Source organism: Callithrix jacchus, chromosome 13 (assembly GCF_049354715.1).
Source record: "Callithrix jacchus isolate 240 chromosome 13, calJac240_pri, whole genome shotgun sequence".
In the NCBI taxonomy this organism is placed as follows: domain Eukaryota; kingdom Metazoa; phylum Chordata; class Mammalia; order Primates; family Cebidae; genus Callithrix; species Callithrix jacchus.
Genome location: NC_133514.1, coordinates 42,039,200 through 42,109,789, shown reverse-complemented (window position 1 = coordinate 42,109,789; position 70,590 = coordinate 42,039,200). Strand labels below are relative to the sequence as shown.

The 70,590-nt window shown below is 49.4% G+C and overlaps 1 protein-coding gene across 1 annotated transcript; it reads left to right on the top strand.

Annotated features, from left to right (window-relative positions):
• Positions 1 to 20,811: 20,811 nt before the first annotated feature.
• Positions 20,812 to 70,145, top strand: SFRP1 (secreted frizzled related protein 1). The gene is made up of 3 exons (XM_003734602.6): positions 20,812 to 21,667; positions 27,331 to 27,408; positions 66,609 to 70,145. The coding sequence occupies exons 1-3, from the start codon at positions 21,124 to 21,126 to the stop codon at positions 66,929 to 66,931; spliced, it is 945 nt and encodes a 314-aa protein (XP_003734650.2). The 5' UTR covers positions 20,812 to 21,123; the 3' UTR covers positions 66,932 to 70,145.
• The last annotated feature ends 445 nt before the right edge of the window (positions 70,146 to 70,590 follow it).

Sequence of the window (70,590 nt, the reverse complement as noted above, 5' to 3'; positions counted from 1 at the left end):
AAACAAAGTAGAAAACCAGCAGGCCACACAACAGAGCACACACAATTGTGGGTACAGAGAAGAGGTCCTGCCGGTGTAGATCTGGCAGAGGGGGCTGTTGACTTGAACCTGGAGGGATACGCGAGGAGATTTCAAATGATGGAGGTGACATCTCTTTCCAAGAAAGAGAAACAGCAGGGGGAAAGGTGGGAAGTCCTGTGGCTGTTTAGGGCAAGGTGAGTTGTTTGATTTGGCCACGGAGCAGGAACGAGTGGGAAGGGAAGCTGGAGGGATTGTTGGAGCCAAGCTGCAGTGGCCTCCAAAGTCAGGACTTGGTGCAGGAGGCATCAGGACCCATTCGAGGCTTCTGGGTAAGCGTATGGCACACCCAGAGCTGAGCTTTGGGACGGCTATGCTAGCAGACCTTTATGGTCTTCTCAGATGCCCCATGTGGAATGCATACCCACTTTTGCCCCAGACCTAGGGCCAACCTGTCACTCTTTTGCCTGGTGGCACCCTCCTCCTCCCACCATGCCCTGTTGACAGCATAGCCTCCCATCACTTGCATCAAGCTGCGAATCCAATGCTTGCAGCACCTGGCATGGCCAGGTGACTCAGGGACACTGAGTTTTAAGCAAGAGAAATATCGGCCAGAAGAAATTTCCAGAGCCCCTTGGAGGCAAAGTTGGGGGTAATTAAACTTTGTCAGTGACAGTGAGTGGCACAGCGTGGCAAATGTAAATGTCCCAGTCATGGCTGTCCTGTGGGACCCTGGGCCAACTTACTTCTAAGGGTACTTTCATAAGTACCAATAGTTATTTTTTCCACAATAATTATTCTCCCCCACCCCCACTACCCCAATGCCTTAAATGGCCACTATGAAACCTTTTTTTGGTGACAAAGCCAAAATACATGCATATGTATTGACTTTGAGAGCCATGGAGACTCCAGTAACTCAGTGCAAATGCATTCCTTAGATTAGCAAATCCTTTGATCCTGCCAGTTTTTGAGAGATTAGCATCCAGAACTGAATGGATATGGAGGACTTTTAACAAACAATTATCAAGTGTCTGTGTGCAAAGGTCCAGGCTGGGGCTGGGGCTGCAGGAATAAAGGTAAACACACCTCAGTTACTGCAATCCAGCAAGAAAAACAAACACAGCTACTATTTTGCAGGTGGGGGCATTGTCAAGCGTTGTTGCGTTGTTTCATTTTTCAATGCATAATCTCATTTAAATGTATTAAAACCTACTTATATGTTACTAGGATTATCGCCATTTTAGACTGTGGAAGCATGCTCTGAAACATATGTAAACAGTATTAAGAACCAATTGAAGGAGGATTTAGGGAGATGGGTGGGAACTGGAGAGGGGTAGAATGCAGACTCAGCCAGCCTTCACCTTCCCTGCTGTGATCATGACAAGGTTACAAGGTAGATATGCCATTAAAAAAAATTACTTAATTTCTTTTTTCAGACCGAATCTTGCTCTGTTGCCCAGACTCGAGAGCAGTGGCATGATCTTATCTCACTCCAACCTCCACCTCCTGGGTTCAAGCGATTCTCCTGCCTCGCCTCAACCTCCCAAGTAGCTGGGACTACAGGTGTGCACCACCACACCTGGCTAGTTTTTATATTTTTAGTAGAGATGGGGTTTCACCATGTTGGCCAGGCTGGTCTCGAACTCCTGATCTCAGGTGACCCAGCCGCCTCGGCCTCCCAAAGTTCTGGAGTTACAGGTGTGAGCCACCATGGGTGGCTGGAAACGCCATTTAAAATGCTACCCTAGTGGTGGGATTGGAGCAAAAAAAGCCAATCAGACATGGAAGCAGGAGAGCAAAGTGGAATGGCACTAGGAAAGGCTGTGAGCACAGCCAGGGTGGGGCCTGTAGAAGGAACGGTGCCCCATCCACCACTGCATCTATGCCCAGCGTGGTGCTGGTACAAGTCAGGCACTCTGTACAGGGCTGTCAGATTCATTCTTCTTTCTCACCAGTAGATTTAGGGACTAGAATCAAAGGGAGCACAGCGGAGGGCAACTACTTTTGTAGGGTTCACTCAGTCAGATTGTGCCCAGATCCCCTCAAGATGGGATCTGCCCCCTCCCAGGTATAACAGAGGATCCACCTAATTTTTCCACTCAGGTACCACAGTAAATGTTGCTGTGGCTCTAAAACTGAGTTGAGAATACAAGCCTCAACTTGTGGGTCATAGGAGGGCGTGTCTGTGTGTATGTGTATTCATGTGTGCACATGTGTGCATGTATATGTGCATATGTGTGCGTGTATACATGTGTGCATGTATGCATGCATGTGTAGTATGCATGGGTGTGCACACGCATGTGTGGACGTGTGTGTATGTGTGCACTGTGCATGTGTATGTGCATGCTTGCATGTGTGTGCATGTGCATGCATGTGTGTGTGCATACATATGTGCACGTGCATGCATGCGTGTGCCTGTGTAGGTGTACCTGCATATATGTGTGCATTCATGTGCAGTGTGTGCATGTGTGTGCACGTGTGTGCATGTATGTGTGCGTGCATGTGTGCCCATGTTCATGTGTGCACGTGTGTACGTATGTGTGCACACATATATGTATTTGTGTATGTGTGTGCATGCATGTTTGCACGTGTGTGCACATGCATGCTTGGGCTCAGCCAAGCTCTCCCACTCCCATGCAAACAGCTGGCTTTCCTTGCAAGGTCTGTGACAGCCCAGCCTCGCCTTCACAGTTTGGAGCAAGGCATTAATCTTCTTGAGATGGCAGCAGTGGGGGAGGGGTATCTGGGGCGGAAATCCCTCAAATGGGGGCATCCCATGAGCAGAGAGGTCCTTGTCTCATCGGCTGTATAAATAAGCTTTAGTTTACAAACCGAGAGCATGAAGTCAGGTTGGCTTCAAGAAGACCAAGTAGCATTATAGAAAGCAAATATCATCTCTCTCTTTTCATTATGTTCATTTTTGGGGAAGTGGGGTAGGCAGAGGTGGATGGGACTCTATGCCCATAAAAGAACTTGGGAGTGTATTCTGGGAACAGGCACCCATCTTCTCTGCAGGAGGTGGTGGAGTGGGAGGGTGTGGGAGCCCATTCTGGAGAGAGGGCAGGCCTGGAGAAGTCTAAACTTGCAAAGAGAACGTGATTTATACAGCCAAAAGCTTTCACAAACTACTGGCAAGCTGGTGGGGCCTCCACCCCTCTCTTAGGAAGTCCTCCTTCATCTGATGTTACTACCTATGTTATTTCTCTCTGTTAACCTGTGCTCTGTGGTTACAGGCTAGGGCTGACTGAGAAAAGCTAGGATCCAGAGGCCATATAGACCCGCAGGGTGCCCTCGTTTGAGAATTCTTCAGTGACTTCTCCCACGCCCCCAGATTAGGGCGCATTATCTGGAATAAAAACTGCAGGACTGGGGAGAGAAGAGTTACTACAGCACCCACATGCATCAGTTAGGGACTGAGGACAAAGTGGTAGTTGCCGGGCATGGTGACTCAAACCTGTAATCTCAGTGCTTTGGGAGGCCAAGGTAGGAGCCTTGTTTGAGTCTAAGAGTTGGAGACCAGCCTGGGCATCATAATGAGACCTTGTCCCTATCAAAAAACTTAAAAATTAGTTGGGTGTGGTGGTGTGCACCCGTAGTCCCTGCTACTTGGGAGGCTGAAGTGGGAGAACCCCTTGAGCCCAAGAGTCCCAGGAGGTCGAGGCTGCGGTAAGCTATGATTGTTGCAATGCACTCCAGCCTGGGTGGCAGAGAAGATCTTGTCTCTAAAAAAAGAGAAAGAAGAAAAGAGACAAGCAGTTGTCCCATACTGCACTGGGACTCTTGCCCCGGCTCCAGCCGTTGCCCCTTAGGGAACACTCTGCAGCCTTTTCTTTCTCGAGCCAGATGTGACCCATCCTAGGTTCCACCTGTTTCTGAAACTTCCAGCCACCTCCAGCTATGGTCGGACCCACACAACTGAATGCCTACTGTTTCCCCAATCGTTCCACTCAAGGTATCCCAGCTCTCAAGGACTTTAAACTCTCCTTCAGGAGTTGGAATTGACTTATACTCATCCTTCAGGTCTCAAGCTAAATGTCACGTCTTCAGGGAGGCTATAGCTGGGATTACAGGCACGCGCCACCACGCCCAGCTAATTTTGATCTAAGCCCTCTAGACGTAATCATCCTGTTTGACTTCTTTCACGATTTCTTAGACATTCTTCTTTCTGTGTTTGCGTGTTTCTTCTTGTCTGACTCTATTGGAAAGTGAATGGCAAAAGAGAGGGCACAGCTGCCTGCCTTGCTCTCTGCGGCTGCCCCAGTGCCTGAAGCAGCACCTGGCACGTGGTAGACCCTCAAAAATATATGTGTTGAATAAAGCAAATGAATGAATGAATTCTCTTTTGCCCTAGCATGAAAACCAATGCATATGAGCGAATGGGTTGGCTAAACAGTCACAGGCAGCACAGTGAGAAGGGCAAAGGATGGCGCACCAGAGAGAGGGGGAGACCCAGGCCCAGGACTTGGATTTCTTGATTCCACCCTCTAGGTGATCTTGGGCAGGTATATCAGTCTCCTTCTGGTTGGATGACACCATCTCTGGTCACCTCTAGCCTCTCCTGTGGCTCTCCAGGTCTGTAAGTGAGAGCACCTAGAACCTCTCCCTGGGCGGGGTGCTCTGGCTGGGCCAGACCTGCCTTGGCAGTGGTGCCTGAGCAGTGTGGAGGTGCTCTGCTTAGCCCAGGGCTGCAGGGCTCTCTATGGTGCTGCTGGGGCAGGATCGTTAGCGAGGAGAGGAAAGAGGAACAAAGGAGAACCTTTCCAATTATTAATAAGGCAGCAACCCCATCCATCTTAATGAGACAGGGCAGAAAAAACCAGTGGCCAGGCAATGCATACACAATAGGCTACAATAGAGACCTTGCTTTCCTTTTAACATGGGGGAAAGAAAGAAAGGGAGACTTGCAGTGTGGAAAGCAGTTCCCAAATGTGAGCCTCTATGCCCCTCATGCAAAGAGTCAGCCTGCTGTGTGGCCACCGCTGTTTGAAAAATGCAGAGGGCACCATGGTCCTTTGCTGGGCCAGGGGATGGGATGGGGTGGGGTGGGGTGACTTCCCTGGCAAAGAGGGGTGCAGCAGCACCCATCCTAACAAGAGCTTTTGTTTCCTGGGCGTGGAGTGGCCCAGTGGGACTGTGAAGAGCTCCAGCCTAGTGACGCAGGACCTGGTACCTTACACGGGGCTCCAACAGCCCTGTCACCCAGCATCTCCCCTCCTCCACACACCCTGCCACTGCTACCGTGTCCCATCCAAGGTCTTCTGAGTCCTGGCACTCGGTTCCTCTACTTCTTAGCCTCTGGGCAAACTGCTTAATGTCTCACCCTGTTTCTTTCAAACTGACTTCCCTGGCAGACTTGCTGAGAAGATCACATTGTGCCAGTGTATGAATAAACCGTGATCAGGGCATCTGACACAAAGCAGGCATTCAGCAAATCTTAAGAATCAGAATCAGATCTTGCTTCAGTTCGAGGACGGCCCCATAAGGTCTCCTGCAGGAGCCGGGGCTGTCTTGAGAACGGATCTGTCTCTGTCTGCTGTGATTCCCTGGGGCCCGGCACTGAGGAGCTGAATGAGTGGCTAAAAGGCTGGCACTGTAATCATTTTGTTGAGACAGCATGCTCTGCAAGGGTTGGTCCTCCCGGGAAGGTGGGGCATTGTCCTTCCTTTGGGGAATGTTGCACCCTTTCCCCAACAGTACGTTCCCCTGCTGCTGGACTCAGCTGGGAGCTCGGGGCCACGCTACTGTGCTTCTGGTTACTCTTCTCCTGCTGCATGGGAGATGTGGAGGGAGAGATATGGGAAGCACCACACGTGGTTGCAGGGCTCCTCGTCAGAACCCCAAGAGATGCGCTGCACAGGGATTCACTGGTGCAAAGACCTGAAGCACACAGGTGGGGCTGCAGAGAAGGGAAGACACTGGTCTCTTCTGGCCATCTCTGCTCAGGCTGACGTTTCCCTAGGGTGGTGCTGGTGAGGACATCAGAAGGATTTTGACACAGGGGAAGTGGAAGGAAGAGCAGTTATGAACAGACCCACAGAGCCTGGGATGGGGTGGAGCAGTCTCTGTGGAACTAGGCTCAGGTCTCACAGGCTGATGCCCTCCTGGTGAGCTGAGGCTGGATCCGACTTGGAGCCAGTACTCCTGCTCACAGTTGCTGCACTTCTGCCCTGAGCCCTGTGGGCTTTGCAGGAAATCCAGCCCTGCTGGATCCTGCCTCACATCCCCATACACTCCCTGATGTCTGAGCCACCCAGCTCTGCCTCTCCTCTCTTATTGGGTGACACAAAGCTTGACCAGCATTTCCTGAGAATGAACACCTCTAGGCATCTGCTGGGAGGAGCTCAATTGCTCTCTGCAGCACCCATGGCAGCCTTCCACCTCCCTCCTGTCCCGGGATAGCATCCAGTCCAAACGGGAAAGGTGTGTTTTGTGTGGCAAGTTATTGCAGAACGGATTCCTGCAGCCCGGAAGGCGCAACTGCCAAGCGCTCTCCGGGGATGACAGGTATATGACCTTCCAAGCTCTCCTCCTAGCCCAGCTGCCTCAGGCAGTGCGTGTTCCATGCTGAGGAGGGCCAGGAGGGTGGAGGAGCCCAAAGAGCCAGGTGGGAGGAAGTCGGAGGCCTGGAGTCCACCCGTGACTTACTGTGAGACCTGGGGCGGCTGTTGAACCTCTCTAAGCCAGTTTCAGCCCTCCTATGCACCCTGTTCAGAGGTAGGGCAGGTGGCAGGTGGAAAAGGCTCTGAATCTCTTCTCTTAGGTGGGGTGCGTGGTTCAATGAGTAAATGCCCAGGGAGGTGGCAGGAGCCCAGAGAAAGCAGCTTGCCGTGTGAGGGGAAGACAGAGCATCGAGGAGGGCGTGTGAATGAGCCAGCAGGTGAGGGTGAGCACGAGAAGGCACGCTCTGAGCACTGAACCTTGCACATAGTAGGAGCTCATTAAACATTTGCTGATTGATTGTTGGCCTGAAAATTCTTGCTCCCTCGTCGGTGTCTGTGTGGTCTGGAAGAAAGATAGAGAATATGACTTCACATGCATCACAAGGTGGACAATGGGGGGCAATTATCCAGAAACCATGAGCCATCATGCACCCCCCGCCCTGAGCCTTTCGCAATCATTTCCTGACATGTTCGATGAAGTAGGATTTTTAAGAACCTACATCACAGAGGTCAATACCAGAGACCCATGTTGTTTCTTCCCCCCGAGAGAAGACTAATGCTGTTCTGTGTAGCTATCTCCTTTTCTTTAAAATTAATAATCTTTACTTCTTTGCAAAGGTGATATATGGTCATTGTGGAAATTTTAGAAAATGAAAAAAAGCAAAAGGAAGACAGTGTAAATCACCTATGATCTCAACACCCAGAGGTAGCTAACATTTCAGTGTACCTATTTTCAGGATTTTTAGCTTTTTTTTTTCTTTCCTTCCTTCCCTTCCTTTCTCCTTTCTCTGTCTTATCCTTCTTTTCTTTCTGCAAAATTGGATTCATATGATATATTTCTATCCCATATTCTCGATAAATGTTCCCTCCCTCACTCCCTCCCTCCCTTCTTCCTTCCTTCCTAAAGCCTTTATTTCTTGAGTGCTTAGCAATGTCCTATGGGACAGCAGAGGAAGCATGGTCTGAGTTTTCTTTTTACACAAAATATCAAAGTTTCAAAGGACCCGAGCCTATCTAGCCCAATCCTTCACATGTTTAGGACTTGGGACTGGCAGCGGGGAATAGATTGCGGAAGGCCACTGAGGCTGGAAAACCGGACTCCTGTACCAGTGCTCTTTCCCTGATCACAGGTGCCTCACGTAGGTTGACCTGAGCATCCTTCCAGCAGCCACACTGATTTTTGCTAAGTAAAACTCCAAGTAATAAAGACTGTTCTGTAGTCAACCACTGCACCAGCGCGCTTGTATTGAAAATGAAGCCTGCGCTTCCTGTTTTCAGTGGCAGCTTCACCCCCTGCCCCAGGACAGATGCCCTGGTGGCTGGTGTCAGATTCAGGCCCTTTCCTGGACACTAGGATTCTCTGGTTGCTGGTCCTGGGAAGTAGCCCATGCCCTCGTGCTGACTAGCCAGCCCCTCTTGAAACCTGAATATGGACTTTGTCTGGTGGGCTCCACTCTGCTCCCAATGGACGGAAGCCAGTCATTTGGCAAAAATTAGCTCAGTTGCTACTATTGTTCTTAAAGAGGCAGGGCTGAATGGGCCGGGAGACTAATGTATTCTATTATGCCCCTTGGGCTGGCCCCTGAGTGTGGGCAGAGGTCTGCATTCCATAGACCACTGCTCCCCTCACTCGCGTCCCACCAAGCCCTCGGCTCTCAAGCCCCACAGGCCCCCACCCCAGGGGGAAGAACAGCCCCTGAAACCAGTCATGGGAAGGCACCCCATCTGGCACCTGGTGTGGGTGGGAGAGGAGTTGAGGGTGACTGGGAGACTGGAGAGAGGGCCAGCAGTGGAAAGGGGGCATGGGGACCCCGGCAACGAGGGGCAGCCTGGATGCTAGAGGAAGGCCAGAGGTGGTCAGTGGCTTCTCTGTGACAGGGACCGCCGCCCCTGCCTCCCACAGTGATTGTGCCTTGTGTGCCTGCAGCTCCTTCTCCTCTGCAACCTCCTCCCAGCAGGAACCGTCTCCTCCAGAGGACGTGGGGTCATGGGACTTGTTTTGAGCAACCTGTAGATTTCTCACTCTGGGGTCAGTGATGCCCGAACCTTGAGAAATATGATGTGTGAGAGACAAGTGGGAGAGAGGCTTGCAGACAGAGAGGCTGCACGTAGGCATCCATCATCAGTGCCCTTTTAAGTCGGGAGCAGCGGTTTGTGTAAGTCTCTGGGTCCTTACTTCTGGTTCCTGTGTTTTGCAAAGCGAGGGCTCCATCCAGGACTGCCCTTCGCCGTAGAGAGGCTGAAGGAGAGGAAGGAGGGAAGGCAGGAAACAGCCATCCTGGCTCAGTTGTCTTTTCTTACAAGACAAAGGTTTGCAAGGGTACTGCCCTGGTCCCAGGGCTGGGTGAGCTCCTTCTTCAGAGCTTCTCTCCTTTTGCGGGGGTTGGGGCTGCCTGGCTCCACCGCTCACCATTCGTCAATTACAAGTGGGTTTCCTCTCATTAACAACCCCCACCCAGACTTGGAGAGAAACATCAGAAGGCTCAAAGCCTGCTTGTTCAGAATAGTCTGGGGGGCATGAACAAAATGAGAGGGGTGGGGGAGGGGAGAGAGAAGGAAGAGAGAGAAGGAGAGAGGAAGAGAGAAGGAGGTAAGAGGGAGGGGGAGAGAAGGAGATGGGGGAGAGAGAAAGAAGAAGAGAAGGAGGTGGGGAAGAGAGGAAGAGAGGGTGGTGGGGAGAGAAGGAGGGAAAGAGCTGGGGAGAGGAGAGATGGGGAGAAAGGGAGAGAGAGAAGAATAAAGAGGGAGAGGAAGAGAAAGAGGGAGAGAGGTGGGGGAAGAGAGAGGGAGTGAAGAGAGAGAGGGATGGAAGACAGAGAAAGGGAGAGGGAGAGAGAGGGAGCACTGTCACCCACTCTGTCCTGTGGAGAATAGGTACCTCAGTGTGTCTAATGCCGCAGAGGGATTGAGGTGGGGTCCTGGTTGGCTGGTTCTGGGGCCACGTCCCTAACATGTCTGTTGATTTCGCTAGGTTGCCAGACAAAGGGTGGGCAGATAAATCTACTAAGAAGAAGCACGCTGTCCTGACTGGCTGTGACATCCCCTCAGTTCGAACTCTTCCCAGCTCCGCTCTCCCCAGACATGGGCTCTGTTATCTTCCCTGCTGTCCTTTATGTTCTCTCTCCTCCCCACCTTCCTGGGGTTGGGAATCTGTGTTTTCTGTCCTCTATGCCCCATGTGACCCAGCACAGGACCTGCACACAGCAATTGATTGATACACACCTGTGGCTTCATTGGCTTCTGGAATTGGGAGAACACAGCTCAGAATCTGCCACCAGCCAGCAGAGAAAGGATGCAATGAAACTCCGATCCGAAATCCCCATTCATTGTGAAGAGTCGATTTCCTTGGGGTGGGGACGGAAATAAAGCGAAAAGAATCTGGATGAGTTAAATTCGTGCAGGTTGTAGAGCATTTCATCTTCCAGAAAGAATATTTTATTCTCACCTGGTGTGGTGGCTCAAGCCTGTAATCCCAGCACTTTGGGAGACCAAGGCGGGTGGATCACGAGGTCAAGAGATCGAGACCATCCTGGTCACCATGGTGAAACCCCGTCTCTACTAAAAATACAAAAAATTAGCTGGGCATGGTGGCGCGTGCCTGTAATCCCAGCTACTCAGGAGGCTGAGGCAGGAGAATTGCCTGAACCCAGGAGGCGGAGGTTGCGGTGAGCCGAGATCGTGCCATTGCACTCCAGCCTGGGTAACAAGAGCGAAACTCCGTCTCAAAAAAAAAAAAAAAAAGAACATTTTATTCTCTTGTCAAGAGGTCAGTGATAATGGCAATAAAAGAAAACATAAGTGATGGTGGTAAGAATTATGCAGCAATTTGGGAGCAGCCGGTATGTATTTATGGATCTAAATGGCTGGAAAACCCTTTGCAGCCAAGGACTTAATGCAGAACTTGGAAAGCACTCCCAGGCTGAGTGGCTTTCCCTGAGAAGTTGTTATTTATGGACCTTTCTACCATGTATTAAGCAATTCAGTGGCTAGACTGCTGTTAAAAAATAAAGAACAAATGAGTTTGATGGACATATTGTGCTTTTCTGCGTGGGAGAGCCATGGCTGTCTTGTAATGCTGAAAGTGTTAGAAGAATTTGATAAAAGGCAATGTTTTTATAGTGACAGATATTAAATATGATTGAGTGAGAAACTGCTGGAAGATTACAAAAGCCTCCAGATACACAGCTGCTGGTGCCACCATGTGTGAGGAAGAAAGCAACATCTGTTTTGCTGTTGCCGTCAGCCTCCGAGGGGCGGAGGGGCAGCTCTTCCTCACTGCCTGCACTTTCATTTTGTGACCCGCCCTCACCCTCCTGGCGCCTGCTTCCTTAAGAGAGTGGCTTCGTCCACTCTTTCTGCCTGAGAACTTGATTTCATTTGATTGTCTCAATGCTCTGTCCTTGGGGCATCTGAGAAACCTCTCTGTGACTCCATCTCCCCTTCTGAAAACTGGGGGCTCGTAGGACCCTTCCAGAGAGAGGCTAAATAGAGGGATACAGAGCAATGTGGTGCAGGAAATCGGGACAACGGAAAAAAGAGTGTTCCGCAGCCACAGGAATCAGAACAGGAGGAAGATGTGCAAACTTCCAGGCTCATGGAGGAGTTTCTGAAGACGGGGTTCCTCAGTCTTAGACAGGCACAGGATTCACCTAGGAATGTTGTTAAAATGCAAACACTGATTGTTATGTCTGGGGTACAGGGCTGGGGGGGCAGGCTGAGTGTCTGCATTTCTGTCAAGGTCCTACAAGATGCTGCTGCTAGTGGTCTGGGGAACACACTATGAGTAGCAAAGTTTTAAGAGACAGTAAAAATTGGAACCTGCAGTCTTTGAGCTTCCTGCGAGCTGTGAGAATTACAGACCTGTGCCAGTGAGGTTTGGTTTTAGCTATGAAAGAGAAAATCAAAATGACTTTGGATTTAAGTGAGTGAGGGAGAGAGATTGTAGGTCTTCCCAGTGAGAATCCCAGGGTGGGCAGTGCAGCACAGCTGCAGGGACTCCCTGAGACCCAGGCTAGGCTCTTTCCTTCTCCATCATCCTGGTCTGCTGGCATTCATCCTCATGGTTGCCAGACAGCTGCTGTACCTCAGGCATCACAGCTGAATTTCAGGCGGGAAACAGAGGGAAGTGGCAAAATTTCCAGGGCTACTGTCTTATGATGTGCTCCAGGGTGCCCCACCTACTTCTCACTGGCCAGAGCTAGCTTGAAATATTTGCATTTCTAACAAGTTCCCAGAAGATGCTGGTGCTGCTGGTCTGCGGACCACACTTGGAGTTGCAAAGTCGTAGGAGACAGTAAAAATTAGAATTGTCTGCCAGGGAGGTTCTAATTTTTAGTTGCCCCCCTCAGACATACCCAATCATAATTTGCATTTTAACAAGATTCCTAGGTGAATCCTATGCCTATTTAAGACTGAGAAATCCCATCTTGATGGAGGAGACAAGAAACTCTTCCATGCACCTGGAAGTTTGCACACCTTCCTCCTGTTTTAGTTCCTATGGCTGTGAAACATCCCTCTTCCAGGAGTCCCTGATTTGTCTCACCCAGGCACCCACATTGTTCTGTATCCCTCTGTTTAGCCTCCCACTGGAAGGGTCCTATGAAACTCCACTTTTTCTTTTCTTTTTATTTATTTATTTCTTGAGAGGGAGTCTTGCTCTGTCACGCAGGTTGGAGTGCAGTGGTGCAATCTCAGCTCACTGCAACCTCTGCCTCCCAGGTTCAAGTGATTCTCCTGCCTCAGCCTCCCGAGCAGCTGGAATTACAGGCACCCACCACCACACCTGGCTAATTTTTGTATTTCTAGCAGAGACAGGGTTTTACCATGTTGATCAGACTTGTCTCGAACTCCTGATCTCAGGTTATCCACTCACACTGGCCTCCCAAAGTGCTGGGGTTACAGGCGTGAGCCACCATGCCTGGCCAAACCCCTACTTTTTAGAAGAGGAGACTGAGTCATGGAGCGTTTGCTCAGATGCCCTAAGTACAAAGCATTCAGATAATCAAATGAAAAAGATGAATCTTGAGATGGTGGTTTGTGCAACAATCACATGTCTAATGCACACCTACCATGTAGCAGCCACTGGAGATACAAATACAGAAAAGACAGATTCTGTCTTCAGGAAGATTCCAGGACTCCCGACTTGCAAACAAGCAAAAGAATGTTTGAAGAGCAGTGCTCTGACAGCCATGATGTACAGGGAGACTGGGGAGAGATCAGGCAGATGAAGCCTGTTAGCTGAACCTGGGATGTGTGCCGGGAAGACAGCCCAGCTTGTGGGGGCAGCATGAGCTCTGCACAGAGGCTGGAGGCTGAGAATTCCCACACACTGTGGCCCCATGGGCATGTACCCATCAGGCTGCAAAGGAGGTTTTTCTGTCTGCATGCAATGTGATGGGTTGGTGCCATGCCATATTGTGGGCTTGGGATCTCTCTCTCTCTCTCTCTCTCTCTCTCTCTCTCTCACTCTCTCTCTCTCTCTCTCTCTCTATATATATATATATATATATATGTATGTATATATATATATATGTATGTATATATATATATATATATGTATGTATATATATATATATATATATGTATGTATATATATATATATATGTATGTATATATATATATATAATTAAACAATCTTTATTTGGAAAATAGTACCTTACAGTCCTAATGCTATCTAACAAACATCAGTGACAGCAATTTCAGCATGAGCTAATGAACAGGATGAGCTAAACTATCAGGAAAACCATCAGAAGTGCTTTAAAGGGAGCAGCACTGGCTGATGTGCTGCATCCCTGGGCATTCAGGACCTGGCTATGGGAAAACAGAATCAAATCGGCAGGTGCTCTGGACCCAAGCCCTGGCATTGTGCCCCAACTCCCTCCTGGGAACCCTGAAGACCCACAGTCCCCCTGGCACTTCCAGGCCCCTGTAGGCTGTGGGTAGGGCCCTAGGTGCCAAAGGGCCACTCAGGAAAGGCTGGTACTTGGCCTCACAGTTAGCCAGCTTCTGCCTGTTGTCATTTTCTTTCTAGAACTCCTGTAGCCCTCTCTCAGTAGGCTCCGTAGCCGTCCAGCCTTCCCAGGCCATTTTCTCATAGAAGAGGATCTCTCTCTCTCTCTCTCAAAACTGAAAGTGTCTTTCTTCAATTCCTGGGCCAGTCTCAGGCCATCTTCTTGTAGTGGTCACGGGTCTGACATGCACGGCTCATGTTTTTGTGCACCTTGCACAGTCTCCAGTGGAGGTCCGGGCAGAGAGCCTGGTAAATGAATGGAGAATCAGATATTACTGGCTGCAAAGGCTCTCCAGGTTTCCCTCCCTGGGGACTGGCCTTCAGCAAAGCCAGGTCTAGTGCAAAGCCAGAAGGATTTGGAGTCCAAAGATCTGTGCTTCCTGACCTGCGACTGGCCCCCACAGCAGCGCTTTGATGGCTGGACTACTAGCCAGGGTCCCACTCCTCTGAGCTTCTGTGTCTTCTTCTGTCAAATGAAAATAATGAACTCAGCCAGCTCAGAGGCTTTTGGTGAGGCCCAAATGGAATGATGCATGTAGAGGCAAATCGGAAAAGACTGCAGCAAGGCATCTTACTAGGAGACAGGGGACTCTGCCTTTGCCCAGGTGAGTTATGCCCCTTACATAGCAGATGGCAGATGCATTATTCAGGCTGAGAGATACTGTGGGGAGGAGGCTTCCCAGCATGGAGACTTGGAGGCCAGGCTTCCCCAGCTGAGGTCACCAGACTTTGGGAGCAGGGAAGGCTTTCCTTTGAGATGGGAGTGTGATGATGGGCACTCCCCCATTCCTCTCGCCAGCACCTCATTTATATCCGACTTGTTCCTGGCTCAAACTTCGTGGAAGGCAATGCACCGTCTGGCCCGACTGCTGTGAAGGGTTAGGTAAATAAGCACAGGGCTCCTTGGGGAATATGTCCCGGCGCTGGGCCACTGCCCTCCCCGCAGCCAACCAGGCAGATTTATGGGCTTCAGGTCACTGAAGCATGTGCCACTTCACTTTCACTTCCCTGGGCTTCCCTGAGGGGCAGGGGTTTCCTGAAGACCTGAGTCTGGTGCTCTGTGATGTTCCAGCCAAGACTTGAGCCCTGATGCCAGGACCCAGCCCCAGGTGTCACACTGCAGAGCCCCCTTCTAACTTCTCTTGCTCCCCAGTCCTTACACGCACTTGGTGTACAAGGCTTCCAAAAACTCCAGCATTCCAGGTGCCAGCCCCAGTATTGCATGAGGGTTTGTGAGAATGGGCCACTGCATCGACCAAGCCAGCCTCTGTGGTCCCATCCTCTATGGAGCGACCTGCTCGGTGCTGGTCCTGGGGAGAGAGGAGCGAATCAGATGTGGCATCTGTCCACAGGGTCGGCTCTGGGATGGGAAGAGACCCAGTGGAGAAGTCCCACACTCTTTGTTTGCTGTCTTTGTATAAGGCACTGAAGATCAATTCCCTTAGGATTGAGATCTAGAAAAGATTTTCCTTTTCTAAAGATGAAGAGAACTATGGGAGGTATTCATGCCTTTGTTCTCAGAAAACGCAGCACAAAATCGTTGTGCAAGGGTAGGGCCCCTAAGAGCCTGGGTGTTTCACATGTCTGTCTCCCCTTTATTCATTTATTGGGGTGGGGGTAATTACTGAGCACTCAGTATATGCATGGCATTGTACTGGATGCTGGAGATGTGGAATGGGTGAGACAAAATAAGACAAGGTCCTGGCCTCTAAGAGCTCGCTGTGTACGATGTACCCAGAAGGGGCCAGTTATAAATGTAGATGGGAGAGCTGCAGGCACAGAGATGGTGAATCTGACTAGGGATGGAGTGGGGAAGCGATGACAGGGAGGAGGTCAGGCATGGCCTCCTGGAGGAGGCAATACTATTAGGATAAGCAGGTGGATTTGCCAGATAAAATACAGGATGCCCAGCAAACTTTGAATTCAATTCAACAATGAATAATTTATACTATACATACGTCTCATGCGATATTTGGGACATAATAAGTTTTTTCTTATTGATCTGGAATTCAAACTTTACTGGATGTCTTATTTTTAATATTTAAATTTAAATTTTAGTTTTAGATCTAGAGTCTCACTCTGTCATCCAAGCTGGAGTGCAGTGGTGTGATCATAGCTCACTGCAGCCTCGAACTCCTGGGCTCAAGCGATCCTCCTGCCTCAGCCTCCTGAGTAGCTTGGACTACAGACACGTACCACTGTGCTCAGCTAATTCTCAAAAATTATTGTTATTTGTAGAAACAAGGTCTCACTCTGTTGCCCAGGCTGGTCTCACAGTCCTAGCCTGAAGCAACCCTCCTGCCTCACTTTCCCAAAGTGCTGGGATTATAGGTATGAGTCACTGTGCCTGGCCATGGGTGTCCCATATTTTTATTTGCAAATCTGGAAACCCTGTGAGGAGTAGTTTGTGCAAAAGTGGTGAAGGACATTACAGACTGAGAAAACAGCGTGTGCACACAGCATGTGCCCAGGATGAGAGGCAAGCGAGAAACTGTTGGGTGGGAAAGTGCAAGGACTTCTGGAGAATAGAAACTAGACCGGTGGGGGATGCTGGGGAGGTGAAGCTGGAGGGGTTGCGGGGGAGTCAGGGCAGGGTCTTGATATTATCCTGGAGCTTGGGCTTTTTCCCGTAGACAAAGAGTGTGTGAGAATTTTAATCAGAGAAATAGTCCAATTGACGTGTTTTGGTTTCTATTTAAAAAGTCATCTTCAAATATGCCTTTTATTTTCAGATGTCTTCTTTCTAGGAGGTGGTATACAAATTTTCATTTATTTATACACAAATTATATTTATAATATGTAAATATATACAATATTAATTATAAATTAATTAGTGTAGTAATAAATGAACAAAAATTGTCAAGCCCAATTTGACAGAGCCTCACTGGAGAATGGGCAGGTGTGACTGTTTGACCAGAAGGCCAGGGATGGTGACCGTGGCCTCCTGGTTTGGGGCTTGGCTGAGGGGTCTTCCTGGCTGTTACAATAGGAACTGATCCTAGGATGGCCTAGTGAGTAGAAATTATAGGGAGCAGAGTTTCCCTACAAGGAAGGAAGAACATTCTGGTGGATTGTCTGAACTTGGTCACTATGTCCCAAACAAGTAAAAGGGATGCTCCATTACAGTCCGTCAAGAATTATGTAGAAGGCCAGGTATGACAGCTCGTGCCTGTCATCCCAGCACTGTGGGAGGCCAGGAGGATTGCCAGAGGCTGGGAGTTCAAAACCAGCCTGGGTAACATAGCAAAACCCCATCGCAACAAAACAAAACAACAACAACAACAAAATTAGCTGAGACCTCTGTCTGGAGTCCCAGCTAATTGGGAGGCTGAGGCGGGAGGATCGCCTGAGCCCAGGAGGTCAAGGCTGCAGTGAGCCCAGGTCATGCCACTGCACTCCAGCCTGGGCATCAGAGTGAGAGTCTATCTAAAAAAAAAAAAAAAAAAGATGCAGAGGGAGGTGTGCTTACTCTAGGAAGAGTTGGGGCTGGAATTTGCCTTCAACTCCACATTTTAAAGATGCTTCCCAGACATTCCCAGAGTTAATAGCAGTTCAGGCCAGTTCTTGAAAGAGTTAGAAGGGTTCAGGATTATACATCCACAGAGACAGAACGCAGAAGAAGCTTGTCCAAGTAAGAGCATGACCAGGTTTCATGGCATCTTACATCGAATACCACTTTGGCCCTTCGGACTTGTCTGAAAGCCTAAGGATGTGCCTCAGGTGACCCTACCTGCTGAGGGTTCACATTTATGAGCTAGCAGGGCAGCAGGGCAGGCATTAGTAACTCCGTTGCACAGATGAGAACACTGAGGCAGAGAAAGGAAGTGCGATTACCATGAGTCACCCAGCCTGTTAGGAGCAGAGTTGCGGCTGTAGCCTGTGTCCTCTGACTGTGTGCCAGCATGCTTTCCTTGGCATTGTCCTTGACCCATGGCTACACGGCTTCAGGCGGGAGCAGCCTCTCCAGTGTTGCTGGCTGAGGGAGAGCAAGCTCAGTGTATCTTTGGAGAGGATTGCAGAAATCACTGATGATATGATTGATAGTAGAGCAGAATGGGAGCTATGGCTGGGAAGATTCCCTCCCCAGTTTTTCCAGGAGAGGCCAGGAAAAAGCTCTGTGTTTGGGAAGAGGCCACCTGGGAGGCACCTGGGGTGGGGTGCTCTGTGACCTTCTGTGGAGACTGAAGAACTGAAAATGCCTCATGGAGCTGGTGTTTTGAAGTAACAGAGGACGTACTTCCAGGCTTCATGCACGGGCATTTTGGCAGTGTGGGAAAATCAGAACTTTTGGGAAATGAGAAACATAAGTTAAAGCTGCATTTGGCCTGTGTTTAAGCCATTCTGGAAGGAGGGGGCATGTGTCTCCTGGCCCACAGTTCTCATACTCAGGAACCCTCAAATCTGGGAGCTCTGTCATGTCAATTGCATGTTTAAAGAGCTTTTGTTCTAGAAACTTCTGCACACACAGGAGTGCGTGCACGCACAAACACACACACTTGCCATTAGGAAAAGGGGTACTGGATTTTGAAGTGGAAAGATTGGACAATAAGGAGAAGGACAAAAGTACTATGTCCCATTGCAATATAAAGTCTTCAGGCTGATCTCCCTGGCACTGCTATGCAGGATGTGAATTGCCCAGGAGGGTGGGGGCGGGCGGTCCCTCTCCCTCATCCCAGGAATGGATTAAAGTCTCCTAATGGGACCGAGGTCTAGGGTCCTTCCTTTCCACCTGGGTCTGGGGGAGTCAGGAGTGCGCTGGATTTAGCATTCTGGGGTCTTCTCCCATCACTCCCTGTTTGACCAAGAGACAACTGTGTTCCCAGCAGGGGTCAGTAAAGGAGTAGGACCGCTAGTGGTCGGTGGGGGGAGGTGGCGACTGAAGGTGATAAAAGTCTATGCAGAGTGACCACACAGAGGCAAGCTCTTCCTACGCATGGATTTGTGAGGTTTACTCCCGACCTGGGACTTCCAGGGCTGGGGAGGGGCAGTCACCTGGATGAATTTCCAGCATTTAACAGCAGACAAAGTCCTCCTGCCATTCGGGAAAACTGAAGACGTGAGTGAACGGTCAGCTATGCCTGGGTTCAGAGGTGAGAGGATGTCAGCTGCAAACACCCATCTTTGCAGTGAGGAAACAGACACATTTGGCTTGAGGCAGAGGGCCTGGCCCTAGGAGAGAAAAAGACCCCCTGCCAAACAGCATTTTTCTCTAAATGCCCCTTGAATTGAGACACAGTCGCCGGGTCTCCTGCGGTCTATTCCCTGTGAGGAATGTCTTCCTCAGCTCCACAGGCCAGCCTCACCAATTGTCTCGGGATTAACCCTTGGCCATCCAAATATTGCTCTCTCTTCTCTGTGTCTTCCTCCCAGCCCCCACGTCATCTCTTGGGTGTCGAGGCATCTTCCACTGGCCACGAAATGACAGAGAAATCATCCATCTGCTGAAGCCTCTGTGCGCACCGTGGAATCGGTATGTCTGTAATGGCACGACTGCTTTAAGAGAACAGCCCCGCTTCTTCACAAACTCTAGTCAAATCACTTGGAATCTGTCCATCAAGAAATTAAATCTGTAGAGTCCAAAGCAAGCTCCCTAGAGCTTTACAAACAAGCTGGCCGGCAAGGCAGCGCCTCCTACGGTGTCTGTGTGGAGCGCTAAGATCTGTGGCTCCTTTTGCCTCACGGGGTGTGTGCTCAGACACGGCTTTGCACATCAGCCTCTCCACCTGCACTTAGGGACAGAAGGTGTGGAGACTCCGGAACTTCATGAACTGTTTGCTGTGCTCTCCCTTCCCGAGGTAGTCTGGGTTTCACTCCCAGCTCTCCGGAGCTTAACCCTCCTCCCTCTCCGGGGAATGTCTGAAACCTACAAAGAATTCTCAGGAATTCGAGGAGGAGGGTGGCAGAGAGACTTCTATTCCTGAGGGCCAAGGAACCGTCCTCTTGGCGTCAGTCCTAGTGGGGACCCTCGGTTTTGACTTGTCGTTCCTGGACTGCGTCTGACCTTAACATGTGTGCCCGAGTGATGGACTTGGTATTTACACCAGCCACGCTGATAACTGCACATGTGTTTTTAATGTTTTGGCTTTCCACACCACAAACACACAGATGTGCTGTCGGCTGGGCTGGGACTTGAGTAGGGTCTTTCTATTAAAAAAAGATGTATAAATGTTTAAAAAGTGCTCTCCCAGAGCTAACACCGTTGCGAGCAGTACTTCCCGCCACACAGGGCAAAGTCCATCCACTGCCCCAGCGTGGAGGGCCACCACAGGAGGCCTCACCTGGAGAGGTGCTGCTCACAGCAAACTGTTCCAACTGCGCCTTCGCCTCGCCTTCCAGGGAGCCCGGCCAGGCCCGCTGGGGATTTACAAGCAGACCTCCCTCGCTTCAGCCTTCCTGACCCCCAGTTAGCTGGGAACAACCTGTCTGCATTGCAGCTAGAGAACCGAGGAGAGGAGCCGCTAGTCTAGCGGGCTGTTGGTTGAAATTAGGAAACAGTGTAAAAAAAAAGAAAAGTTTGGGAGGCGGAGGCAGGCGGATCACCTGAGATCAGGAGTTCGAGACCAGCCTGGCTAACATGGTGAAACCCCGTTTACTAAATATACGAAAAATTAGTCGGGCGTGGTGGGGCGCGCCTGTAGTCCCAGCTACTCGCGAGGCTGAAGCAGGAGAATGGCTTGAGCCCGGGAAGCAAAAGTTGCAGTGAGCCGAGATCGCTCCACTGCATTCCAGCATGGGCGACAAGAGCCAAACTCAATTTCAAAAAAAAAAAAAAAAAGCCTCCATAATTTCGTAGGTTTACAAGTAGGATCCAGGCTCCTCACTTCTCTACAAGTCGATGCGAGTTAATTACACCGTCCACCCTGGTCTCTCTCCACCCGACGACGCGATCCATTCCTCCTTTTTTTCCCTCTTGCCCTTTTCCTCCTCCTCCTTTATTTATGTATTTTTGGTTTTGTTTTTTAAGGGGTGTTGAGCTGCGTCTGGTTCTAGTAAACCGACCCCGCTCGCGAGGGAGGCGATTGGCTCCCTCGCCGGTGACTGACGTGGTAACGAGTGCGGCTTGCCCCGCCGGGAGCTGATTGGCTGCGCGGGGCGGCTCCGAGGTCTCAGCGGCAGGAACCCCGCGCACTCCAGCCTTGCAGCCTCAGGAGTCGGTGCCGCGCGCCCGCTGCCCCGCGCCCTCCTGCCCACCGCGTATCTCGGAGCCAGCCCACCGCGCCTCCTCCCCGCCCGCGCCGCCTCCCGCCGCGTCGCCTCCTGCCGCAGGCCGAGGGCCGCCACCGGCCGGGACCGGGAGGCAGCGCGGGGCCGCGGAGCCGGCCAGCACTGGGGACGGCGCCTTTTGTCCCCGGAGGTCCCTGGACGTTTGCGGCGGGACGCGCGCAGGGAGGCGGCGGAGGCAGCCCGACGTCGCGGGGGCCGAGGCGCAGAGCCGGCATGGGCAGCGGGCGCAGCGCGGGGGGCAGCCGCGGGGCCGCCCTGGGCGTGCTGCTGGCGCTGGGCGCCGCACTCCTGGCTGCGGGCTCGGCCAGCGAGTACGACTACGTGAGCTTCCAATCGGACATCGGCCCGTACCAGAGCGGGCGCTTCTACACCAAGCCGCCGCAGTGCGTGGACATCCCCGCGGACCTGCGGCTGTGCCACAACGTGGGCTACAAGAAGATGGTGCTGCCCAACCTGCTGGAGCACGAGACCATGGCGGAGGTGAAGCAACAGGCCAGCAGCTGGGTGCCCTTGCTTAACAAGAACTGCCACGCCGGCACCCAGGTCTTCCTCTGCTCTCTCTTTGCCCCTGTCTGCCTGGACCGGCCCATCTACCCGTGCCGCTGGCTCTGCGAGGCCGTGCGTGACTCGTGCGAGCCGGTCATGCAGTTCTTCGGCTTCCACTGGCCCGAGATGCTTAAGTGTGACAAGTTCCCTGAGGGGGACGTCTGCATCGCCATGACCCCGCCCAATGCCACCGAAGCCTCCAAGCCCCAAGGTAAGGCCCTCCTCCGAGGCGCGCGAGACTCTCCACCGGCTCCGCTGCCGGGCATGCGGGAGAGCCCACTCCACCCCACGCCCGGCTGCCGCTGGGTCCCGGCGTTGAGGATTGGCGACCCGAGGTTGCCCTCATGCTGTGCACGTGATTCCTAAGCGCGTCTGGTCTGTCCCAGGTATCGCTCAGCGCCCCTCGCGACCCCCGTGCACGGTGGGGCTGGCCGGGGAGCGGCAGCTCTGCGCCCCGGCCTCGCAGGGACTGACTGTGGTCCCAGGAGCCGCTCTTCCTGGGGTCCAGCTTCGCCTTTCCTATACCTGAAACAAAGACTTGCGTTTTAAATAACAGGGGAGCTCCCCTCTCCTCTGGGAGGACTCCGAGTCCCTATCGAAGTTTTTACCTCTGAGACGGGAGGAAAAAACCAAAAACCAAAACCCAATACGAAGAAAGTTCGGAAAGGCCGAGAGAACGCTTGACGCAGCTTTATTTTCATAGGTTCGACAGAGATTTTTAAAAATAAAACCAAGCCCTTTCCTTCACTGGTCATTAAGTCGAGTAGCCTCGAGATTGCCGCAGAACTGGCTGAGAAAGTTTAGGACCCGTGGGGGCTTGTGTTTCCCCACCCCTCCCAGGTACCAGCTCTGCCCTCGGAGGGCTGGGGATAGAAAGTCTCTTCTCCCCCCCTTTGGCATACCCCCTGCTTCTCTCATTTACACAAATCCTCAGCTCATTAGAAAGATAAAAATGTAATTAGCTCATTGTTCATCTCCTCCCTGGGAGAACGGATCTGCAAATTGGAGACTTTCCTAACACCCTGGGGGACCGGCCCGAGGATCCTCTCGGAACCCCTTAGTATTTAAAGGGCAATTCTGGAGGGGGAAGAAAATATCCTGGGGAGTCAAATAAAATAAAATATAAAATATAGACAACACAGAGAAACCCCAGCCCTGTGGCCTGACTTCGATAGAAGTAAATTCAACCCAGGATTCTTTGGAAGGAAGTTTAGGCTCCGCGATGTGGAGAGGGTCAGGGATGGGGGAGCTCCCGGTGCGCTTAGCACAGGCGCAGGCTTCCTGAGGGCTTTTTGAGGAGGGCCTTTAGGGTGAGGGAGGACGGCTGCGTACACTTAGCTCACCTTAAAGTGTCTTTAACCTCTGTTGATGCCACCTGGCTCTTCAGAGTGAGGATTCCAGTAGGTTGGGGAAAGGGACACCCCAGATCTTGGATACGTTTGCTTATTCTAGGGAGGGAGGAGATGAGTCCACAGTGAGTGACGTTGGATGGCCGGGTGGGAACGGCAGTGATTGCCCGCACTGGCCAGGTCTGCCACCGCTGCTCTCAGGGTCAACTCTGGAGGTAGAAGCGGAATGAGGGGTAGCAGAGATATCTGTACTTTGCGGGCGAGAGCTGAGCAGTTACCTGGGGCAAACAAAGCGCCTTGTGTTCTCTTGGCTTGCACCCATTCCCTGCAGCCCGTGGGAATTTCCTTCTCCCCTTCCTCAGCCAGGGGGGATTAGCCCAGCCCTGCCCGGAGAGGCTATGCCCAGCCCTGACCTGGAGTCCATGCCAATGGCCACTGGCTTCGGTTTCTGGGACCATCTTCAGACATTATTGGACACGTTAGGGAATCGGCTGCAGAAAAAGTGGCTGCAGGCCACGGGGAACATGAGCGGCTGGATAGGGTGCCTGCAGAAGAGAGGAAAGAATCCTCCACCCCAGCCTCCAGAAGGCTGTGATGGGGTGAGGAAACCGCATAATCGCTGTCTTCCGGACACCTTTTGCTCCTTGGCTGCAGTTCCACTGGCGGACGCCCTCCTCAGCCTGGCTTCTCACCATCCTCTCTCCTCCACTCCTCCCGGCAGCGCGCAGGTAGTCACCCTCCCAAGACAGGTCTTTGAAGAACAAAGAGAAAAGCGGGGAGAGGGCCTGTCGGGAGTGGGGCTTGGGACAGGTTCTCCCCGCAGTGGTTTTGATGGGGGGTTCTGCTTGAGAGGACACAGCATCCTCCCCAGGACTGTAGCCCCTCGTGTAAGGGAGCCCCACATGATTTCCTATGAGGTCTCCATGGAGGGGAGGATGGTGTGTGTGTGTGTGTGTGTGTGTGTGTGTAGGTGTGTACAGGGCAGGTCAAGACAAACGAAACATGGTCCTCTTAACTTTACGGCTTGTGCCTGTGGAGTAATAACTGATACTTTCCAATGAGAATAAGAACAAATGCGTTACTTTTTTATTCATTTATCCTTCATGCTTTTATTCTTTAGATTTAAAACGCATTTTCAAAGTCGTGTCTTATATTTGCATGTGGGAAGCTGGTTTCTGTTCACACACTTGGGCATATTCGGTTTTGGGGTATTGGCGAGCACTCCATGGTCATGTGTTATTTAGGAGAAACCTGATATTGAGAAATGACTTGACATCCCTGCAGCCCCCTGCCCCCCAAGCTCCCCACTTGGGAGCTTGACCTCCCAAGCCATAGCAGCTCCTGTTACGGAAGAGGCAACGGTTCTTTTTCTAGGGAAGTTATTTCTAAATTGGGCATTTCAGTGAGAACTATGAACTCCCAGGTTGATGCACTGCTGTTTGCCTTCTCTGCCTGGTTTTGCCATGGAACTTGTATGAGCCAGCACACTGGGTTTTATTTTGTTGCTGTTTCGGCATGTTGCACGTTTAGTCAGCCTGGCAGAGGCCACGGAGCCCTCAGTTCCCCCGGAAAGCCTTTCTTAGGGCTCCCTTTTGGTCCCCCCGGAACTGGCCAGGGAAGATTGTGGGGGTTGTGTGTGAGAGAGTGAGAGAACACTTGTGTGTGTGCATTGATATATTACAAAAATCAGTTAATCCTGATTTGGCTGTTGGGATCTCTTCTCTGTACCCCCTTAAATATTTATAATAAACACAGCACCTTTGTGGTTTTTTTGTCCATCTGCTTTAAACATTATTTTAAATACACCTGAAAACAGTGATTTAGTTCCTCCTCTCGGAAGGATGACTGGGTGGATTCTCCTGTAGAGGCAGCCTGTAGGGCCTCAAGACGCCCAAAGAAGGCACGGGTTAATACAGCATCACATATTCTTTTTTCTCTCTCTGGATCTGGCTGCTCCAGAGTCAGCTGTTACAGAAGCTGAGATAGGGGAAAGCCGTGGTAAAAACACACAGAGCCCACCCCAATGAGCTGCTGCCACTCTGAGAGGCCCTGAAGTTCAAACGTAATTGACAGGACTGAGGAAAATGTCCCTGTGAGGTGCAGAGCCCTCCGGGGCCAGCTGGGTCAGGCGAACCTCAGGTGTCCAGAGGAGATGCAGTGAGCGTGTGGAGCAGGCAGAGATGTGCCCTTTATATTCTGATCACCCTGACTGACCTTGCTATTTGGTCAAGATTATATTCACAGAACCTTGCAATGTGAGAACTCCCACTGTTCTTTTTTCAAAATACCCTAAACAAGGAAAACCCAAAAGCACAGTTTACTTTCCTTGTGTAAGTAACCTGGTCCTTTCCTTGCCAGAATTCCTTTTCCTCACATGGACACAAAAGCTGTAATGCCAGTTTCTGGGTAAGTTACCTCCTTTTTGAGAATCACCACCTCTAGAACTTGATCTCGAGTTCTGGGTATAAAGCAAATTTCCACAATCGGGGCTAACAGCAGTCCCATCATCTGCTTGGAGCATCTTTCTTGCTTTTTTTTCTTCTTTTTTTGGTGACAGACTCTCATGGTCGCCCAGGCTGGAGTGCAATGGCAAACTACAAATTCCACCTCCCAGGTTCAAGAAATTCTCCTGCTTCCACCTCCCAAGTAGCTGGGACCACAGACAATGTGCCACCACGCCTGGCTAACGTTTTTATATTTTTAGTAGTGATGGGGTTTCACCCTGTTAGCCAGGATGGTCTCTATCTTCTGACCTTGTGATCCACCCGCCTTGGATTCCCAAAGTGCTGGGAATATAGGCGTGAGCCCCCGTGCCTGGCCCTTGGAGTGTGTTCCTTAATTACACCAGGGATCTGGAAGGTGCTTGCTCCTGGGTGCAGAGTAAAGGTGGGAGAGGGATGTGTCAATAAAAACTAAGGGTGGGGTCTCTGCTGGGCCCTGCAGGGACCCAGCTTGGAGGCAAGGAGTAGTCTGTGGGCCACCAGTGTCCAGAGGGCAGCCTTGAGCTGGGGGTGCCCTCCGGATCCCCGATTCTCCTCCATTTGCGGAGCATTTACCTATTTTTTTTTTTTTTGAGATGGAGTTTCGCTCGTTACCCAGGCTGGAGTGCAATGGCACGATCTTGGCTCACCGCAACCTCTGCCTCCTGGGTTCAAGCAATTCTCCTGCCTCAGCCTCCTGAGTAGCTGGAATTACAGGCACGCTCCACCATGCCCAGCTAATTTTTTGTATTTTTAGTAGAGACGGGGTTTCACCATGTTGACCAGGATAGTCTCGATCTCTTGACCTCGTGATCCACCCGCCTCGGCCTCCCAAAGTGCTGGGATTACAGGCTTGAGCCACTGTGCCCGGCCGAATTTGCCTATTTCAATGTCAGCCATAGTGGGGGCTGCTGGAGAGGGAGATGCTGCCACAGAAGCCACGGTGGAGAACGATGAAGAGCAGTAGGCTCGAAGCGCACCAACCCCCACCTCCTCCCCCGAGTTCAGTGTCGGGGAGACTTTCCTGTGCTCTTCGTTCACCTCTAGCCTGGCTTGGCGTTCTGTGCTGTGCCCGGGGTGGGATGCCCCTGCAATGTGCTTATGTTTTTCTAGAGAGTCGATAAGCTCCAGGCTGCTTGATAGGTGAGGATGACGACGGTGAGGATTAGCCCCTTCAGCCCTTGGAGGAAAGCAGTGTCCTGCTCTCCCTCTGCCCTGGGAAGTGGGGTTCTTTTCCTCCACTGGACTTTCTGATTTCAGTAGAATATTGACTTGGAGGAGGCTTCTGCCCTGGCCTCAGACATCTCCGTTCAGGCAGTGGAGCTGCCTCCCAGTGACAGGCATGTCTGCCCCTGCACACCTCCTCTTCAAAGCACTTCACAGTTGCCCAGGAAAGAGCCTCTAAAGGGCCCCTTCACATCCAGCCCTGTCCTCCCATTTGGCAGCCCCTGCTAGCGCTCTGCCCTACTCCCATCCGCCCCGCCTGCCTGCCTCAGCCTCCTGCTGTGATGGCCCTTTTGGAGGGGGGTGTTCAGGGGCCGAGGGCTGGGGTTTGTGAGTCTGGCTGAGTTTCTTTCTCTCTTGGCTCCTGGTGACCTGGTCAGAGGGATCAGCAGGCTAGCTGGGAGTATGGAAGTGGGAAGGGGGCAGGAATCGGAGGGTGGTATTGAAAGAAGAAGGGAGAGGATGGGAAGCAAACACCAGGAAGAGATCTTTGTGGGTTCGTAAGCCAGCTTTTCCCGGCATTCACAGCGCCAAGTCATCATTCACATGACCTGCCCCCACCCAGCCTCAGGTCATGCTGCCTTAAATAACTGTGTCACATTTAGCAGCTCTGGGTCAAAATGTTACAAGAAACCTGTGCCTGCTCTGGCTGTAGACCCTGGGCTCAAGGCTGCTGCTTTTTAATTCTCAGGTCCCCTTCAGAAGTTCCAGAAGAACTTTACCACTTTCAGCCTGGACCCAGGGCCGATCTCTTCCCCAGGGGGCTGCTTCCTTCCTGCCCTGTAACTTACAGTTCTGTTTCTCCCCAATTCCCTTCCCAGGCACAACCGTGTGTCCTCCATGTGACAACGAGTTGAAATCCGAGGCCATCATCGAACATCTCTGCGCCAGCGAGTTTGGTAAGAAAGCGTTTCTAGCCTCTGGAAGGTTTGGAACCTCCTGGTGTGTGTCCCTTCCGGACGGAGGCCCTGCTGGTGTCTCTGGTGTATTGTTGCAGCTTTACACATTTCAGTACCTCATTCCTCTCCAAATGGGTGCTTTTGTCTGGCAGATGAGAGACTAGACAAGGTCAGGAACCAGCCAGTCTTTATGAAGGCCATACTTTGCCCCCCTTTGTGGGGAATCGCTGGACAGATTTTTGGGGATCTTGTCTAGGCGTGCAGGGAGGCTGATTTGGGGACAGGTCAAGAGGAGTGGGGAAGGACAGCAGCTTCTTCTCGGAAGCTGCAGGAGGTAGATGTTGCCACTTGCTTTGGCGGCTGGTAGGGCCCGGCTTTTTCTGGACTGGCTCCTCTTTTTAACATCTACCCCTAGGTGTCACCATGACTCTGCCCAGGACTTAAATGGCTGACCTCTGGGCGCCTTCCCAGGGAGGGGAGATTTCAGTGCTTAGGGGATTCAGAGAAGGGTCCTCATCAGGTTCTGTGAGTCAAAGAAAACGAACATCCCCACAGTAGTGTGGTTTTTCTCTCTTCTTCCCAAGTCACTCTCTGTCAACAGAGAATTCTGAATCAGCACTCGTACCTCCAGGGGGAGGAGCTGGTAGGGGTCAGGGGATAGTGGGGGAGATGCCAGGAGCCTTGGTCCTTTCAGGGATAGTCTGTTACAGTCTGACCTGCAGAAGATCCGAATTCCCAAGAGCCTGAGAGTCTCTCCTCTGGGAAAAGTAAATGTAAACAGCATCTCTTTGGAGGCCCAGCTCCCTCTCTCTCGCCTCTGACATGGATGCAGAGCAGTGGCTGGGGCCAAGCCACTATTTCGGAAGGATCAGTGTCATGCTGAACAATGTGTTTCTCATAATTCCTGCATTGTGTCCCTGAGATCGATTTCTTGCAGAATCCTTATCCGGAAAAGCGTAAAGATAGGTGATGTGAGTCGTTTAGAGGCATCCCAGCCCATGTTAAAGTACATGGAAGGGTCTTGTTCCTGTAAGGAGCCCTCTTGAAGTAAGCTGCACACATGTGGGAGGACACATGCAAGTCAGAGGGCATCGTGCATCATGACACGGTCGTTCTCAGGGTATTGCAATTATGGATGAAGATGGAAGCTGGATGCAGATGGCCACCAGAGCTGAACTGGAGAGCGCATATCCTCATTCCATAAGTGGGGAAGATTGACGTGTTCTCTATGATGCAGCAGTGTGAGTTACTTGTCTGTTTCTGCATTAACTCAAGTTTGTCAGCGAGGATTTCCTGAATATCAAGTGCTTTCTGAGTTTTATAGATACAGATTTAGGGTAGAACTCTTCCTCTAAATAAATGTTAATACATGAGCATTATTTAAAACAAACAAACAGAAGTTGGAGGTTTCAGGATTCAGACCCTTTGCCACATGGGCTGAAGAGGCACCCCTTGGGAAAGAATTTGAATCTGACAAGTTTGACCTTAAGGTGTAGGGCAGGGGTCTCGAGGGCACTCAGGTAACTCACTAGGGATGGACATCTTCCCATGGCAGCAGGCACTTGCCGAGTCAGCCAGCGTCCTGCATCCCAAAGAGGACGGAGGAGCTCATGTCTCGATAACCAGTCAGGGTTTGTGGAGTCTGAGTGAGTAGCTGTCTGGGATTCGGTTCTTTTAGCCCTGACAAAATTTTCTTCTTGGATTTACAGAACTTTTGAGTTCTTTCTGGACCTCAGAGGTCATCTTATCCAGTCCTCTTATTTGATAAAGAAGGAATTTGACTTTCCCAACAGGAGTCCTTCTGCACTCTGCCACCTGCCCTCCTCACTTAAGAGACGAGCACTTTCTCACTTAAGAGTCGACACACAGCCACTGGGCTTTGACATGGAGGTGCTGACCTCCTTAGTGTGCGTATGGTGTATGGCAGGCTTCTTTGAGCTGGTTGCAGGAGAAACCTTTTTGTTTTTTTGTCTGTAATGTTCTCATAAAACAATACATAGGATTTTTTTTTTCTCTCTCTCTGCAGGGGCTGAGCTTAGCTCTGCCCTTCTTAGCACCTCAGAGAATGCAGCCTTGTCGAGAAACGTGTTTCCTAGCTCAGTTCACTTCAAGTAAGTGAGGCAGTCAGCCACGCTGATGGGATTCCGTTAGGAAACAAAGAAATTGAACAATGCAAGCTGACACACAGCAGAGAAGAAAGAGAATGCTTGACTCCCTCCTCCAGGGATCAAACTTTGCATTAAGTGGCCCTGACATCCCCAATGGGAAGACATCAGGTTGCTGGAAGGCTCTCTGTGAGCTCCAGGAGAGAGGGATGCGTTTCCCTGGGTAAGCAGTACCCTCCTTCCCCTGCCTCTGTATGTGTGGATCCTGGCAGCCTCTGTTGATCTGGGCATGTCTGACCCCTGACCTCCCCAGGCAGTGTGCTTTAAAAACCCCTTGGCAGGTCTGCTTAGTCACTTGTGTCTCCAGCTCCGCACTGTACCCCCTTAGTTCAGGGCACAATTTTTTCCCCAACAGGAAAAAAAACACACACACAAACATGAGCAGAAAAGTTTGTGTGCTGATGCTCAGGAATGCAGCTGATCAGCCTGGATCAAGCACCAGATGTGGGAGCCAAGACTTAGACGGGCGAAGTCACCGCATTGAACCTGGCGACCAGCCTGCCTGCTGGCTTCCATCAGCTCGCAGGGCTCTGCTTTTTGTTCTCTCTCTGCTTTTCCTGCTCTGTGACAACAGGGTGCCACTCCTACCTCTTAAATAGCCCAATATAGTATTTGCAAGCCACCATGCTAATCATCCTGCTGTTAACAGCTCAGCACCCGCAGCTGTCTGCCGTTTGGGTTGGTTTATCCCAGGGATATGAGGATCTGATTTATTTATAATTGCGGTGAGGTGAATTCCCGCCTCTGGCCACTTTCTCTGGCTTCCTCTGCAGTGTCTGTAAACACCCGTAAGCTTTCTTGGGAGAGGTCTGCACGGTGATATACTTCTGCTAGGGGAGTTTCGAGCTTCCACTTGCACTGCTTTCTGGGGTGTTTTGAGCTTGAGAGTTCAGGTGACAATTTGTTTAGCTCAGTATTTTATCCATGTGGAAAAGAATTTCTTTGTCCCCAGAAACTTTCCTTGCCTTCTGAGAGGATTCTTTTTTTTCCATTTATATATTTCCTCATAAAGAGAAAAGCTGTACTCGGCAACACTAAGATTAGTCAAATAGGAAGGAAAAGAAAATCAGCTTTCACAGGTAGCGTCAGGGAGTATTTCCTAGTAGAAATGCTTTCAAAGGTTCCTGCACGTGCACTAATCTGTTCTCACTCTGCCTCCAACTTCTTTCAAGGTGTTTTGGCTATGCTGCTGTTTGCAACAATGTTTTACTCTGAAGGGCAGTTCCAGCTCTTGCAGAAAGTAAGCTCATCCTTTCCAAACTAAACCTTGGGTTTCCTCCTGAAGGTGAGGCAAGCTGGCTGCTAGCACTGTTACTGTAGCACCTGCAGGCTGCCTGAGAGCAGGCTCTGTATCCGATGCCATGTTTTACTTGATGGGAGATGCCTGTTAATTGTGAGACACACTGTTCAGTTTGCGCTGACCAAAAAAAAAAAACAACCCAACAACAGCAACACACTTCTTGCAGAAATGTGCAGAAAAATCTGTGTCGTGGAATGAACAAAGTAAGGCCTGTTTGTACTCAAATAGTCCCCAGCACAGTGTCTTATACATGGTAGGCATAAAATGAAAGTTTGTCAGCTGAGTGTTTGAATAATAGGTGATGGCAGGGATGTGGATGTTTGACTGTTTTTTTTTTTTTTTTTTTTGGAGGCTTAATCTCACCTACTCGAGCTGGAGTGCAGTGGAACCATCTCAGCTCATTATAATCTCTGCCTCCTGGGTTCAAGCAATTCTCTTGCCTCAGTCTCCTGAGTAGCTGCGATTACAGGTGCCCGCCACCACACCCAGCTAATTTTTATATTTTCAGTAGAGATGAGGGGGTTTCACCATGTTGGCCAGGTTGGTCTCGAACTCCTGACCTCATGTGATTCACCTGTCTCGGCCTCCCAAAGTGCTGGGATTACAGGCTTGATGGACTTCTTTCTTTCTTTGTATTTTTTATAAAGGAGAAGGTTCTTTTCAAGGTGGATATTGGCAACTTGTGTGGAAAGTTCAAGGAAAACTACATGTCCCATTGTGGGTGACTGAGTGTATTGATGTTTAAAAGAAGCCCCAGCATCCAGAAATCTCATTTAGTCAAAGTAAAATTAGACATGGAAGGAATCATTACCCCCGGACTGGAATTGCTAGGCAGAAAACAACTGGGTTTTATTGTTACTGAAGATACATAGCCCATCCACAGATCTGTACAGGCTTGGAGCGAATTGTTAGGATGTTTCATGTGCATAAAAACCTGGGTTGTCCCATTGCTGAGTACACTAGAGATGTGACTCCCAGCCAAGAGCCTGCATCTCTTTCTGAGCAGTCTTACTGTGCACGGGAGTTGAGGGGGCAGGGACAGTGCAGAGATGGAGGCCGAGCCAGCGTTTGTCCTTTTGCATCTGGCTTATTTTCCTACTCATTGCCCTCATCTTTGGATGTGACTATAAACTCTCATAAGAAGGGGAGTGGAGAGAAGGATTTGCCCTCAAGTTCACGTTTATTTTCTGAAGTTTTTCTGGAGGTGGGTAGAGAAAGAGGGGACAACGGGTGGGTGGGACGAGGGGGCTGTTCACATCCCATGTAAACTTCCATTTCTTTGGGTACTCTGTTGCTCACCTGTACCACTTACTTTTTTTTAATGGATGCCAAATAGTTGTACATATTTCTGAAGTATGTTTGATATTTTGATAAAAGCATCCAATGTGTCATGATCAAACCTGGGTAATTGCGGCTGGGTATGCTGGCTCGCATCTGTAATCTCAATGCTTTGGGAGGGTGAGGCAGGAGGATTGCTTGAGGTTAGGAGTTCTAGACCAGCCTCGAGACCCCAGACAACATAGTAAAACCCTGTCCCCATTAAAAATTAAATATTAACTCAGCATGGTGGCGTGCACCTGTAGTCCCAGCTGCTTGGGAGGCTGAGGTGGGAGGATTGCTTGAACCCAGGAATTTGAGGCTGCAGTGAGCCATGATCACACCACTGTACTTCAGCCTGGTGATAGATAAGACTGTCTCAAAAAAAAAAAATAAAATAAAATGTGAGTAGTTGCGATATCTACCACCTGAAACACTGATCTTAGTGTTGGAAATATTCCAAGTCTAGTCCTCCAGTTAATTTAAAATATACAGCAAATCACTGTTAACTATAGTTGCCTAGCTGTGCTACTGAACATTGTATATCTCATTCTTTAAAATTACGGAACACGTCACAAACTCACATGTTATCCTTGCGTGGGGGCCATGCGAGTCTTCTCTTGCCTCAGCCTCCTGAGTAGCTGCGATTACAGGTGCCCGCCTGTAACAATAAAACTGTATTGTTCCAGTTTTAGCATGTGTACTACTGAAGCAAGCCCCTGTAGCACTTTGTCATTGTAAAGCTGTGTTGTGTAGGAGCTCAAAGATCAGCCAGTCAATACCTTCACCTTACTGACTGAAGGAAATAAGACAAAAAAAAAAAAAAAGGGAGTTAGGCATTTGATGACCCAAGAACACTCTACCTAGATCCCTGGCACTTGCCACCAGCACCTCCCTGGCAGCCAGGCCAGAGAGGTGTACACCTTGCTCCTTCCCATCTTCACACACCCATCACACAGGACAGTGGTTGAGGAGCTTCCTGGGCAGGGGCATCAGGTGCTCCTTTACCCTTAGAATTTAAATGGACTGATGTCTGTGCCCAGCACACAGAAGGAGCTCAGCAATCAGTGGCTCTCTTCTTGGTGGGAAAGCAGACGGTAACAGAATGCGAAGAACATAGGCTTTGGGCCAGACAGACATGAATTAAATCCCTACCCTATAAGCTAAGCGACCACCAGAAAGTTTCTTAACCTCCTTGGCTCCTCATCAGCAAATTATGGATGAGAATTCCTACATGACTGTGTTGGGAGAATTGGATTTAATCAAGTGTGGACAGTTCTGGAATACGGTGGCTGATCAATCTGTAATATTTATTATCTCTTCTTATTGGAAAAAATTGTTTTAGGGTGAAATTTAGCTTAGGAAGGAAAATTCTAGTGTGAATAAAATCAACTTCTTGGGAGAAAAGTTTTTAGGAAAAAGAATGGAATATACTAGTTGATTCTCTGGTTAAAGAATGTCTTTTTAAAGAAGAAGTCTTTGTAAAAAATCCATTTGGAAGACCTTTAAAAGCTTTAGGCTGCTGGGCGCAGTAGCTCACGCCTGTAATCCCAGCACTTTGGGAGGATGAGGTGGGTGGACTCCTCACCTGAGGTCAGAGTTCGAGACCAGCTTAGCCAACATAGCGAAACACCATCTTTACAAAAATTAGCCAGGCATGGTGGGGGTGCCTGTAACCCCAACTACTTCAGAGGCTTAGGCAGGAGAATCACTTGAACACAGAGGCGGAGGTGGCAATGAGCTGAGATTGCACTGCTGCGCTCCAGCCTGGGCGACAGAGCGAGACTTTGTCTAAAAAAAAGCTTTATGCAGCTTCAAGGGTCTGTAGTTAACAATAACAATAACAACTCCCCCTCGGAAAGGCAAGCGCTAACTAGAAGTTAGGAGGACCTGGGTTTTAGTGAGATGGCATCCTTACGTCAATGTAAAACTGGAAGCCTCCAGTGATGAGGGCTGAATGTGGGAGCTGTGACTGACTGGTGTTCCAGGATAGGACCACTGAAGTTTTCACGTGTGTGTTTTTTTAGAAACCCTCTACCTAATGTGTTCTCTTCCTAATTTAGCCGGGCTGATGTATGCGGGACTTCAGAGCCCCTTGATGCTGTTTTACTTCCCTCTGTCCTCCCTTTTTCTCCAGGGCTATCTCTAGGGCAGTTTTCCCTTCCCTCACCTGAACACCTGCCTTCTGATAGTCACTTCCTTTAACCAAAAAAAAAGGCTATGCATTATAATGCAAATGAGCATTTAAATATTGGTAAGTTTCACTCAGTGTTGCAGAAATATGCTAGAAGCCCCAATCTGTTGTTGTTTTTTTTTTTTTAAAGAAGAACAAATGGCCAAAGAAATGTCAGACCCTTGCCCTGCCCCGACCTTGGAGCAGCCAATTAAACGTGCGTTTGCTCTGGAAGGCTTCTCAAAGGCCTATAGATTGTGCTTGAAATCTTTGTTTAGTCTTTCAGGAACACTGTCACATGGATGATTTATCAAAGAAAGTTGTTTATCTGGCAGTAAAATAAACTGTGGGCCTGTACAGACTAAGATTTCCCGTGAATTTTTACCAAGGTAAACACTACTAACTGGTAAACTCTGTGTGAAAGCCAGACACATACAATAAATATTTGAACTACAGCTTTGCTGTGTGTGGAGTCTGGCCTGCCACTAGTGCTTGTCACTTCCACTGTGCCCAGAGGACCTGGCACCACAGCCTGTGTGGCTGGGCGACCGGGAAGAGGGACTTGCCCCATCGTCAGTGTCTGCAGGAGCCGCCCTGTGGCGTGAGCCTCGCTTGGTTTGAGTGCCTCAACTTAGTGCTGGTACCTGGGGACTTCCTAATTCAGAGGGGGCAGGCTCAGGACGGCTCCCCTCTGCATCCCACAAATAGTTGGTGATGAGTTACAAGGAAAGTGAACCAGAAGCAGCCAGCTTAGGTTTCTTTAAAAATAGACATTTGTTGAACCACATTGGCAGGGGGCTGGAAATGTTGACTGAATTGGGAGCTGGGGCCAGTGGGGGAGGGTGAAGTTACCTTCTGGATTCTGCTGAGTGTAAATGACAGTGGCAAAAAAAAAAAAAAAAAAAATGCTGCAGATACTCCCCCAGTGTCTCTGGCTTTACTCGTGGGTGCCTGTGAGGGACCCATTTGGGAATTAAGAGGTGGCAGGTCGAGTTTGTGAGTGCCGCAGCACATGTTTAAGTGAGGGGGTGGATGGACACATGAATGGTGATGACGGGGATGAGATGAAATAAAGCCTTCCAGGTCTTTCCAGGGAACATACTGTAGGGATTTTTTTTTTTTTTTTTTTTTTGAGACAGCCTCTTGCTCTTGGCACCCAGGCTGGAGTGCAGTGGTGTGATCTCAGCTCATTGCAACTTCTGCCCGCTGGGTTCAAGTGATTCTCCTGCCTCAGCCTCCCAAGTAGCTGGGATTATAGGTTCATACTATCACGCATGGCTAATTTTGTTTTGTATTTTTAGTAGAAATGGGGTTTCACCATGTTGCCCGGAATGGTCTCGAACTCCTTAGCTTAAGTGATCCACCCACCTTGGCTTCCCAAAGTGCTGGGATTCCAGGTATGAGCCACTGCACCGGCCTGTAGTGACTGTTGATAGTGGTTTTACAGGGAGACTGCTAGATTAGAAACTGCTTGTTCTGACAGTCCCAGCCAGCCCCAGATGCTGGAGTTTCCGTGTCACACGAGCCTTGGGGTTCTTCCTGCAGGGCTGAGTTTAAAGATGTTGTGGGTAGCTCCCATAACTTACACTGCACCCTGGGTCCTTCTCATCCCAGCTCCTCAAAGGGGTGGAAGCGGGAACTGGGGACTCTTGAGAAAAGGTGACATTTGTGTCTGTTTGGGCTTTTGGGGTTGAGATCTCTGTGCATGTGCAGAGCTTCCATTTGCATGTTTGAGTCTTGAATGTAAAAGGTGTTGGTCTTTTAGGTCTGGGGGGCTGTGAGCATGAGAGCAGAGGCTATTTGACAGCTCTTAGGGATTGATGTGCAGGTAATAGATGCTTCCTGGCTTGCAGATACTTGGAGGAATAAAGGAGGCATTTTCTGTAGGGCAGGAATTAAGGGAAATCATTTACAAATTCTGAAAGGATATCTGTGAGTTGTAGAGATGCCAAAATAGTACTTTGGCAGTGGGGGAAAAAACGAGAAACCAGCTTCCCTAAACGATGTTCTTTCTCATTCAGGCAGGATTATGAGGGGGATTTTCTCTCTCTTGTTTTCTCTAGCCCTTCCATCAGCTTTCTCCGCAGGACACTTCCTTTTGGGACTACCTCAGATGTGTTCCCTTCTCTTTGTGAGCTCTTTGAAAATTATTTCACACCAGTGTCTTCCGCAGCGGATGCATTTAGCTTTGGGGAATGGCTTATGGCTGAAGGAAATCCCCTACTCTGCGTCGGTGGCACCATAGCTAGAAACGAGCCTGGATAAGCACTTCAAACCCTGAGAACAGCTGGTGCCTGGAGAGTTTCCCCTCCTGCAGTACTTGGCAGGGCGGCCGTGCCAGCCTTGCAGGCTGGTTGACAGCCCAGGCACCTTCCACTTTTCCTTTGGTCTCAGCTCCATACAGAGGACCTGGTTCCTGCCCTCGACACATGTAAAATCTGGTGGCCAAGTGAGGTGGCTCACACCTGTAATCCCAGTGCTTTGGGAGGGTGAGGAGGGAAGACTGCTTAAGCCCAGGAGTTCAAGACCGTGTCTCTACAAAAAGTAAAAAAATTAACCAGATGTGGTGGCACATGCCTGTGGTCCCAGCTTTCTTTGAGCCCGGGAGGTTGAGGCTGCAGTGAGCCGTGTTTGGGCCACTGCACTCCAGCCTGGGTTTGAGACAGGGCAAGACCTTGTCTCAAAACAAAAGCAACCCCCCCCCACAAACTCCCCAAGAATCTGGTGGGTGAGAGGCCTTTGCCATGCTTCTTGTCTCTCTTCTTTGGTAACTTCAGATGCCTTTGTGCATAGTTCCAGTGTTCAGGTCTGAAGGAGGGAGGGGTCCTCTATGGGGGCTGGAGAAATTCAGGGAGGTTTCCAGGAGGAGATGACAGTCTAACTGTCAGGCTGAAGATTTAATGGAGAAAGTAGAGGAGGGCATCCCTGGTGTCCAGAGATGAGGATGGGGAAAGGGAGTTAACACTCAAAAACAAGTAGTAATTCTTCAATTGACGAAACCTAAGCCAGGTAGATAGATACACACAGGAGAATGTTGGTTTATCACGTGTCAGTTCTAACAACTCGCTTCGCTTTCTGTGTTCTGGTTAGCTCCAGCCCACAGCGCGGTGACTCAAAGGCTGGATGAGGATGGGAGGGGGAGCTGCTCCTTCCGATTTGCAGCTGTCTGTGTACCCAGCTCGAAGGGTGATGAGGTCCCAGTGGTTGGAATGAATGGCCTGTGTGTTTTAGGGGCCCCTCATGTGGTTGTGGCCATGGGCCCGAGTCAGAGATGACACCCAGGAGTGCATAGCTGTGTGGGGAAGGAGTTCGGTCAGGTAAGTACTTGTTGTCAGCCCTGGGCAAGGTGCTCAGAAGTACACAGACAAGACTTGAGTCCTGGGCGCAGCCTCTCACCTCCACGTAACCCGAAGCTGCTGCTTCCACCCACAGGATGCAGGGCTGGCTGGAAAGAGTCCCGACCTTTGTCGTGAGATATAGACGATGCCTGCACAGTGCCAAATGCCAGCCAGCACCCAGCCTCTCCAGTAACAGGGTCTTTATTCTTAACACACATTCTTTTAAAAACAGGCTCATGATGTGTGTTTGTGCAAGTGTTTTTCTTTTGAAAATCTAACCACCTGCAGAAGGCATGTACTCTTACAGAGATAATTCAGCAATTGTTGGGCTTTTACTGAGTTCTGCTTAGTCTATGCCACATCTGTTGACTAGAATCAACATCCAAAGAGATTTGAGCTGTGTAGACAGAAGTGTTGATACCATTTCTTCCCAGGGCCTTGGAAGAGGGAAGTCTCCATAATTGTATTAGTTTGTTCTCACACTGCTATAAAGATACTACCCAAGACTGGATAATTTATAAACAAAAGAGTTTTAATTGACTCACAGATGCACATGGCTGGGGAGGCCTCAGGAAACTTACAATCATGGCATAAGGGGAAGCGGGCACGTCTTACATGGCAGCAGGTGAGAGAGTGTGTGAAGGAAGTGACGGGGGAAGAGCCCCTTATAAAACCATCAGATCTTGTGAGAACTCACTACACAAGAACAGCATGGGGGAAACTGCCCCCATGCTCCAGTTACCTCCCACCAGGTCTCTCCCTCAACACCTGGGGATTACAGTTCAAGTTCAGATTTAGGTGAGGACACAAAGCGTAAACATATCAATAATTAAAGCCAAAAGTGCTGCTGTGGGAGTCTTTGCTGCAAAGAATTCTGCAGCCACCTCCCTGCTCCAAGTGCTCTGAACCTGAGTTAAGCCCTTGGTAAGGAAGGTGAAAACTCTGTTGGCCATAGATAGCTCTTCCCTGCACACCTGAGTTCAGGAGGGGAGGTGTTCAGTGGTATAATTCTGCCTGGGGCGTGTTGCCTTTAAAGTTGTGTAATGAATGAGAAGCCCTGCAGAGAGTCTTGGGCTGGCCAGATAGGAGCTGGTGAGTTTTGGAGGAGAGGGCGAGGGCGTCTGTACTGGGGAGTCCCTGGCAGCACTATGGCATCTGGCTGTCCCCACTCCTGAGGCCGATTTGAGGCAGAACGTTTGGGTTTGTTAAGGGCTTCTCCAAGGTGCCTCTGTTAGGTGCTCCAGCCCTGGCTCACAGTATCTGTGCTGCTTCTCGTGGTGGTTCCTGCCTCAGGAAGGAAATGCCTGGATTAACTTAATCCCACGTAGTGTCAGAGACCCAGTCAAGGCTGATTGTATGGTGCGTGTGCTGGGCTCCATGCTGTGCCATGGGGTGGTCATGGGGTGTGGCTGGGAGGTGGTTCTGCTCTGCCAGGCCTTACCATCTAGAATAAGCGGGGTCAGGGGATGCAGAGATGCCTGTGATAGAGAAGAGCTGGGAGCCATGGAGTGGAAGAAAAGGGAGCGGGTCTTCAAGGAAGGGGTCAAGGGGAGCTGCAGAGACAAGAGACCCTGTGCCATCCTCCGCAGAACTGGTAGGCATTTGTCAGGCAGCAAAGGTGAGGCTAGGAAGATAATCCCCAGGGAGATGTGACCTGGAGCTTCGACACTGCACTGGAGAGTGGCGCATCTCTTTGTGGGTAGCTTATTGGGGGTATGGTGGTGAGTGTCTAGAAATGATGACAAAACAGGCAAAAGCCAGCGTGTGCGGCCACCTGACTGCTGTTTTACAGAATGGAGAATCTGCCTTGTTGGCAACGGAGAGACCCTGGGAACCTGTTTTAAAATATGACTGTCTTATATCTTTAAAAAGGACCTCAAAAAGAAAAGGAGGAAGAGAAGGAGAAGAAGAGGAAGACCTCATTAATCAAATAATGCAGGCACCAGTGGTGAGACATTTTGGACAGGGGAGACTGAGTGAGCGGGGGAGGAAGAGAGGAGTCTGTAGCCGTGTTCATTAGGAGAGGGCTCAGGCTGGTGCCTGCTAGGTCTGGGCCTGTTCAGGGCCACCCACTTGAAGGATCTCTTGGGAGGTGGCTGATGAGGTCAGCACGGCCGCTCCAGCTGTCAGGGAAGGGGCCATGTGCTGTGGTCAGCACCCCTGGGACACCTGAGTTCTGGGCTTGCAGAGCGGGAGCCAGAGCCTGTAATCATACTTGGGTCACCGCAGAGCTGGTCGTTACCAAGAGCAGACGTCATTAGGACCTGTCACAAACAGGCCTGCCTCCTCTCTCCACACCTTGTTACTGACCAGCAGCAGGAATGCCATTCCCAGAGCCAGCCCCAAAGCATGGCACTGGGAATGGCATTCATGAGGTCCTGCAGGGCTGGGGTAGCTCAGGTATCTGGACTGAAAGAGGGAGGCAGGAAACGCTGCAGTGATAATAAGGGACAAGGGGAGGTGCGTGTGTGTTTTGTGTGTGTTTTTGCCTCTGTGCACGTGTGGTTATATCTAGGAGATGTGGGTGTCTGTCGATCCATATGTGTAGTTGGGGGACACGAGGGGCCACCTGCTCTGCACACATGTGTTTGTGTCTGTTTGCCAGTCTGTGAGGTGTGGTGTGATGGGCTGTGTGCATGTGCCTTCCTACACGTCTGCCTGTATGTGCATCGCATCTCTGCCTGGTGAACCTGGCCATGCCCGGCAGCTGCCTTTTCCAGCTGGCCTGGTCTTCCCAGGAACTTGGGTCTCCACTGGTGAAGCTCGAGGCTCACTTCCTCCCCCCAGTGCTTGAGAGAGAGACTGCCTAGAGCATGCTGCTAATCCACCATCCTTCAGAAGGGCTTCTGAGAAGCCCAGGAGGGATTTCTCTGCAGGGATGCCATTATGCCAACTGAGTGCCATCTTTGTAAGTATGGGGAGCACCCCTATGGTCTCGGTATTTTGTTTATTACTTTGAGTGCCAAATAGACCTCTTTTGTTTAGGTTCAGTGTTTGCAGCAAGTCCATTTAGAACTGCTGCTTCTCTGGGCAGGAGTCACTTCCTTAGCAAATTCCAGTGGTTAGCAGGGATTGGCATAAAGGCTGTGCTAGGATTTAAAGAGTGCATTGGAAAGAACACGTGTAGCCCTAGGAGTTATATAGGCATGAGTCCAGCACCTCGTTCTACCACCTACGGTGTCAGTGCCCGCAAGTCACCGAAGCACTCTGTGGCTCAGTGTACCCACTTGTTAAAAAACAAAAAGACTTCTGTGTTACAAGATAAAATACGAAGTAAGAAAAAAGTAACACAGACTCTGGAGTCCTGGCACCTAATTTCTGCACTGCTACTGAACTGTTTGTGACTTTGGCCAGTCAGATAAAATCTCCCAGCCTGTTTCCTTAAGTGAGTTGAATGGTCACCGTAGCTATCTCCCCCAGCTCTGCAGTTGGGTGGTTTTGTTCTGTGACTTGCTATCTTGGTGTCATACCTTGGTTGGCACCTCCTGCTCCCCAGGCAAGGCCCTGGGAACATTAGCTTTCACCTTGGGTGGATGGGGAAAAGAAGCCTGCAGGTGCTTGAGGGAGTGGAGCCGGTGAAAGGTGACTTGGATGCATTCATTGAAAGGTTGAGTTGGGGGTGCAGTGAGGGTGTAGGACCACCACAAAGGGCAGTGTGTTGTATACACTGTGGATCAGTGGTCTCTGACCAGGGCTGGGTGCTGCTGGACATTCTGGCCCCAGCGCCCTCTTCTTGGGCTTTGAAGCCTCTCTACTGAACGTGTCTCTGAGTTGCTACTTCTTGTGTACTCAGAAACCCAGAGATGGATGGCATAGGAGCCCCTTCCATTGCATAGGGTAAGAGAGAGCCTGCTACAGGGGAGCAGTTTGGAAGTGTGGAGCAAGTACTTTCTAAAACCTCAGAACTGAGTTTTCATTCCTGCCCCACAGTTTACCAGTCACATGGCTTTACAAAGGGCAGTACTTAGAGTGACTGTTTCCTCATCTGCTGAATGATGACCCCACAGAGCTGGTGTGTAGACCCCATGAGAGTGTATCGAAGAGTCCTGGGAACCACGAAGTGCAGGGAAGTTCTTTTTTTTTTTTGGACAGGATTTCACTCTGTTGCCCAGGCTGGGCTGCAGTGGCACAATCACGGCTCAGTGCAGCCTCAAACTCCTGGGCTCAAGTGATCCTTCTGCCTCAGCCTCCCAAGTACAGGGACTAAAGGTACCTACCACTGCACCTGGCTAATTTTTATTTTTATTTTATTTATTTTTTTGAGATGGAGTCTCACTCCATCATCCAGGCTAGAGTGCAATGGTGCGATTTCAGCTCACTGCAACCTCTGCCTCCGGGGTTCAAGTGATTCTCCTGCCTCAGCCTCCTGAGTAGTTGGGATTACAGGTGCGCACCACCACACCTGGCTAATTTTTGTATTTTTAGTAGAGACAGGATTTCACCATGTTGGCCAGACCTTGAACTTCTGACCTTGTGGTCTGCCTGCCTTGACCTCCTAAAGTGCTGGGATTACAAGCACGAGTCACTGTACCCAGCCAATTTTTAAAAATTTTGTATAGAAACGGGGTCTTGCTATGTTGCCCAGCTGGTCTTGAACTCCTGGCCTCATGTTATCCTCCTGCCTATAGGCATGAGCTACCATGTCCAGTGAAGAAAGTGCAGTTCTCCTCTAACTTGTCATTCACCTGGTGGCTGCCAGTGCCCTCTCACAGCTCTGTGTGGCATCCCTGGTGCAGGTGGGATAGATGCATTGGGGCCACCAGCCTGCGGTAGCACGTGACCTGGTGCTCTTACTCACTCTCCGTGATGTTCCTCTGAGCCAAAGCCAGTGTTTAGAGCTGAGCATCGCTTTGGCCATGGCAGCCGATGGCAGAGGTCTTGTGTAAGAGCAGCTGTGAGGTGAGAGAGAATGAGCTGCACGCTTGTCACTCCTAGACATTGCAGTGTGAGGTTGGACATTTCCCGCTTTCCTGGAGCCTGGCCATTCTCTTCCCCATATTCTGCCTTCAAATGAACAGGCCCGTGTGTTTCATGATGTCCACCTCTTAGGGCTGCAAGTGTCGGGGAAAACAGATGCGAGGGCCAATGCCATGTTGTCCAGCAAAGGGAAGACTTCTATGCAGCTCCAGGTGAGCCGGGCCTGAGGAAATGAAACCTTGCTCAGCAGAGGGACAGGCTGCCTTGTTCCGTGGTAGGCTCCCACTGTAGATGTTATTGAGAGACGGGGTGGCCTCTGAGCCGCGATACCTGGAGGCCTGCATTGGGCAGGAAGCCAGAGGTGTGACCCACAGGACCCTTTTCAGCCCTTCAGATGCCACAGTTCATGGTTTCTTGGGGCACTCCCTGTGTTCCTTCTGGCAGTGGCTTCTCCCTAGAAGTTGGCTGTGCTGGTGGGTGGACCTTCCTTCTGGTGGCGATGTAAGATGATTTTCCTGAGAAAGGTGGAGGAGCCAGCCAGGGCCCCCATTTCTTTAGGTCACCTGCAGTGTACAAATCCCACCCTTCAAGTATGTGGACCCCCTCTTCAGTGAGGAAAGGGGTGACTCCAGGGTATGTAAAGACCGATTCCTGGAGTCATTCCATGATGCGTGTCTTGGAGATGAAGGCCAGACGGCTTGGAGCATTCTTGTGGCCATGACTCTTGGGGAAACGGACCTCCAGTTGCCAGCAAGGAGGCCCCATAGACATGGAATGAAGTCCGGGCCCAGGGCTGAACCCCGCCCCCGTCCCCCCTCTCACCACATCCTGCATCCAGGGAGCAGCCACTGGCTCCACACCGGCTCCCTCTGCCTCCCTTGGTGTCAGTTTTCTTGATGACTTTAAAAAACAAAACCCTTTCTACCTTCACAGATGCGTCGCTCTGTGTGTGTGTGTGTGTGTGTGTGTGTGTGTGCGCGCGCGCACACGTGCGCGCACGGCAGGGGCGGCAGTGGGAAGGTTGAGCAGGAACTGCCCTTGCCCTGGAACAGGAGTAGAATCCATGTATTGTGTTGATTTTCCCGGTGACTGACAGCTCTCTGCCTGGAGCCTTCTTCGCTTACAGACTTAATGTATCTCCTGGCAGGTTTCCTTGTTTTGGATGATTACTTGAAGTCGGGAACAGGCAAGCCCAGGGAAGAACACAGAGTGTTTCTCTCTCTTGGGTTCATCCTCCCCATCCTTGTCCCCCATGCCCGATACTCTTTGGCAGTGGGGTGGTGCCAGGAATCTGGTCTGGCCGGCTGGAAACTCTGTACTTCTGCTTGTCCCCTGACGCCCAGTTCCATTGAATGAGGACCCTGGGTTGGAGTGGATCTGTTGCCTGTTCCTCCCATGGAGCCCCCAGCCTGGGAGTTCCTGGCGTCCCACACCCCCAAAACTCTGCACAGAACACCAAAAGGTGGCCACTTCTGAGGCGGCCAGGAGGGATCAGTGGCATCCCCAACTTCAGCCCCGGCCTGGCCATCCCATTTGGTGGAGCCTCCGTCTGTTCGAGCTAACTGGGCACGTCTGTCCCAAGTCCTTGTCTCACCCCAGAATGCTCTTCAGAGGAAGCAGGGCAGGGGTACTCCCAGGCGCATGGGGCTCAGCGTTTCCTGAGTAGGAAGGGCTCGGGGGCTGGGTCACAGCCCCGCTGTTGTTTCCAACTGTGGTCCTGGGGTGAGTGGCTCCCAGCTTTCCTGCCTCACTGCAGCCACGTTTCTTTCAGGAAATGACTTATCTGATAGTGAGCTGGGACTGCGCTTCTTCAGCCTGAAGTGGGGCTGAGTTCTCTGGTTTTTGGTATTTTGTTTTGGCAGGGAAGTGGGGAACTGCTTGCTTGCATTTATGGAAGGTGGGAGGGAGGCTGATTGAGCGCATGGGGCTGGAATTCGAGGGGCCGGGGCGTCACCCTTCTGGAAATGTGTGTGTGAAGGACAGGCACTTCAGGAATAGTGTGTGGGGAACGAGGGGTGGGGGACAGCGGTGGCTCTTGGTAGTCGGGAGTCCTGGTTCTGGTGCCAGCTCAGATGCTGTCGGCTGAGGGGCTGGGGGCCTCGTTTTCTGATCTGCATAATGACAGTTTGGTTGGCTGGCCTCTGACATCCCACTGTGCTTTAATATTCTGTGCATCTCTGTCTTAAGTTTGTGTTCCTTAAACACTCATGTACCAAGAAGCACTATTTTTCTTCAGAGGAAATCTCGCCCTGAGCTCCGTTACAGAAAACCAGGCAGCCTGCACATGCCTGAGCTTTCCAACTGCTCCCAGAGGCTTTACGCACACTCCCAGGGGAGACCTCTTCCCCCTGCGCCACCCTCCCTGGGCTTTGTGGAGTGAGCAGGTGTAGTCCTTAGAGGCATCTGCAGCAGTCGCTGCATTTGCTGCTGCCCTGAGCGGCTGTCCTTGCTGCTGTCAGCCGTGCTGGAGGCCCCCAGGCATTTGCAGCCCAGCTTCTCCTGAGCGGCAGCTCCTCTGCCAGCCTGGGGGTCCCTGCTGATGCTCTCAGCTGTCACAGAGCCTCCAGAGCACTGTGACCAGAGCATGAGTGAGGTTTGCTCTGGGAGGGGCCCTCCAGCAATGTTGCTCTGACCCGGGTGTGTCCCAGCCTCTAGTGAAAGAGCTCTCCAGCACTTTCTTTCCGCAGTGTGGCAGATTTCCACAATAGCCACTGTGCTGTACCTGGAGCTGCCGTTCTCCTCCTCTTCCTGCTTCTGAGTCTGCGCTAATGAACCAGACTCTTATTATTCTTGGAATCTCCAGCTTCCCATCCTCGCTCAGTGATGAGGCTCCTGGCGGCCACTCTAGATGTGCCTGCCTCGGTTTGGATCCTACTCGCTGACAATCATAGTGTTTGCCATGGCAAACAGGTAATGCTGGTGGGGCTGTAGGCAGAGTCCCCCAGAGAGCCCCCTGGCCCAGCTAGGACAGATTGTGTAGCAGTAGGTTGGACAGAACATTCAGGCTGAGCAAAGAAACAAGCTCTAATCAATTCCGTGTGTTAGCCCAACTCATCAGTAGATACAAGACAATTGGAGGAGTTTGGCTAGGCATGATGGCTCATACCTGTAATGCCAGCACTTTGGGAGGCTGAGGCAGGTGGATCACCTGAGGTCAGGAGTTCAAGACCAGCCTGACCAACATGGTGAAACCTTGTCTCTACTAAAAATACAAAAATTAGGCGGGTGTGGTGGTGGGTGCCTGTAATCCCAGCTAGTCTTGGGAGGCTGGGGCAGGAGAATCACTTGAACCTGGGAGGAGGAGGTTGCCATGAGCCAAGATTCCATCAGTGCACTCCAGCCTGGGCGACAGAGCAAAACTCTGTCTAAAAAAGAAGAAATGGGAGGAATTTTTTTTTTTTAGTTTACATACAAAATAGTGTTGATCTGAATGTTTTTTGCAAGCTCAGCTGCTGATTTTGGCCTGATCATCTGATCACCACTGGATCATCTTTAAGTAAGTCTTTAACATGGCCGAACAGCAATCGGGGGTCTGCACATTGTCTCTCTAGAGGGTCTCACGGGGTTTCCTGACTGTCCTCCAGGTCTGTCTAATGCAGAGAACTTGACACATTCACAGGACAAGGCCTAAATAAAGATCATTCTGCTCTCATTCTGACACACACATTTTGAAGGGGACTCCGAGGAGGAGACAGATGTGCCACCTACCTGGTCTAATTCTGACACCTGTCAGCGAAAAAGTACTTTTTATTGTAGCAAAGGGAAGCAGAAACAAAGACATGACTGACCTGAAACTTAATAAAGATATTGAAATCTACATCCAGAAAGAGGGAGAAACAGGATGGAGACTCATGCTGTCCAAGGTCATGTAATAAAAGCAAGAATCTAAATTCAGCAGTGCTCTTACCTGCGAGCACTTGGAATCTTCATTCTTTTGGAGTGGAATGAAGAAGAATGAGATTGTAGATAGCCATAGAAAGCTTCTTGAAAGAACATAGGGAAATGAATTAAAATTTGTAGAGGTGGATACCAATCAGGGTAAAAAAACTATTTGCCCATCTCTGCTTTCCCTGAAGGCAGAGCAGTACTTTCAAAACTGGACAGAAAGCCAGGAAAATACAATAAATGAATGGATGAATAAAACATAGATAAACATGTGCGTAACTCTGTACATATATTTATGTATATAGTTTACTTTTGAATATGTAATTTAGTTCCAGAAAGGCAATGTATGTACATTGTATAAAATAAAAAATGTCCAAATAATACAGAATTAAAAGTAAGAGGAACAGGTTGCCATGTTCAAAATGCTTTCCCATGCTTGAGTTTATTTTTATTTCATTTTAAAATTGATTGATTGATTTTTTTCTATTTCAGATTTCTAAACACATTTTTTTTGTTTGTTTTTGGAGTCAGGGCCTTGCTTTGTCACCCAGACTGGAGTGCAGTGGCACAATCATAGCTCACTGCAGTCTTGACCTCCTAGGCTCAAGTGATCCTCCCACCTCTGCCTCCTGAGTACCTGAGACTACAGGCCCATGCCACCAACCGCGACTAATAAAAGAAAAATTGTAGAGGTGGAGTCTTGCTATGTTGCCCGGGCTTGTCTCAAACTCCCGGGCTCAAGCTGTGCTCCCACCTTGGCCTCCCAGAGTGTTGCGATTATGGGCACAAGTCACCATGCACGGCCACGACCTAATTTCTAACATTACAAAACACAGAGCTACTAGATGCACACAACTGAACACCTGGGATGAGAGGCCATTTGCCGTGCAGGCAAACCAGGGAGAGTGACAGGCAGATGTGGGAGGCAGCCAACCAGCTACCCAAAAGGCCCTTAGCAACCCAGTCTTAGAGGGTGACAAGAAGGACGGAGGGAGCTACCCCTTGCGCCTCTGGCCCTGAGTGCCCTGAAGGTCTCCAGCTGTCCCATGAATTGCCCTAGCAGCCCATTTCAAGCTCTTCAGACAAATGAGGACCCTTTGAAACCTGTTTATTTGTTGACCACGAGGCATGATATAGGCATTCGCTAGAGGTGCTCTGGATGAATCACGATTAGGGTAGGTGAGAATACCAGAGGGCAGTCAGCAAAGTTGGGAGCGGATCTCAGATCTTAGGCCTGTGCCTTTCCCAACTGGCTGCTTAAATGAAACCAGCCAAACCGTAGGCTGTGGTGGTTTCCCCTGCACACAGCTCGCAGCTCCTGAGGTTGTTGATAGTGCTTAGCCAGGGTGTGCGCAGTACGGGAGGGATAGCTTCACGGCGAGCCCTCAGTTGGTGACAGATTAACCCTGTGACTGTTGTCTATATCATGGCCCTGTACACATACCCATCCACAAGAGATAAGAGCCACAAGGGCGCTTGGATAGCACCTGAGGGCTGACCAGCTACTCTCCATCCTCAATGTGTCTGAACTCTGGATGGCAGCTGTGCGCTTAACTGTTTGGTGCTCTGAAGGGACTTTGCTGGTGTTCTAGCTGTGGGTCTGGGCAAGCTGACATTTGTCTTTCATTTTCCCCTGCCTATGGCTGCAACATCAATCCCCCCACGCTGAGGGAGTGAGGGCACTGCACTCCCACTCCACTGGCAAATCCTTGAAGGGCCTGCCTGGCCCCCTGGATGTGTCCAGCTCTGTAACAGGGCGTAGCTTGCTGGTGAAGGCTGGTAAGGTGGGGCTGTGATCAGCACCGGTGATGCAGGCTGGAGGCCTTGGGGAGGAGATGCAGGAGAGAAAACTCCCGATCCCTCCCTGCAGGGGGTGGAAAGCCATGAATGAGGTAGGAGCACTTGGCAGGTGGCAGGAGAGGCAGGAAAAGGAACTGGAGGAAAGAGAGTGGGCTAGCTGTATACACTAGAGGTGGGCATGGATGCTGGGGAGCTGGGAGCTCACAGGCCTGTCCGGGAGGACACAGCCTTGGCCCCCAAACCTGGATGTTGACTGTTTTCAGTAGGAAGAGAAGCACGGTCCCGAGAGTTCCTTCCATTGTGGAGCTACTTGGTAGATATACTTAGAAAGCATTTGTCTTCTGCAGGCTAGAGTATATCTGGAAGTTGGGGAAGGCACCCCAGAATGCGGCCTGAGCACCCATTCCTGCAAAGCTCTGTCTCTGTGTGCCCCGAGTCTTTGGCAGCCTTCCTGTGGTCTCCTCTAAGGCTGGGGGGTGTTTGTCCGTCTGCGGGCACTGATTTGGCCCCATGGGTCAGCAGACCCTACAGCCACTGGGAAGCTTATCGTGTTTGTTTCTTCTCAAGAAGTGGCTTCCTGAAAAAGCAGAAAGGGTGTGCAGAGTCGGGGGTGTACGTTTATTGCCACTTGCTCCCTTCAGTTCTTAGGACCTCTGCCCCGTGACTTGTGTGTCGGCTCCAGATGGGCTGAGAGAAACGAAAGAGCCAGGAAGGGTTCCAGGACCTGGAAACCAGAGTCAGGGCATTCAGCTTGAGGCCAGTGTCACCTGGCTGCTCTGAATACGTGCCAGCGGAGTAGGGCAGGGAGTGCGAATTCTAGAAAATAGAGAAAAGGCTGGCTTTGAGACAGGATGGGGTGGTGATTCCTCTTGGCTTTTTAGATTCTTGGCTTCAGCCACACCTGTCTCAGGCCAAGAAGCTTGTCAGCTTTGAGAGGCCGGCATTCCTCTGCATCCTGTGTGGTGTACACTGTCATCTCACTGGATGATTGCGTGCCTCTGGCGGGGCTTTGCCGCACCCCCCCCACCCTACAGAGAAGTGATGAGCTCCGTCAGCTTCCCCCACCCACCCTGGACTTGGGAGTGAAGCCGGGCGCTGCGCATCTGATGCCAGGGAAGGTGTGCGGCTTGGGCCCAGGCTCAGATTGGACCTCGTGCCTGCTGAGGGCTGGAATTGGAGCTGGTCGCCAGGGCCCCTCTGTCTTCAAGCCTTCCTGCTGTTGACGTAAAGCTTAGAAAGCTGAAAAAAAGAAAGAGACTGTTCAGGCGTAGAAAGCTGGATAAATAGGGAGGGTCAGAAATGGGAATAAGTGAGCACCTTGAACTGTGATTGTGACACTGTCAGGTCCAGAGAGACAGGCCTGTGTTTTGGCTGGAGAGAATCGTGTGATGAGGATGAAGGATTTTGGCCATAGCCTTCTTTTCTGGTGCTTTCTTAGCTTTGTGCTTTGGAGATGTCTGTGATGAATCAGAGGGATGCTTCCCTCTCTAAATCCCTTAGTACCTAGAAAGCTTTTGGAAGGAAAAGGGGCCAGTGAGACTCTTCTCTGCCCCTAGGCCTGAAAAGCAGCTGTCCCCAGTAGGAAGGGGACCGTCAAGACAGAGGTCTCTTGTTCTGCTTGTGTGGTTTGTTTTGCTTCTGATAGTATTTATGTGTTGTGAGCCAGGCTTCTGGGGTCAAAGTCCCGCTCTGCCATGGACTAGCTGTGGGACTTGAACCTTTCTGTCTAGTTTTTTATGTAGAAACTGGATGTCATTATTGGAGTATCTGCCTTCTAGGCTGTTAGAGGAGTCCTTGAGTGCGTCTGCTGGGAGATGTGCAAAGCAGACCCTGGCCTGGGCAAGCACTCGGTGGCCACTGGCTCTTGCTGTTGCTGTTAGTGCTGAAGCGGAGGTCTGTGCACAGTTCGAGTCTCGCGAGTGAGTTTGTGAACATCCGGGCAGGTATTGAGCTCTTTCCATCTCTCTGTTCATTCATGTGCCCCATGAGTGTTTAGCTGAGCCCTCTGATGCATCAGGCATTGGACAGGGATGGATGAGTTGTGGGCCATGTCCTACATGAGCTCACAGAGGGGAAGAGGAGAGGTAGGAACACTCATAGGTCATTCTCACGCAGAGCTGTTGCTGCATCACGGTTGAGGCCAGGAGAGCCACGAGGGCCAAGGCTAGACTGGGCTGGGGAGGCATCAGGAAGAAGATGGTCTGTAGCTTGGCCTGAAGCACGGTGACCTGCGCCCCCTGCCTTCAGAGGGGACAAACTGAGAACATGATAAAGGGCGAAGAGTGAGGTGCAGAGTTTTGCAGAGGCATTGGACTAACTTTACCAGGAATCTCTCAGCGAAGGGGCCAGCACCCGCTAGGCCTCTGCTCCCCATCTGTCAGATGGAATGGCACAAAGTCCTTCTGATCATCATGTGTGGAGTGTGTCAGGTGTTTTGTGAGGGCTGTCTTCATGCTTAGCAACTCTGCGACCAAGATGGTGCTCTGGTGCTGCTGTCTGCCCTGCAGGGTGGGCCTGGGGCACATGCAAGCAAGGCCCCTGGGTAGAGTGGCTTGGGCGGTGTTGCCATCCGAGATGTAGGATGTTCCCATTGCCATAGTCCAGGCTTTCTACTGGATTTTAGAGACAGGGAAGGGAAATAGGAAGATTCAGATGTAGATAGCCAGTACTGTCTCCATAGACTGAGATGAATGGGTCCATCTCAATGAATGAACACATTCATCTTGCCAGTGACTATGCTGGGAGCCAAAGAAGTAAAGTGATTTTACCCGTTTATGCAAAAGGTTAATGGTGGAGTCTAATCCACTGAACCATGGGTCGGTGGGGGGTGGTCAGCTGGGGTCTGCAGACTCTGAACTCGGGGTCCTCTCCTCTGAAATGTGCTGCCTCTTGCTATCCAAGCTTTTGTTTTCTTGACTTTGCAAGTACCCACAGCTCTGGATAGACCTCAGCAATTCTGTAAGTGGTGCTGACCACCTTGCCCCAGCTCCACTGTGTCTTGGACAAGCCTGTGCCAATTTTGCTGGCTTCCACCCGAGCTCCAGTGGGTTTGGGGGGGGCTGCCCTGAGCCTCTAGGATGCTTAGATGTCATCCAAGAAAGAGTCCTTAGAATGTTCTGTGAATAACCAAGGTGACAAATCAAACAGCCCACCCTGTCCCAGCCTTCAGGCTCCTTAAACCAGTGGTTCTCAGGTGTGATCCTTAGGCCAGCAGCAGTAACCTCACTTGGGGACTTGTTAGAAATGCACCTTCCTGGCCAGGCATAGTGGCTCATGCCTATAACTCCAGCACTTTGAAAGGCCAAGACAGGAGGAACTCTTGAGGCCAGAAGTTTGATACCAGCCTTGGAAACATAGTGAGACACCATCTGTACAAAACTAAAAACAATTAAAAAAATTAACTGGTGTGGTGGCTCATGTCTATAGTTCCACTTATTCAGGAGGATCCCTTGAGCCCTGGAGCTCAAGGCTGCAGTGAGCTGTGATCGCACCACTACACTCTGGCTTGGGCGACAGAGTGAGACCCAGTCTGTAAAAGCAAAAAGCAGTGCAGATTCCTGGGCCCCACCTCTCGGCTGCTGACTCAGAAACTCGGGGGTGGAGCCCCACAGTCAGCGTTTTAACAGTCCTCCACGCGGTTCTCATGATGCTCACTCCTGCGCCGCTCTCTTAAGCATCTCTCACAGTGAGGGATAGCTTTCAGTTTTTCTGAAGCCCACTCCTCATCTTTTCCCTCCCAGGAGACCATCCCTTGTTTCAGCTTGCTGTTTGGGCAAATACTGGACGGAGAGGGGGTAGATTGGAGAGGAATGAAGAACCAGTGACCCCATGGTAGGAAAAGCTGTTTGGCTTGGCAGGTTTGCCGGGACTCGGAGCCAAGATTCAATCAATCCTGGTGATGGACTTTATTTAAGCGATTCTTTTATTCCTCTCTCTCTGCCTCCCACGTAGGGTGGTGGTTGGGTTGGGGGGTAGGGGGACTGGGGGTGGAGGAGGCTAAGGTGCATACTGTGAAGTGGAGGGGCTACAGTTCTTCTCTGATCCACCCTGAGGCCCAAGCCCTTGGTGCCCAAGGCAGCTGCCTTCCCAGGTGAAACCATGACAGGCAACTCTTTGCTCTCAGAGCAAGGCTTTCATTTTGCACCGTTGGCTTAACTCAGTTGGGATTTAACAGTCCAGGAAATCAAGCAGTTAGCCAGATTCCAGGTAGCTGATACTGATGCTGCTGGTGTGTATGCATGGATGCTGCTGGCGTGTATGCATGGATGCTGCTGGCGTGTATGCGTTGACGATGCTGGCGTGTAGGCGTTGACGATGCTGGCGTGTAGGCGTTGACGATGCTGGCGTGTAGGCGTTGACGCTGCTGGCGTGTAGGCGTTGACGATGCTGGCGTGTAGGCGTTGACGATGCTGGCGTGTAGGCGTTGACGCTGCTGCTGGTGTGTAGGCGTTGACGATGCTGCTGGTGTGTGGGCGTTGACGATGCTGCTGGTGTGTGGGCGTTGACGCTGCTGGAGTGTGGGCGTTGACGCTGCTGGTGTGTAGGCGTTGACGCTGCTGCTGTGTAGGCGTTGACGCTGCTGGTGTGTATGCTTTGTCGCTGCTGGTGTGTATGTGTTGACGATGCTGGTGTGTATGCGTTGACGTTGCTGGTGTGTATGCGTTGATGCTGGTGTGTATGTGTTGATGCTGGTGTGTATGCATTGACGGTGCTGGTGTGCATGCATTGACAATGCTGGTGTGCATGCATTGACGGTGCTGGTGTGTATGCATTGATGTTGCTGGTGTATATGTGTTGATGATGCTGGTGTGTATGCGTTGATGATGCATTGATGATACTGGTGTGTATGCATGGACGGTGCTGGTGTGTATGCATTGACGGTGCTGGTGTGCATGCATTGACGGTGCTGGTGTGTATGCATTGATGATGCTGGTGTGTACGCGTTGATGTTGCTGGTGCATATGTGTTGATGATGCTGGTGTGTATGCATTGATGCATTGATGATACTGGTGTGTATGCATTGATGCATTGATGATACTGGTGTGTATGCATTGACGATGCTGGTGTGTATGCATTGACGGTGCTGATGTGCATGCATTGACAGTGCTGGTGTGCATGCATTGACGATGCTGGTGTGCATGCATTGACGATGCTGGTGTGTATGCATTGACGGTGCTGATGTGCATGCATTGACAGTGCTGGTGTGCATGCATTGACGGTGCTGGTGTGCATGCATTGACGGTGCTGGTGTGCATGCATTGATGATGCTGATATGCATCTGCACATGTGTACAGGAGCCTGTGTGTGTGTGTGCATTCATATGTGAGTACTGGGGAGAGGGCTCTGCAAAGTTGCAGTCTCCACTCCTGCCTGGCTACCGTTCCAAGGTGTCTGGGGTCCAGAAAACAGGACAACTTCAGTTAAATAGTTTGTCCCGAATGAGCCACTCAGGAGCATTTTTCACATCTGTCTTTTTTGTTTTTTTTGGAGATGAGAGAAAAAGAAATCTGCTTTGGATCTTGTTTTTTTAGTTTTGTTTTTCTCGTGTGTAACTTATGTCCTATAGTCAGCAAATGCATGTAAGTATGCAGCATGCAGCTTGTGGTCAGGGGAGAGAGGCTGAGTTATTGTGACACCGCACAAGCCCCTTTCTCTGCTATATGAATTAATGATGCCAGATGTCGGCTCCTGCTGGGAACAGAGGGATCTGTTAAACTGCCACTGCAAGGCCATTGTCAGTAGGACTTATCTTGGCCCTAGTGCTGCAAAGCCGGCTCGCCATGGTGCCCAGAGCTCTGCTGAGTGTTGGAAGGAGGCTGTGGTTGCTCGCAGCCAAACGCCGTACCCAGTGCTGTTACGAATCTCATTTGCACAGTTGGACTTTGGGAGGTGCTTTCTGCCTCAGGCTTCAGGGTTGCTTACCCAAGACATGTGTGATCTGGGGCTGGGAGGCAGGAAATCAGTGCTCTGTATTCACGGCTTAGTGAGGCTTTGGTATCTGAACAGACTTTTCCACCTGGAGGCTCTGTGGGGTAGGAGGGGTGGAGCAGACCCATGAGACTGGTGCATTGGGGTGCCCGTCTTTGGGCCCTTCCTGATCAACCGAGCTGCACTAAGCTACTTTTGTAGAGTTTTCAGACTGGTATGGTGGCTCACATCTGTGAGAGCACTTTGAGAGGCTGAGGTGGGAGGATCACTTGAGCTCAGGAGTTCGAGACCAACCTGGGAAAGATGGAAAGATCCTGTTTCTACACAAAATTAAAAAATTAGCTGGCTGTGGTACTGAATGCTTGTAGTCACAGCTACTCAGGAGGCTGAGGCTGAAGGATCACTTGAACCCAGAAGATCAAGGCTGCAGTGAACTATGATGGCGCCACTACACTCCTGCCTGCGTGACACAGTGAGATCCTGTCTCTGAAAGAGTTTGCCAGTCTCACCGTGACTAGCTTGTCCTCTACTTCTCAGGTCATCTCTCTGGGAACTTTAGGCCCCTCTGAAAGAGAAAGCAATTTAGGGAAAGAGCGAATCTTTTAGGAATCAGTGTGTGGTCTGGTATCTGCCTCTTGGTGATTTTTTTATTCTATCAGTACCTTTTGGAAAAAATGGATCCAGCTGCTTGCCCCATCATCCCAGATGGCCAGGCCTCTGTTCATCCCTTCTTGCTCTCCTCCTGGAGGGACTGTGGCGTAAAACACAAAGCTCTGGGCAGAGAGGCAGGGAGCAGGTTCCAGGCAGAGCTGAATGGCCTGGGACAAGTGACTTCACTTCTGAGCATCGGTTGAACCAGGTTTAACGTCTCTTCCAGTTCTAAGTAAATAATTTGCCTTCAACCCAATTGATTTTTTTATCTTATCTGAAAAATGATGGAGATTGACGAAATCAGCAGACTGCCTCCCTCCTCCTCAAAAAAGAAAAAAAAAGGGAAAAAGCAAAAAGCTGCGAGAAAGCAGAATTCTTACTCAAACAAAACCCTTAAGAATCCCTAACTATAGCCAAGTTGCTGCAGCTGAGTGGAAGGTGAAGGGTGTGGACCTGTCTGGTCTCTGTATTGCCTTCATAATCTGACATTTTGTGTTTATATTTCACATATACTAACATTCTGTGTTAGACTGTAAGTTTGTTACATTTTAGAGTTTTGATGCAAAATAAATATAGTTTGACAGGTAAATAGGCATGAAAGGTTTTTTTGTTGTTGTTGTTGTTTTGAGACGGAGTTTTGCTCTTGTTACCCAGGCTGGAGTGCAAAGGTGCGATCTCGGCTCACCGCAACCTCCACCTCCTGGCTTCAAGCAATTCTCCTGCCTCAGCCTCCTGAGTAGCTGGGATTACAGGCACGTGCCACCATGCCCAGCTAATTTTTTGTATTTTTAGTAGACACGGGGTTTCACCATGTTGACCAGGATGTTCTCAATCTCTTCACCTCATGATCCACCCGCCTCAGCCTCCCAAAGTGCTCGGATTACAGGCTTGAGCCACCGTGTGCAGCCAGAGTGAAAGGTTTTTAGCAAAAACTACAGTTCCTTCCTACCTCTAGTTCCTGTGACCTAGAAGTAATAATTTTCAAGTATTTTTAGTGATTTCTTCATATTCAGCAAACTGAGGCAAATAAATAACATGCTTATAATTTGATTCCTTATTTTTAATATTTAGACATTCTTTGATTTTCTGTTATTGGTTAAAGATTTATCACTTACACTGTCTTTCCAATATAGTTATATCACATTTTGATGGAATATTCAGTGTTTATTATAATTACATAAATATTATTTGTAGCTTAGCCATGTAGTGTACTGCATATTTATTTCCTTTCTTTTACATCTTTTTGTTTTTCCTTGAGATGGTAACCGCCCCATTTTATTTGCCCAGTTACTTAGGTTTGTATTATGAATTCAGCCCCAAACTTTCTGGCAGATATGGATCAGGAAATCGTCCTGAGTTCTTTCCTGCCATTGGTCTGGACTGATGGCAGCTTTAGGCCTGTTTGTTAGACAGGGTTCTTCAGAGAAACAGAACCAGTAGGAGATGGGAGAGGGACTTCATCAGGGCCACTGGTTCACAGGATCAGAGGAGTCTCACGATAGGCTGTCTGCAAGCTGGAGAACCAGAGAAGCCTCGGAACAATGCAGCCCCCAGTCTGAGGCTGAAAGCCTCAGAGCCCCCAGGAGGCCACTGGTGCAGGCTCCAAAGTCCCAGAATTGAAAAATATGGAGTCTGACCTGCAAGGGCAGGAGGAGAGAAGCAGCCATTATCCTCTCCCTGCTTTACTCTGACTGCCCTTGCAGTCAGATTGGGTGGTGCCGGCCCACATTGAGGGCTGGGTCTTCCTCTCCCAGCCCACTGTCTCACATGTCAGTCTCCTCTGAAACACCCTTCTAGACACACCCTGAAATACCCTCTTGGACAGACATGCGTCTCCAGCCTTCTCGGCATCCCTCATTCAAGCTGACATCTAAAATTAACCATCACAGCCTGCTGCACAGTTGTTCTGGAAAAAACATCCTTTGCTTTTCCTTTCTTAGGTTAGACCAAGTGTTCCTTTTTTTTTCTTAGGTTAGACTTTTGGTTTCCTGAATCCTATGTCTTGTTTAATTCTGCATTTTTAAAAAATAGGTAAATGAGATGGACATGCTAATTCGCTTGATTAATCATTCCTTCTCTTATACATGTATCACAGCATCACATTGTAACCTGTAAGTGTAAACAATTATTACTTTTCAATCAAAAGTAACATTAATAATGCTTCCTTCCTTTTTCTTTTCTTTCCTTTTTTTTTAGACAGAGTCTTACTCTGTTGCCTAGGCTGGAGTACAGTGGTATGATTTCAGCTCATTGCAACCTTTGCCTCAGCCTCCCTATTAGATGGGCCCACAGGTACGTGCCACCGTGCCTGGCTAATTTTTTGTATTTTTAGTAGGGACAGAGTTTTGCCATGTTTCCCAGGCTGGTCTGGAACTCCTGAGCTCAGGCAATCTTCCTGTCTCGGCCTTAAGTGCTAGGATTACAGGTGTGAGCCACTGCACCTGGCTAGTAATACATTTTATAAATTAAAAAATTCTGCATTTTTGTAGAGCACATCATTGAGTAGCTTCCTAAGAAAAGATACATGGGAGATGAAGCTTTAAGACCATTTGATGCCTGAAGATGTTTTTATTTTACTCTTGCATGCTGATTGATAGCTTGCCTCAGTATCAAATTTTGGAATTTTAAAGGCATTGATTCATTATCTTCCAGCTTCTAGTGTCACTATTGATAAATTCAGTGCAATTGGGATACTGATCCTTTGTATTAGATGTCTACTCTTTTCTCTTGAAGATTTTAAAAGTTCTCCTTGTCCTTCATATTTCTAAATGCCATGATTCATTGAGCTGGATGTTGTTGAACCTGAGGACTCATGTTTTTCATTTCTGGAAAGTTTTCTCATATTATTTCTTCAGTATTTTCTCCCATTTGTTTTCTTGGTTCTCTCTTGCTATAATACCTTTTTCTGAGACATGAAAAGTCTTGGATTGACACTTGATCTTTTTCTTTCCTCTCTTTCCCATCACTTTGTTATTTTGTTCATCTTTTCAGGAAATTACTTCAACCTTATCTTTAAAAAAGTTTTCTTTAATATTCTTGAAAAAAACCTTTTTTTGAGGCAGTCTGGCTCTGTCACCACTGCAGTGCAGTGGCCGGATCCCAGCTCACTGCAACCTCTGCCTCCTGAGTTCAAGTGATTCTCCTACCTTAGCCTCCCAAGTAGCTAGAATTATAGGCATGTGCCACCACACTGCCTAATTTTTGTATTTTCAGTAGAGATGAGGTTTTGCCATGCTTGTCAGGCTGGTCTGGTCTTGAACTCTTGGCCCCAAGTGATCCACCTGACTCAGCCTCCTAAAGTTCTGGGATTACAGGCATGAGCCACCGTGCCCCACCTCTTCAACTTTATCTTAAAACCAATTGATTTTCTGTTACTGAAGTTAAAGATTTATCTCTCTTACACTATCTTTTCAGGATAGTTATATCACACTTTTGGTTAATATTGAATGTTTAATTTATTAAATTATGTAAATATTATTTGCAGCTATGTAGTATACTGCATATTTATTTCCTTTCTTTTACATTTTTTACTCTATTGCATTTTATATTTCCTGTCTTATATTTTAAATTTCCAAGTAATCTTTCCTGATCTCTGAACATTCCTTTTAATAGCTTTTTGTTCTTGTTTTAGGAATACAAAGGTATTATCTAATTTATTATCATTTAAAACAATTTTTTTAAGGCAAGGTCTCACTCTCTTACCCAGGCTGGAGTGCAGGGGTACAATCAGAGCTCACTGCAGCCTCAATCTCCCCAGACTCAGGCAACCTCTCACCTTGGCTTCCTGAGTAGCTGGGACTACAGGCATGCACAACCATGCCTGGCTAATATTTTTTTTTGGTAGAGATGGGGTCTCACTGTGTTGCCCAGGCTGGTCGCTAACTCTTGGCTTCAAGTGATCTGCCTGCCTCAGCCTCCCAAAGTGCTGAGTTTACAGGTGTGGGCCACCACGCTTGGCCATATTATTTTTTAAAGTTTTTAAAAAATACTATTTTATGTACAGAGAGCTAGCGTGGTTTCCCACACTTGGTGGACGCCTTGGCTAATCCATTCAAGGAAGCTCACTTAGTCTAACTTAATGAAACCTATTTCCTGTGCAAACTGATGGAAACTGACTGCCAGCACAGAGGGAGACTGAAATGACAAGAGCGAGAAGCCTGGCTGAGTTTTTTTTGGTGGCTCCAGGAGAGCTACTGGTGACCCATATCGCTTTTAGGAGTGCAACAAGGCAAAAAGTGAAAAGCTTTTTAAATACTCCCTGCCTTGCCTCTGTTATCTCTGAATTCCTTTTCTTCCTTTTCTGTTTTGTGTGTTATGGTCTCTGTCATTCATGTTTGGAGGCTTTCCTTAAATACCTGCCAGTCCTTGACTGTCCATTTGAATTTAACAGTGAGATAGGACGTTGGAAGCTCTTTGTGTACATGAAGGGCCTGTGATTTGTTGGGCCTCACTTGAGGATTTTGCGGAAGGCTCATAGGTCTTTTCTTTTGAACTATTATTAGGTTGATACAGAAGTAACTTCAGTTTTTGCAGTTGAAAGTAATGGCAAAAACTGCGATTCCTTTTGCAACAACCTAATCGTTTTAGACAAAAACCACTCAGTTTTTCTCTAAAACAGGCATATAAGTTTCTCTGAAACAGGAATATAAGTATAGTATTCTAACAGCCGAGTGTCTCATCCTTCACTTTGCAGACTTTCATGTAACCCTTTGGTGTTCACGCAGCAGCACCCTGTCCTCCTCTGTGTCTGGTGTACCCCAGCTACAGGCTGTCTGCAGGTTCAAGCCTTTTTTTTTCTTTATGGAGTCTTGCTCTGTCACCCAGACTGGAGTGCAGTGGCGCAATCTCAGCTCACGGCAACCTCCACCTCCCAGGGTCAAGCGATTCTCCTGCCTCAGCCTCTCAAGGAGCTGGGACTATAGGCCTTCTGTATGGGATGAAGCCCGTGGCTACTGCTGGAGTTGGCGAGGGCAGCCACCTGGACTCAGGGCCCAGGAGAGAGGGTCTGAGTATCCCTATGTAAACGTGATGCCAGTCCCAGCATTGACGGCCTCTGTGATGGAGCGTCTGGGGCTCCCAGTTCAGGAGCATTTCTGGGACCTGCCAGGCAGATGGGCTGTTTCTTACTGGTGTCCCTGTCTGTCCCTTTTTTTCTTCTTTTCTCTGCACTTTACTGGCATCCCTGTCTGCATTTTAGGTTTTATTCTCCCTTTCAAGCCAGATTCTACCATCCATTTGCTTTCTATTATGTTGATTTGCTCATTTCCTATGCCACTTTGTTGCATGTGTTTATAACTTGTTTTCGACTATAATTTTAAACTGACTTCAAGAAGAGTGGGGATGACTGCATGTGCCCAGTCTAATATGTGCGGCCTGCATGCCCAGGAGTGCCCCTTCGCACTCAGTCCAGAAGCTTGGTGGTATGGCTTCTCTCTTCTTTTCCCTTCTTATTGGACTTTAGCTCTCTGGAATTCACCTTCACCACTCTGGATCCTGGCCTCTTATGTGTTGGTGTGCTCCCTTAATCACTCAGTTAAGTGCTCTAGTTTCAGACTCACTATTATTTTTTTTTTTTTTTTTTTTTTTTTTTGAGACGGAGTTTTGCTCTTATTGCTCAGGCTGCAGTGCAATGACATGATCTTGGCTTACTGCAACCTCCACCTTCTGGGTTCAAACGACTCTCCTGCCTCAGCCTCCCAAGTAGGGTTTGGGATTATGGGCATGTGCCATCACACCTGAATAATTTTGTATTTTTAGTAGAGATGGGGTTTCTCCATGTTGGTCAAGCTGGTCTCGAACTCCCAACCTCAGGTGATCTGCCTGCCTCAGCCTCCCAAAGTGTTGGGATTACAAGCATGAGCCACTTCACCCAGCCAGACTCATTGTTAAACTCTTTAGCACTTAGGGTTGAGGGCGTTTCCTGCATTTAAATGTACCCTGTGGTTTTCATGACATTGGGCTGCCTGGTTTCCCAGCTGGGTCTCTCATGGCTTTTATAGTAACTCTTCCTTTTACCCCACGAAGGTTCTCCCCGGCGTTCCTCTTCCTCTCTGTACTTTACCTTTCATTACTACTGTCATCTGCAATCAGAGGAGTTACAAGACTGATTCCTAATGCAACCTCATGCCTGCCTTTCCCCACAGACCCTTCCTGGACTCCTACAGCTGTTGCACAGGACTGGTTATGAAATGACTGGCTCCGGGCCAATGGTTGCCTTACGTTCAAAGTCATGGGTCAGATGTCTCGGGCTTGGGAGGGCTGGAGGCACCATTCATAGAAGCAGGGAGTCAGGAGGAAGAGACAGCTTTGAAGAATGTGAGGGTTTGGGATGGTGTGTGATGACTTCTCATTTCGCTTCCCAAATAGGGCCAGCCTTCTTGTGGAGCCTACCAAGCAAGTCTATTTTGTGTGCGAAAATGGTTTGGGTGACTGCAAGTAGAATGCAAGCTTAATGGCCTCCTCAAGTGGAATGGATTATTTTAAGGTTTCCTGAGAAAGGTCCAGAGAGGCCCTCGTTGTAGCCTCGAATTCTGAGTTTTCAAAGCTTCTGGGGCTCTGGATTCTTGCTGCATCGATGCCTAGGTGGAAATCATGTCCTACCTTTGGAGGATGTTAAATTGTTGCTTAAGAAAAAATATAAACCCAATATTGTTAAATTTTGTGTTTTTGTTTGGTTTTAGTCCAGGGTCTAGCTGTTACAGGGAGCTGAGATCCAGGGGCTGAGGTGGTAGCTTAGTTGAAGCCGTGTCCCTCAGGCACAGCAGGGAAGCATGGAGGAAGCACTGGGTAGGGACAGTGCTGGAGACAAGCTTTGCCATCTCCGGGAAGTACCCAGCAGGGGCTCCTCGGATGGTCAGTCCACTGGGCCTGTAGTCGGATGGTGCTCTGTACTCTACAGACAGAGAACTGAGGCTCAGAGCAGAACCAAGGACCCGGGACTCCATCCAGCTGTTGCCTCAGCACAACCTTCTGGGGCTTCTCCTGTTTGCCCACCACCATCATTTGCATTGCAAATTCAGCCCATGCGCGACATTGCTGGGGCCCAGGCACTGTGAGCACGATGAGATGGGGTGGTGTGGGGTGGCGGTGATCGGCTCGGGGCTGCTCCCGGGCCAGCAGCCACCCTTGCCCCTACAGCCCTGGGATGCGGCATGATGGGGGTCTGCACACACACCCACGAGGGAAAATCTACCCGGGACAGCTTTTGATCTCTCCAACATTGTCGGTAATCTGCACCCCGAAGACCCTTGAAAGACGGAAAGATGTAATTTCTGGCCATATATGCCTTCTTCCCTGCTCTCCCCACCTCAAAAAAAGAAAGGGGGCCAAGTGGCAAGACAAGAAGTAACGTCTAAGTCTAATGTGTAACACATTCCCATCATCTGATTTCTCTGCCCTCGTTGCTCCCCCACCTATGTAAACTACATTCCTTTACACGGTCATGGCAAAGGAACATTAACTTTTTATTTGAGTTGTGATTAAAGGCAACACAATCAGAAGAGTGAAATAGTTTCCACTGAGGCAACATCATTTCTAACGGAGTCGTGGTATGTATGTCAGGAGAGAGTGTGGTTTTGGGGTTAGGTGTGGGTTCTGATCCTGATTCTGTCTCTTACAAACGGTGGCCTCATGCTGTTGTTAGTTAACCTGAGTCCTTCTCCTTGATTGTAATAAAGTACTATTGATGTCTTTTTTTTTTTTTTAAGAGACAGAGTTTCCTGTTGCCCAGGCTGGAGTGCAATGGTGCGATCACGGCTCACTGCTACCTCTGCCTCCTGGGTTCAAGCGATTCTCTTGCCTCAGCCTTCTGAGTAGCTGGGATTGTGGGATTGCAGGGATGCACCATCATGCCCGGCTAATTTTGTATTTTTAGTAGAGATGGGGTTTCTCCAGGCTGGTCTCGAACTCGTGATCTCAGGTGATCCACATGCCTCGGCCTCCCAAAGTGCTGGGATTACAGGCATGAGCCACTGCGCCTGTCCTATTGATGGCTTCCAAAGATGGTTGTGGGGAGTATTCAATAAGGAGAATGAGTCATTCTCATCTGCAGAGCCCAGCACGTGGCGGGTACTGTATTACGATGGCTCACTTCTCTGCAGAAAAGAGGGCTTCCACCTTGTCACCTGGAGCATGCATTAATTTCTCCTGGTGATGTCCTTGTACTCTCTTATAGCAATTCTAGCCTTAGACTTTGGGAAGGAGGTTGGTGCTTTTCTGAAGACCTGAGGCCACATCTTGGAGAGTCTTGTGAAAGGAGCAGAATTGTTCTTACTCTTTTGAAACTGTGCAGCGCTCTTTACAGCCTTTCTTTGAGATGTGGTTTCTACCATTCCCACTGGCTCTGTTTTGCAGAGGATGGCAGAGAGGGAGCCAGCCTGCCTCTCCCTAGACCTGGGCAGTGAGAGTCTCCTTACTGGTCTCTCACTCCAACCCGCTGAAAACCTTTCTCATTCAGTGAGCCACAGACTAGAGCAGGGGCAGTCTTTTCCCATGTGAAGCCGCAGGCACAAGATTTGTGAGCCAGCCATGGAAGCTGAACCAGGAGTGGGCCTGCGTGGGTGTATCGGTGCCAGGCTGTGGGGGGATCTCGGCTGCTTTCCATGATGGCACTCCCACTTGCCAGTCCCCACTGTGCTCTGTCCTCAGTAGGGGTGGGGTCCAGCCTAATTGGGAGACTGGGATGCGGCTGGTCCTGGCCGGGGGAGGGGTGTGAATAAGGCCCTCGTTCGGGAGAGCGCTCCCATGTGTGCTAGGAAGCACGGAGTAGCCTGGGAGGGCAGTGCTCATTTTCAACTGAAGAATTCTGCTCACTGGGGCCTCATTCCCATCCCCTCTGCCACCCTTGGGGTGAGACTTCGTAGGCCTGGGGTCATAGTGGGCCTCAGCATGAGGAACTCTTACAGTAAGAAAGCAGAGGGAGATGGTCTGATTTACTGACTTTGACACATTCATGAAAGATTTCTTCCTAGCACTCTTTTCTCCTCTTTCATATTCTTGGGTTAGCCAAAGGAATGCCTTTCTAGTTAACTCAGTATTAAGTAATAGGCCAGTCATGGCTCACACCTGTAATCCCAGCACTTTGGGAGGCTAAGGCAGGAGGATTGCTAGAGGCCAGAAGTTTGAGACCAGCCTGGGCAACATAGCAAGACCCTGTCTCTACAAAAAATGAAAGTGAAAAAATTAGCAGGGCATGATGTCATGCGCCTGTAGTCCTGGCTGAGCCAGGAGGATCTCTTGAACCTGGGAATTCAAGACTGCACCACTACCCTCTAGCTTGGGCAACAGAGTGGGACCCTGCCTCTAATAAATAAAATACTACATAATAACACTTTCACAAATGCAATTTCTCCTTTGCCAGAGAAGTCTCTCTCAACCAGGAGGTACTCTTCTGCCCTTTTGTAAGTGAAGTCATTTTGAAACGTAGGTGAAACTGGGAGAAGGGTCTGAGCTCCTCCCCCTGATTTTCTTGGTCCATTCAATCAGTACTTCAAGTTTGGGGTTCAGTCTAAAGAATTTTGGAAGCATAGAGTCAGCATGCATAACATGCAGATTAAAAGTGCCCATTTAGACATAGGTTTCAACTTATGATTAGTGACTTTAGGCAAGTCAACTTAATCCCCTACACCTCAGTTTTCTCATCAATTAGACGGGAAAATAATTATACCTTCCTTCTGGAGTTGTTAGATGAGGAAAGACAGTTGTTAGCTACTGAGTTCAGGTTCAAGACTTGCCCCAGCGTGTGTGGGAGGAAGCCTTGCGTTATTAAAAAGAGGGGGCTTAGTAATTTCATATTAAAAAGAATTCAGAGGATAGACAAATTGTGGTGACTGGCACCTAGAAAGTGATTTCCAGCTCCTTTGGGAATATCTGGGGCTGGCCAGTGTTATCGGGGAATTGACTGTCCCAGCGACGCCATGTGCTCGGTGTGCTTCGTTCATTTATCTTCATCAGTAGCCCCTGTGGAGTCATCACTACAGGATGTGACTCATGGGTTAAAACTGTTCATTCAGCATCCATTGGGACGCAGGAAAGAGAAAGCAGAGTTGGTGGTTGGGCTGGTTTTCCCTTTCTGCTGGGGGTTGAGAGGAGAAGCAGCCCGGGTACCATATTGGATTTGAAGAGAGCTCATCACCTGGATTTTTTTAATTAGGGCTTCATCAGGACTCGCTGTAATCTGCCAGGACGTCAAAATAGATTTGGATTTTGTGTGGGTCTCCTCAGTTGGTAGAACAGTGGGGATTAGTGGTTGACTAGCAATTGACCGATATTAGCAGTACCCGCTATCTTACTGCCATGGAGACACGGTAGTGGAAACTGATTTTTCCCATGCTGTGGTTGGACGTTGATGTTTAATGCAGCGAGCATGACAACTTGAAAAAATCTTGAACTTTCCTTTGCTGAGGGCACAGACATATTTCTGCCTGTCATTTTATAGGACCCAACTTTCAAGGAATTGTAGGTCTTTCAATGTTAAAATACTAAACTAATAACTTGCTCTTAAAACAAAACCAAACAAAAAGAAACCCTCATGGCTCTGCATGGTGGTTCTTGCCTGTAATCCCAACACTTTAGGAGGCTGAGGAGGGACGATTTATTGAGTCCAGGAGTTCTGGGCAACATAGTGAGACCCATTTCTTAAAAAAAAGATTAGGCAGGTGTGATGATGTGTGCCTGTTGTCCCTGCGACTTGTGAGGCTGAAGTGGGAGAATTGCTTGAGCCTGGGAGTTTGAGGCTGCAGTGAGCCGAGATTGAGACACTGCACTCAAGCCTGGGTAATAGAGTGAGACCTGCCTCCACAACGACATCAACAAAAAACAAAAACACTCAGAATGTTTTTTTCTCTGAATGCTGAGATCAATAGCATCAGATCATGTGGATTAAATTAGGTTATAGGACACTTTCTTCTTTTAAAGCAGTGCATGATATTCTGAGTCACTGGGTTTTTAAAAAGAGCAATGTGATTTAGTTTTGAAATTTATTTGAGGATCTTCTGGCACTGGTGGCCATTACAGAGATATCACTGGACACCACTGAAGTGGTAGATTGAGTAACTGAGACCTTTTTTTTTTTTTTGCGATGGAGTCTTGCTCAGGCTGGAGTACAGTGGTGGTCTCGGCTCACTGCAACATCCACACCCCGGGTTCAAGTGATTCTCCTGCCTCAGCCTCCTGAGTAGCTAGGATTATGAGTGCCCACCACCACATCTGGCTAATTTTTGTATTTTTAGTAGAGATGGGGTTTCACCATGTAGGCCAGGCTGGTCTCGAACTCATGACCTCAGATGATCTACCCCTCTTGGCCTCCCAAAGTGCTGGGATTACAGACCTTGGATTTTATGGATCAAACTGCCTTTTCTTGACTTGTTACTTGCCTTTCATTTTCTTCTCCACTTCAGCAGTATGCTTGGGTCATGGTTTTAGATGAAAAACTGTGTTCTACAGTAAACACTGGAGATTCCAAAAGACATGTGGGAGGGTGGCGGACACTGGGTTTGCTACTTGGGCGACGGGATTATTAGAAGCTCAAACCTCAGCATCCTGCAGTATACCCATGAAACCAACTCTGCATGTGTGTCCCTGAATCTAAAATTTAAAAAATATTTAAAAGAAGAAAGTGTAAGCAAAACAATAAAATAATAAAATACAATCACTCGGAGGATCAAAAAAACAGCTGCATTCTAAATGCTTTCTCTTCCCCCCTTTTATTCTGTCCTCTCCATCTCTAGCACTGAGGATGAAAATAAAAGAAGTGAAAAAAGAAAACGGCGACAAAAAGATTGTCCCCAAGAAGAAGAAGCCCCTGAAGTTGGGACCCATCAAGAAGAAGGACCTGAAGAAGCTCGTGCTGTACCTGAAGAACGGGGCCGACTGTCCCTGCCACCAGCTGGATAACCTCAGCCACCACTTCCTCATCATGGGCCGCAAGGTGAAGAGCCAGTACTTGCTGACGGCCATCCACAAGTGGGACAAGAAAAACAAGGAGTTCAAAAACTTCATGAAGAAAATGAAAAACCACGAGTGCCCCACTTTTCAGTCTGTGTTTAAGTGATTCTCACGGGGGCGGGTTGGGGAGGGAGCCTCAGGTGGGGGGGGCAGGGGGACAGCGCCCCAGGAACCCGGTGGGTCACACACACGCACTGCGCCTGTCAGTAGTGGACATTGTAATCCAGTCAGCTTGTTCTTGCAGCATCCTGCTCCCTTCCCTCCATAGCCACGCTCCAGACCCCAGGGTAGCCACGGCCAGGTAAGGCAAGGGCCATTTAGATTAGGAAGGCTTTTAGGATCCACAAGGCAGAGCAGCAGCCACTGCACAGGAGGTGGTGACAAACTATTTTCCCCAGTGACGCAGCCACTAAAGTACAAAAAGGGGGATTGGGCCGAAAGTGAAAGCCAGCAGAACAAACTCTGTTTTGCAACTTGCTGGTATTGATCTACTGGCTGATCTATGCCTTTCAGCTAGAACATTCCAATAATTGGTAAGTCGCGTTAATTTCAGGTCGAGTAGTTTCTTTCTGTCTGCTTTAGATGGAAACAGACCCATACCACACTGACAATTAAGGTCAAGCCCAGAAAGTGATAAGCGCAGGGAGGAAAAGTGCAAATCCATCGCGTAATAATGACAGCAAAGGGACCGGGAAGAGGAATCGCTGGCTCTGCCCACCGTCTTTCCTTGTGATTGTCTTTGGATCCGAATCAGCCAGTCTCAGATGCTTTGAAAGTTTAGTTTCTATGAGCGCAGGGCACAGTCTTATTCCCCAGACATGTGGAGGGGTAGCCTGTGCCTGCCTTTGTGTCAGAAAAAGGAAACCACAGTGAACCTGAGAGAGACAGCAATTTTTGGGCTGAGAAGGCAATGTCTGGTAGTTTTCAAAACACGTAGTTAAAAAAGAAACAAATGAAAAAACTTTTTAGAACAGTCCAGCAAATTGCTAGTCAGGGCGAATTGTGAAATCGGGTGAAAAGCTTAGTATTCTAATCTCATGTGTGTTCCTTTTTACATTCTTAAAAGAACAACGAAAAACACCCACTGATTTTTCAAGGTTTTAAAAAAGTCTACATTGAGCCTTTGAACATTGTGCTAGAACAAGCTCTCCTGATCCGTCCCAGGCTGCTTTCCCGAAGAGCAGCTATCCCTAGGCATTTGCCAAGGGAGGCGGATTTCCCTGGTGGCGCAGCCGGAGCCATGTGGCTCTCCTTCCTAAAGAGTCCGTGGTTGCCCTAGAACCTAACGCTCCCAGGCAAAACTCGCAGTGCTTTCCGTTCTTCCAGTAAAGAAACAATCCTTTGAACTTGATTGCCTATAGATCAAAGAAATTTGGAATAGCCTGCCTGTCTGTCCCCCTACACTTTTTACATATGTTTTTTTCACGTCTGCAGATGGAAAGTTGACAAGGGTAGGGTGTCTCCAACTAGGGAGAGAGTTTTAGAGACAAAACATCTCTGCAGCTTTTCCCAAGTGCCCTGAGATATTTCTCAAAGCCCTTATGTTTTATCAGCGATGTACATAAGCCAGTTCACTTTGACAAATTTGCCAGTCTTGTCCAGTGTACAGGAGATAGTTCTAAAAAAATTCATATTAATTTTTTCCCCCAAAGCCGGATTCTTAATTCTCTGCAACTCTTTGAGGACCTATGTGACTGTCCGTCTGGGCCAATGCTTATACCCAGTAAGGATGCTGCAGTGAGGCTGTGAAGTGGCCCCCTGTGGCCCTGGACTGACCTGGAGGAAGGGATAGTAGATTCTGTTAACTCTTGAAGATTCCAGTATGAAATCAGCATGCTCACCTAGTTACCTACCTGAGAGTTATCCTGATATAATTAACCTCTCACAATTAGTGATCCTATCCTTTTAATGCTTTTTTTTGTGGGGTTCTCTCTGACCTTTCATTGTAAAGTGCTGGGGACCTTAAGTGATTTGCCTCTACTTTTGGATGATTAAAAAATGTGTATATATATTAGCTAATTAGAAATATTCTACTTTTCTGTTGTCAAACAAATTCAGAGCAAGTTCCTGAGTGCATGGATCTGGGTCTTAGTTCTGGTTGATTTCACTCAAATGTTTAGTGCTCCTATGTATCTGGTTGATTTCACTCAAGTGTTTAGTGCTCATTTTGACAAAGTGCCTCATGCAGCCAGGCCCTCTTTCTGTGGCAGAGTTCTTAGTGGAGGGGTTTATCTGGGACGTTAGCAATTACCACGGAGTGTGGAAGGGCAGGTGACTGTGCTGTGTAGCTCTCTAAATGGGAATTCTCAGGTAGGAAGTGACAGCTTCAGATAGAGCTCAAAATGAATTGGAAATGTGAATCACAGCTGTGGATTTTATCACCGCCTCAGAGACCTAGGACTTTGAGTTTCATTAGTTCCTTTAATGAAGATTTTAGACCCTGAAATTGCTGCTTTGTCTCTTATCACATCAGCAATTTCAGAACCAAAAGGGAGGCTCTCTGTAGGCCCAGAGCTACACTATCACCAACCTTTGTTTTTCTCCATAAAGTATCTAACAAAACCAATGTGCAGACTCATCAGCCTGGTCATTGGTTTCCGAGGAGGTCTGCATATGATTTGCTAATTATCACTAGGGCCAAGGTGGAATTTGTAAAGCTTTACAATAATCATTCTGGATAGAGTCCTTGGCAGAACTCAGTTAAATCTTAGAAGAGGATTTGTAGTTATCTTAGAAGATAGCATGGGAGGCGAGGATTCCAAGAACATTTTATTTTTAAAGTATCCTGTGTAACACTTGGCTCTTGGTGCCTGTGGGTTAGCAGCAAGTTCTCCCCAGGGCAGAATTCAATCAGAGCTCCAGTTTGCATTTGGATGTATAAATTACAGCAATCCCATTTCCCAAACCTAAAATCTGTTTTTCTCATCAGACTCAGAGTTACCAGTTGCTGTGTCGTAACTTCATAGATGCAGGAGGCTCAGGCATCTGTTTCAGGAGAGCACCCTAGGCAGCCTGCAGGGAATAACGTACTGACCATTCTGACCTGTCACCAGCAGATACACAGGACATGGATGAAATTCCTGTTTCCTCTAGTTTCTTTCTGTAGTACTCCTCTTTTAGAGCCTAAGTCTCTTATGAAAGCTTTGAATACTGTGAAAATGTTTTACATTCCATTTCACTTGTGTTGTTTTTTTAACTGCATTTTATCAGATATTTTGATGTTTTCACTTATGTTAGTAGTAATTCCCGTATGTGTTCATTTTCATGCTTTTTCAGCCATGTATCAATATTCACTTGACTAAAATCACTCAATTAATCAACGATACTGTGAGCCGTGACTTCTTTTCCCCAGCCAGTCATACACTCCTCACCCTCTCCAGGGAAGCACATGGTATCTTCTTCCTCTTCAGTTTCTTCAATGATGCTTTCTGCTCCCAGTTCAACAGCTTGCAAATGGTAACTGGGTGTGGGTGGGCTGAAGGAGAACTTGGGAGGCACCGCAGGCTACCGGTGGCCCCCACACTCCCATTTACCATCTGCTCCTAGAAATAACTTCCAGAAGTGTTTCTCCTGGCTGTGTGTGTTTCAGATAAGAAAGAAGGTTAAATGCTTGCTCTACAAGAATGTAGCTTTCAGCCCTGCCTGAATTTCTTTTCCATGTTTCTTGTGAAAACATGCTCTTTCTCCTCCGGCTCAACTCAATGTTAGAATTACCAACTAGAATTGGAAAACTTGTTTGTATCTGGAGTCTTAGACCCACAGGAG

What these genes read in the sequence shown, in the direction of transcription:
- SFRP1 (XM_003734602.6), top strand. Translation starts at nt 21,124, where the DNA reads ATGGGCAGCGGGCGCAGCGCGGGGGGCAGCCGCGGGGCCGCCCTGGGC. An exon ending in CGAAGCCTCCAAGCCCCAAG is followed by an intron (nt 21,668 to 27,330) that starts GTAAGGCCCTCC and finishes TTCCCTTCCCAG; the next exon opens with GCACAACCGTGTGTCCTCCA. An exon ending in TCTCTGCGCCAGCGAGTTTG is followed by an intron (nt 27,409 to 66,608) that starts GTAAGAAAGCGT and finishes CTCCATCTCTAG; the next exon opens with CACTGAGGATGAAAATAAAA.